The sequence below is a fragment of the Rutidosis leptorrhynchoides genome, unplaced genomic scaffold (genome assembly GCF_046630445.1).
Source record: "Rutidosis leptorrhynchoides isolate AG116_Rl617_1_P2 unplaced genomic scaffold, CSIRO_AGI_Rlap_v1 contig492, whole genome shotgun sequence".
Taxonomy (NCBI): Eukaryota; Viridiplantae; Streptophyta; class Magnoliopsida; order Asterales; family Asteraceae; genus Rutidosis; species Rutidosis leptorrhynchoides.
The window spans coordinates 1-64551 of NW_027266722.1; the positions used below are offsets into that span (position 1 = coordinate 1).

At 33.5% G+C, this 64551-nt stretch overlaps 5 protein-coding genes across 5 annotated transcripts; 2 read left to right on the forward strand and 3 right to left on the reverse strand.

Moving 5' to 3' along the window:
- Nucleotides 1-27771: 27771 nt before the first annotated feature.
- LOC139884022 (uncharacterized) lies at nt 27772-29495 on the forward strand. The gene is made up of 2 exons (XM_071868104.1): nt 27772-27819; nt 28683-29495. The coding sequence occupies exons 1-2, from the start codon at nt 27772-27774 to the stop codon at nt 29493-29495; spliced, it is 861 nt and encodes a 286-aa protein (XP_071724205.1).
- Nucleotides 29496-33858: 4363 nt separating this feature from the next.
- LOC139884023 (uncharacterized) lies at nt 33859-34995 on the reverse strand. Its single transcript, XM_071868105.1, has 3 exons — nt 34498-34995; nt 34230-34415; nt 33859-34143 (listed from the first exon to the last, which is right to left on the reverse strand). Exons 1-3 carry the CDS (start codon nt 34993-34995, stop codon nt 33859-33861), a joined length of 969 nt encoding a protein of 322 aa, XP_071724206.1.
- Nucleotides 34996-38309: 3314 nt separating this feature from the next.
- LOC139884024 (subtilisin-like protease SBT3) lies at nt 38310-40238 on the reverse strand (the record flags this gene model as incomplete). Its single annotated transcript, XM_071868107.1, has 1 exon — nt 38310-40238. A coding segment is annotated over one exon (1929 nt), but the record flags the coding sequence as incomplete, so codon positions are not given.
- Nucleotides 40239-41968: 1730 nt separating this feature from the next.
- Nucleotides 41969-46727, forward strand: LOC139884025 (subtilisin-like protease SBT3). The gene is made up of 3 exons (XM_071868108.1): nt 41969-42075; nt 45915-46362; nt 46479-46727. Exons 1-3 carry the CDS (start codon nt 41969-41971, stop codon nt 46725-46727), a joined length of 804 nt encoding a protein of 267 aa, XP_071724209.1.
- A 3614-nt stretch (nt 46728-50341) lies between these two features.
- On the reverse strand, nt 50342-52853 carry LOC139884026 (transcription factor bHLH95). The gene is made up of 4 exons (XM_071868109.1): nt 52644-52853; nt 50869-51330; nt 50548-50553; nt 50342-50437 (listed from the first exon to the last, which is right to left on the reverse strand). The coding sequence occupies exons 1-4, from the start codon at nt 52851-52853 to the stop codon at nt 50342-50344; spliced, it is 774 nt and encodes a 257-aa protein (XP_071724210.1).
- Between the last annotated feature and the right edge of the window lie 11698 nt (nt 52854-64551).

Consider the following 64551-nt stretch of genomic DNA (forward strand, 5'->3'; position numbering starts at 1 on the left):
TGTGAGAGAAATGCTAAAAAGTCTTATACTTCATCAATTCAAACAAAATTTTAAGATATGGGTTCTAGTTGGATCAATAAGCCTAAACGTATATGAAAAATTATTTATAAGTTAATGGAGCATGACTAATTGCAGGTAAGAAGAAATTACATGGAGGAACATATGGAGGATGTTGTGATTGCTCTGGTAAATTATTTCCCGAATTGTAACAAGCTATTGCAGGTGCCATCTGATCTTCGATTGTGTATAAATTCCTGTAAATCATATTAATTCGTTAAAGATTAACGATTGACTGAACAAATTAAATTAGGGTTTAGGAAGAAAGGAAGAAAATTGGGAACACATTAAATTAGCATTACCTGAAGCTTGCAGATTGTTGTTGTTGTTGAGGTTGGTAACGTTGATGAAAGTTCTGATGAGGAAAAGCCATTTTCGAACAGATGAAGGTTTAAGAGAGAGAGAGAATCAAAATGTATCGAAAGATGGAAATTCAGACAAGAGAGGAGACGAGAGAGAGAGAGTTAACAGAGATAGGACGAAAGGCCCAAATATAGCCCATTTCTTGGACAAACTAGGCCTGATCTGCAATTTAGACATTCCTACATATCCAACACGTCTTAATAATTCACGTCTTTGGTTAATTTTTAATGGATACAGATAGATAAATGTATAATATGGATATATATATATATATATTGTAAATTGCAATAGGTTTATTAAAAAAAGAACTACGGTTAACATAACCCCACCAAAATAAATTCTACGTAATATTAATTAATATTATACTATTATGCGATTGTAAAGTTAAAATTTATAATTCGAAATTAAAGGTAAATATTCATATTTCAATGTATATTATATATACAATTCGGTATTCGTTTATCATAGATATGTACTTCTTCCGTCCTTAATTAACTGTCATATTTTTTATATAATTTACATAAAATATATGACAGTTAATATGATATGTAATTAGGGATGGAGAGAGTAGTATTTAGAATAAATGTACACATTTTATTATCAGATTTTTAATTAAGTTTCAAAATTAATACTTTTCCCATTCGAAAAATATCAATTCTTATTGAGTATGGAGCTATTTGGCTTTTTTTCTTTTTATGGAATGGAGCTATTTGGCTTTGTTCCTTAAAAAATAAAATAAAAAATAAAGATTGGTCATATCATTTTTTTGTTACACAATTTAGTGGTCCTAACATGTCGGTGAGAATTAAATGAAAAATACAAGCAAAATAGAATAGATAAATTTCTTCACGTGATTTGTGTCTACAAGCAGGAAAGGAATCCAATCTATACGAGTACTTCACATTATTTTATACATTTATCATTCACAGTCACACACAGCATAGTGTCTCTTCCAAGAAAAGAAAAAAAAAATGGCCATTTCTTCATCTGTTATGAAAACCCTAATTGTATTGTCAATGCTAGTTCTTTTCGTTTCCGAAGCACAGGCTGACAACTCAAGCTTTGACGGAATTGTCGAATCGGATATAGAATGGCCACTGGATACAACTACAATGTTAGCGTACGACGAAGACGAGCTTGAAATAGGAGAAGATGATGATGAGGAAGATGGGAGTAAAATTAGAAGGACATTGTGGGGAAGAGCAAGAGGGCATTATTACATATCATATGGAGCTTTGTCGGCAAATAGAGTTCCTTGCCCACCAAGATCCGGCAGGTCTTATTACACTAATAACTGTTTTCAAGCTAAAGGTCCAGCTCATCCTTATACCCGAGGATGTTCCAGAATCACACGTTGCCGGAGATAGATATTTACATCTCTGATCGATTTTATTTTATTATATCAATTCGGAGTTCGTTTGGATTTATTAATTATGCTATGCATTGAGATTTCTATATATTGATTTTATTTTGAATTAGACTGATCTTGGGTTGAAAAGTGTGCTATATGCATAATAATTAAGTTTCCCTGTTTTGATATGATATTTATGTAAGATGTTCATTCAAATATTCAGGCATTTGCAAATTGCAATGTGATTCTTTCTGATCATTCCCGATTCACCCATAAAAATTAAGCTATGTAGTTGATCAGTGCTAAATTTTGGTGCTGAATAGTAGCAGAGATTGACGTTTTTATGATGGATATGATACGATCGGTTCTCTTGTTTTGAGCTCAAATAATGTACTATCTATCTTGTACAAGAAAAGTACTGTAGCATAAATGTGTTGGCCAATGACTACTTAATTCAAAACTGACAAATTAATTATGATGTGCTGGATTTTATTTTCCCAATAAAAAGACTACCTTCCAACATTATTATTTGGAAGTTATCAAAAAATAAAAATAAAAATTATTATTTTGATGCTAATTAACCTACCAACATTATGAAACTTTTTTATGACTTTTCACTGCAACGGCTTAGACCCAACTTTTGAGTCACAAATTCTGTCCCAGTGATATTATAGACGTAGTGATAAAAAAGTGGACTCATCAAAACTTGAGTTAACATGCGTCATTATATATTCTTAAATTTTTAAATTCTAATTTTAACATATATATAGGAGGAAGGATACTCTTATATTATGTGTAATTTTTTTTTAAGTTACACCATATTTCTTACCGTTGATATCATAATGATATAAAAAATTAACGGTTAAAATTAATTTATTTTATATAATTTCTCTCTGACCACTCTACCCTTCACCATCATCTTCTCTTCCACGCTGTCTTGGTCTTCTCCTTTACGCCGTCTCTCGCTCTTCTCTTAAAGAATCTTGTTTCAACTTTCTAAGTGTATCAACCACTTACCAAATTGATTGAATTCGTGAGAACTGATCGTGTTTCCTTCTATCAATTCTATTTGGTTTTTGACCTTGAAATTCTGATGATAAAGATCTTCTAGCAAAAATCATAAAATCCATACTTTCAAATTAAGGCCGAACGATCAATACAAAACAAAATATATTCAAAATAGTGATTTTTTATTTTTTTAATTTCTTTTTAATAGATCGAAGTGCGTATCTTGTTCCATATAAATTAATGGATTTTGTATAAACGGGAGGCGGGAAGTAAAGTGGTATTTCTTTGTCAATTTGCAATTACGGATGTCAATCCAATTATGGAAAAAATTTAGATACACTTCCATACGTATGTATGTTTCCATGCTTTAAATGGTTGTATATATATAGAAGTGTATCTAAGTCCCGCCCTCCAATGATTGATATCAATGAAACTTTTATTTTGGGATGACCGCGATGAGATGGAAACAAGGAAGCTTTTTAATACGAGAGGAAAAAAATTTGGGAGCAGAAAATTGATGCATCCTCCACTAGTAAAATACCACGTAAACTACTTTTGAAAATAGTCTTTTTTTTCTCCATAAAATGTTGTTTGGCACACTGATTTTTTTTCGTAATAAAGACTTTTATAATTAATTTTTTTAATTATATTTACCATTTAGGGTTTATCAATTCATATAGGATATAGTAATATATATGATAGAATTTACATTTTAAAAAAAAAATATAAAGAGAAAAATCTATAAACAAACTTGGGTTAAAAGAAAAGTTATTGTCTTTTTCTCTCCGTACACTTGTTTATTTAGTTGGATTGCACAACAAATGCTGTTCTTAGAGGAGCAGCAAATTATTCTTCATAAGAGAAAGAGCAAAGACAAACAAGAGAGATGGAGGAATGTGAATAAGGGTACAGTTGGCAAGAAAAAAATATAAAACTAGAATTATTCTTGACTCTTGCTTTGTTAAAAAATTAATGGTAAGAGATGTGGTGTAATTTAAAAAAATTGGTGTAAGAGTATCCTCCTCAATATATAAATATTTAAATTTAATAATATATAAAATAAATAATCATATTTCTTTTATAAATTTATATAGAAGACGCTAATTTGAGTTAAAAGCTTATCGGACAGTCCATTTCAAAAAAGATCGGGTCATTCAATTGTAAAGGTCTGATGCTGCGCTCTACAACACTATTAATTTGCTCCTAAATCGTAGCCCTATGGTACAAAACTAGCTTATTTGGGATGTTGGACCTGTTGATGGGCCGCGCAATCTAATGTGCTGCGTCTCATTGTCTTTATCGTGTTTTAAATGAGAGGTATCATCCCATCGATGTCTAAGAGCATCCGCATTGTTGGTTTCGATTTTTAGTCTTGATTCCGACCACAATAGTGACAGTTAGACAGAGAGAAAAGTCGGGATTTATAAAAATGTACTCCATTGCATAATCTTAATAATGAAGTCCCAATTATTATTATAATATAATATTGAAAATGATGATTGGTTTATTAAATACAATCCTATTTTTTATTGGTTGAAAGTGGGAAAAATAAGAATTGAGATGGGAGAGAGTCTCTCATTGAAAGGATTCGGGAGAGAAAATTTTTCACTTATTATTGCCACATAAACCACTAAAATCCAAAACTTGTACCTAATTTTTTGGTTGGGACATACAATAGACATGCTCTAAGAGTATGCTTATCGGAAGTGGTTACTTTAAGTCCCAACTTTTCCCATATAGAAGAAATGAGTCTACCACACTACAAGAAAAATTTCGTGAATCGGTTTGAGATCTTTTGTTGACTATGCTCTTGGTGGCTATATCGATGGCACCAAACCTTGTCTACCACACCATAGTGACAGTTTTATTAAATGCTCAAATTCCTCTATATACCCTTTTATGTTTATCAAAAAACCTCTTCATTAGAGTTCTGATCGGCGATATGAACGATGCTGATGGTGACTTTGCCTCTACTATGGCCTATCACTTCACGAACCATACTCTTAAAACGCACCCACACTCTTCAATTTCTATGTCAATATCGTGCAATGCAGTTTGGAATCATGTTCAAAATTTTTCATTACGACCTCTATATAATAATAATAGCCGATTGTTTGGCATTGCAAAAGGCTCCTCGGTTCTCTTTTCATTCTTCAGGAAATTGAACTAACATTAGGAGGACAAAATCGTCAATTAGTGACTTCGAAAGCCCTAGTAAATTCAACAATTTAAATAGTGTATCAATGAGATATAAAATTGATGATAAAAATAGAAAAAGTGTGCTTCATATGAGATAGTCCCACATCCCATTTCACTCGATAACCAAGATCTGCTCTGCTGCCAGCAAACACTTTGATCATACAATCTTAACTTCTATTGTTTGCAACTTTTTCAGCTATCGCCTATAATTTTTCTCAAAGCATAAAGTACAATCCACCTTGAGCTACAAACAGAAAATCCAAATTCTATGTTTTGATGTGAGGTGGTAAAATGAATATATCCAATTTTTTTAATATTATTTATTTTTTAAATTTCTAGCATCTCAAATCGAATTGATGATTTATCAGGTATGAATCATGATAATTTTCCCTCTCTTAATTTTGATAAAAAATTTCTCACTATATTATGGATATTTCATTATACATAAGAATATGATTAATGTTTAAGAAAATTTAGCTAATTCGGATGGGTTAAAATCTACCAGATTTATGGAGCTTTTGACGCGCGTTCCCAACTGTTCTGGTACGTCAGGACAAGGGCTAAAAGGCAAGTAGCATAATACTCCTTGACACATGTTAGAATCTCATTTTTTTTTCACCATCAAATATCAAACTTATCATCTTTATTAGCATCTTATTCATTGACCTGCAAGCATAAAAGAACAAAAATCAAAACAAGAGAATTGTGTTGTAAATTACGTGGATCAAAATTGAAGACAAAAATATATAGAGTAAAAAATCTCATTGCCAGATTTCTTAATTTTTGAAAGTCTATTTCTCTCTCTTTTTAGTTTTGGTATTGATATCAAATTCATCCTTAGTTCAACATATTCGACTTGTGAATTAAGAATCTGAGAGACTTTTCTTTTCTATGCGTCACTTTAGGTTTTGTGATCATCTATAGTCCAGATGATGTACACCCACCTTTTGGCCTCCAGAAGAAAATACCATTCACCTTCTGTATTCAAGATTTTGTATGGTTCCTGAAGTGAACTGCCAAAAAACAGATTATTCACCAGGTGAAGTATCTGAAAGTTAGAATTGTGAAAACAAGGGATCATCATGATAAGATTCATAAGGCCAATACGAGGGATGGAAATGTACGAGTTGATGGGTGAAGTGATGATCATTTCAAAAAGATTGAAGATCTTGATGTCGTTGAGACCCGTGGACTACCCTGGCTACTAGAAGAGTAGTTGAAGGAGACAGGTGCGAGGACCGATGATTTCCACAAGGTGAAAAGTCTATCTTACTCGGTTGAAGAAGATAACTATTGTTCTTGTCATGAATTCGTAATATATATTTATTAGATAGTTAGTTTTTTACTTAATTTGTATGTAGATATATTCTAACATGCATGTAATTACACATCCTCTAGTTCTTGTAAAGCTGTGTAAAATCAGAAGGAAATGCTTTCAATTATGAATATATCCTTTAGTCCACTAATAAACCAATCCTGTCAAAGAGAAGAAGACAATGATAGGGAGCACAGGATGCTTTGCCAAACTAATCAAAACAATCCTTTGAGGATTTCGTTGGGAGTGACTATGATTTGGTATTTTAATCGTCCATTGCTTGTTACATCCACCTTTCAATCTCCATTCTCCTCATAGAAAATTTCATTCATGTTTCGACTCTTCGCTTCATCCATTGCTTAGAGATATTCATGTTTCAAACATCTTGATCGCCCATTGATGAAGACAAAAAAAACTAGTCTAGTGCTTATCAAATTGGGACAAAAGAACTTGATTGCCATTGCAATGGGTGTTTCCACTTACGAAAAGGAGACCACTACTCCCAATATTGCCCCCACTAGATTGTCAAATAATTAATGTAAAGTTTACCCTGTGAGGAAAAAAATTGTTGATTCTATCTAATAAAAGTTGGCTCAAATTATGTAATACTAACTTCCCAAAAATTATGTTTACTAAACTTTAGGGAGTTATTTATAGTTTAAAGAAACTCATATTTATGAAAATTGGGAGTTTGATCGATTTTATATTTCAATGTTGAATGATGATGATAGGGCAGATAGCATGCTATACGAAGTAAATGATCGATTCTATGGAAAAAGATCACCTAACATAAACCTATAGCATGATCGAAGGATATATTTATTTTTAACAAGGTTGAGAAAATAAGATGCAGCTTATGAGGTTCCATCTTGACCGTAAATACAGGTATGAAGTTGGAATATTCAAAGACGGTGTCAAAGCCGGTGAAGCAAAGGGTGTTGCCATGTTAAAGACTGTAAAAGTTTATCTTTTGGAAAATCCTAATGAATGGAACTAAACTAATATTTTTCTTATATATATATCGTTGAAAGTTGTGAAAACATGCTATATTAAGGTTGAAATTGTCACTTTTTGACCATAGGACGTATAGATTTAAAATGATGTTATTCGACCATATGATTAATTATAGATGACTATAGCATATAGGATCGAAAGAAGAATATTAGGTTGATCAACGGACCACAATAATATTGTGAATGCATGTCACGTAATGTGATAATTATGAATGCATAGTTTTTTTAGGTATTGTCAACTTTTGACAAGAGCTTAGTCACGGTTGATATAATTGTATAATATATGTGAAATGTGACTAAATGGATGCAATTCTTAAGGAAGTCTTCAAATAGGATTAATGACATGGAGGAATTAACGAGCAGGATAAATCAACGCTCATCAAGCAAGATTGATGACATGAAAGAATCAACAACTAAGATTTGACTAGCAATTCAAATAATCAAAAAGAAAACTAAATCGGACATAACAAAGAAAACAATTAATACTGATTGGGTTTCTTGAGGATCAAGCTTCTTTTATGGAAAGAAAAGATGAGGATCACAAAACTTAAAAGACAAATCGAATCGTATCATTTCGGATTCACCATCAAGACTATGAGTGACTATCAAGGCATATGAGGCTATAAATAGAAGACGATCTCACTGTAGGAAGATTTTGCACAAACAAAGCACAAGGAGGATTCAAGGTAGAGTGACGTCCATTCCACTCTAGCCTTCATTTGTTGCCATAGGTTATCCAAATTCTAAAGAGTGGTGTGTGGAGATCGAGAGTACTAGCCGGTCGAGGCTTAGTTTGATAGTATCCTACAATAGGTTGGTCCTAGGTCTATAATTTACATAGGAGATAATCGGATTACTAGCAATAGTCTTGCTTTGTGGCTTGTACACAACATCTGAGTAATTCGAGAATATTACTCTCCCTATTGTAAGCAACTTCTATCTGGCCCTTTTGATCTGCGGACGTAAGTATTGTTTATAAAACTGAACGGCGATATAGTATCATTAATAAATTTAAACAAAGGTATTTTTGTTTAGCACTGGATTTCTTGCGATATTCTCTACTATTCTTTGTTTTTGTTTAATCTATTTTGTGTCAACAACTAACAACATTTATGTACTCCAACAGTTCGATCTATTCTAACTGAGAACTGTTCTATCCATCTCATCGCGTTTTACAAGTCTGAGCAAATATGTATTTGTTTTAGGATTGTTAACGTATCCACCAAATCATAATAACTGGTCGAGTAGCTACTCGTTGAGGTGTTACAACTATCGATAAATCAAACCAGCACATTTTACTTAAGTATTATTCGTTTGATTTAGTTATAAGCCTCTAAACCTCGACACCAGTCTTTGAGAGACTTATCATTCTATACGTCAGTAGATTAAATAAATTTAACTCTAATAGTTAGAACCGATTCACTTATAAAATCTCTAAAGCACAAACACATTTGCTTAGAGAGACTTTCTATCCAGACAGTTCGTAGCACAAGCGGCCCATTAGATCTTTAGATCATCATATCTACAAGATCACATTATTCATAACTGTAGCTGACGTTCCTGATTCAGTGATCATTTAATTGAGTCAGATCAGAAGGTTGTGGTTCAGTATCAACTCAACTGAATCAGATCAGACAGGCACTAACTCAGTATCTAATTGACTGAGTTGGTTCAACTATAGAAGAGCACTAACTCAGGATCAGTTTGGCCGAGTTAGTTCGACACTGTGGAACTCTAAATCACGATCAACATCATCATCCAGAGGAAGGACTTATGCATCATCAGCTTACTCAACTAAGGTGCATCAGCAAGAGCTTAGGAGTCCACTGTAAGTTATGATTCAGTTCCAACTTAAACTCACATTACTCTGTTCACACCACTTAGTTTATCTGTAGGTTATAAACTGTTTGTAAGTACTGGTCCAGTTGCTACTGACCAAACACTAGTTTATCTTTCACAATTTATTATACTCTATATTGCCATTTGATTATTAGTTATAAACTGTGTTAGTTAGTACTTTACTTCTATTTTATAGTTATTATACTTAGTGTGATTCTTTAATAGTATAGATGTATTCTGTTTTAATAAGTACTGGTTATTTATCCACTGCAGTTTAGTATCTATCTTAAGAATAGATTTATCTTAATTATATTTAGATTATTCTTAAGTAGTTCTTTTGTACATCTAATTAATCACTTCGATAAAATTGAGATATATATAAGTTAGTTAGATTAGGTTTGAGTTGTAATTGGTTAAGTTGCCTCTTAGGTGACTTAGTCGAAAAGAGTTAGGACTATCAAATTTTAATTGGTATCAGAGTAGACACCGTAACATACTTCCGTGAGATTAAGTCCCAACCACCATGAAGTCGAAAATTCAACTAGTAACTGAAAGGATCCTTCGACATTTTGGGTGTCTATATTGAATCAAATCACTTATCACCGGTGAGACACATGAACTTGAAGACACAATCCAGACAATTGAAGATAAAACCACGACAGGAGAACCTATTAAAGACAAAGATTACAACTGGTATCTCGACAGTGGATGTTCTAAATACATGACAGGAGACAAGAAAGTTCTGAACAAGATAGTTTCGAGGAGATCTGGATTTGTGATACTTGGTGATAAAAGTAAAATGAAGATCATAGGAGAAGGCGCTTTAATTCTAAGAGATAATGTTAGGTTAGGTAATGTACTTCTAGTCGAGGGACTAAAGGCAAATCTAATTAGCATTAGTCAATTATGTGATCAAAATCTATTTGTCAGGTTTAACAAAGATTCTTGTAGGGTGTACGACAACAACAATAAGCTAATTATATATGGAGATAGATCGGATGATAACTGCTACAAGATCATTGACAAATATGATAAGAGTGTGCAACGAAGAAATCATGTCAACTCACATGATCAACCTGAGTGCAATAAGAACAAAAGACATCATAGGAACATCAGGAAAGATGAAAAAGTATTAAGAAGAGAATTAGATTCTCAATTTGGATGCTTGGAATGAGCCGAAGAACAACTTGGTTACAGGCATAGGAACAGTGATGGTAGAATTCACAACGGAAAAAATCTGTTCCAGACCAGGGACGAATCAACGAACAAGGGAGCTCTACCCCATTGTGTGGAGAATTTAGGTAGAGATAGTGAAAGGAAGAGGAATTTCAGAAAACATACTATGGAAGCTAAATACTGCTTCCACAATCTTCTTGGTCAAGACTGGTGTAACAAAGAATATCCTGTAACTTCAAAAAAAATCATGCCAGAATCTACATGGATGTCATGGCTCAAGACAAAATTTTGGTCAAGATTCGTAACTATCATTAAAAAATCAGAATACATGTCAAAGGGTTCTAAATATTTGAATACTGTTATAGACTCTAAAAACTCTAAAGTTCGCAAATGGAAGAATGAGCTAGGACAAGATAGTAAAGATCAAAAGAAGTCCTGCTGCATGAAAATTTAGAAGCACTCAAGCAAGATAGCACAGAGCATCAAAGAAGAAGTAACAGCACCAGAAAGTTCTAACATCAGTCATCTTAGTGACTTAAGCAGAACTCAATCATCTGATGACGAGCATCAAAAAGAAAATGTTATAGATATCACAAGTGATGAAGAAAGACATGGGTCACAAGGCAGTAAAGAACAAAACGAAGACATCAGGTTTCCAACTCCATTTGATTATCAAAATACGAAACCATTAAATAATAAAAATTATGATCTAGAAAGAATTGAGTGCTCTATTATCATGCAAATAAACACTTTGAGGAAGGATGTATTTGAATACGTGGAGCATCATTTTCATGAGCATGATAAACTTAAACAGGAGTTAGATTCTTGGAAACAAAAATCGAAAAATTAAGAGAAAGAGTTGTTACATTCTAAAAGGAATCAATGCACTTTCCCTGATTACAATAAAAGTGTGAAGAATGAAAGAAGACAACATGCAAAAAACACAACTAGTCAACAAAGAAATGAAGTCTCAATCGTGAAGGAGAAAAGACAAGTAATTTGTTATCATTGTGGAACTTCAGGACATATACGCTCACACTGTCATCAGTTGAAGAGACACTCTACACTAGAAGAGGAAAAATGGAGGCCTTGGCAGACATCTCGTTGAAAGATTGATATAAATAATGAAAGGATGAAAATAGAAAATGTTCTAGAAAATGGAGGATTGGAGGAAGGAAATGGGAGAACCTCTCCAACCAGAAAGTCTCAGAATAAAGCATGGACTAAAAAGGAATACAATATGGACATTGATCAACAAATCACTATGACCACTAATAAAAAAGGAGAGATGTGTACCAAAATGTCAAACAAAAATCAATCAAAAGAAAAAGATACAGTTGGATGATTGAGAACAAGTTCACCCAGAACAAACCAGAGAAGAATATGGGTTCAGAAGGATCTCATTCTACATCATCTCTCTCAAGATATTCAAAAAAATATTTTAAAAGATAAGTGTTCTACTGGATTAAATAAAAATATCTCAAGAAAAGGGTTTGTGACAAATTTGTCCGAAGAAAAATAAAAAGAGGTCAATAATATCATCAGCTTTGAAAATGGAAATTCAAAAATACAATTGTCCTATGAAGAGTCTAAAGAACAACTCGAAATACGTTTGAAGTTGTCTGAGCAAAAGTATTAAAAATAAAAAATAAGAAGTGTGTGTATATTTCTATGATTAAATGTGTAAAGTTTAAAAAATAATAAAATACTTAAAAATATATATTGAAAAATGGTATTTTAGTTAAAATAAATATTGAAAGCCAACTGAAAATTTTGGAAAATGTGAAAATCGTTTGAAATCTTCTAAGAGAAACAAAAGACGTTCTTTGTATCTCTCTAAAAGATTTAGAACATCATATTTTACAGTAATTTGTGCTCAAAGACAAAGACGTCAAGATGCAACCTTCTAAGAAACCTAGTTCTGTAAAGATGTTCGACAAAACAATGGAGAAGATCATGGATACACGACGCAAAGACTGCAAACAGAGGTATTAAAAAGGAAAAGTAACCTTCTAAGCACATGTATCAAACTCTAACCCTAAATCGGAGTCTCTAGATGTCACTAGGAAAAAAAAACTTAGAAGCCAATATTGAGATTAGGACTGATATTAAAGAAGAATTTGTAAACGAAGATAATCAAGGAGAAAATTCAGGGAGGAAAGGGAAGTAACTAACATCAAAGAATGAGGAACTCCCAGACACGCTGTCCAAAATACATGTTTACCGAAAGAGAGGTCATACAAGAGAACGTATTCAATCGACACTGAGACAACAAATCAAGATGATGGTGGTTCTAGATATATGAAGAATAAAGGTAAAAGGATAGTTGGTCAATCGGAAGAAGAAACAGCAGAGGAAAGCCAAGAAGATGTTGTAGCCTTCAAGGATCACATAGCAAGAAAATGGAGCATTATTGTCCAAAAGATAGAAATGTGGGGTGAATGAATCATCAATCAGGAAGGTTCCTGCAAGATAGGATGGTATCGAAAACTTAAAGATATAGGGCTTATACTCAGTGTAACAAAGATTAAATCATATGAAGAAGACACAGTGAGAAATGCCTATGCTCACATCACATCAGCAATAGCAGATTCAAAATCCTCTCACTATCATAAGTTTTAGACCAAAGGAAAGGAATATTAACTGTCACCAGAGGTAATCAAGTATTATGACTGTAAGATGATCTAGCAAAGGAACTTACACGAAACAAAAGGATAAAGTGGCCAAGAAATGGGGTTTTATATTTTGATCTTACTACTTGCTATGCTGCCATTCATAAAGTTTCTATCTTCAATTGGATGCCAAGTAGTCATGATGGATTAGTTAGTTCTGATGTTGGATTAATTCTCTATCAAACTGCTCATGGACAAACATTTGACTTAGGAAAAACTTTATTCAAAGCCATACTGTCTGCAACTACAAAGCCAGATTGTTCTCATCCTCTTCTCTGTCCATCATTAATATATGTGCTAATGGTTTCTCAAGGATACAGAAGGAATCACTCAGTCACTACTAGACAACCCAAGGAGCAGAAGATTTCGGATCAGTTGTTCAAGAAGGAACATTATGATGACACACTCAGGTTCTTTCCTCCAACTGAAGTACAACATGTCAGTATAACACTCAAAGAAGAACCAAAGACATAATTTCACAGTTCAAGAGGATGCCCATATTCAGGGGGAGAATTGATGTACCTTCGTCATCTCTATGTGCCTATGCATTGTGTTTAGGGGGAGTTCCCCTTTTTATCATTAGTTTCATTCTGATATTTTGTGATACTGTCAAACATTCAAGATTTTGTGTTAATCTATGCTGATTTTTATCCTTGGTAAAATTTATGTAGAACTTTTCTTAGGATAAGTATGTTTAAATTATTTGACATTTGTTTTAGCTAAACATTTGAGGGGGAGTTCTCTCTTAAGCATCTTTGGCTCTTTTAGCCAAAAAGGGGGAGAAAAATGAGGGGAGGTTCTTGCTTACTCAGTTTCGTCAGAAAATGTCAAAGGGAGAGATTGTGAAAACATGCTATATCAAGGTTGAAATTGTCACTTTTTTTACCATAGGACGTATAGACTTAAAATAATATTATTCGACCATATGCTGAAAACAAACTAGTTATAGATGACTATATCATATAGGATCGAAAGAAGAATACTAGGTTGATCAACGGACCATAATAATGTTGTGAATGCATGTCTCATGATGTGATAATTATGAATGCATAGTTTTTTTATAGGCATTGTCAACTTTTGATAAGAGCTTAGTCACGGTTGATATAATTGTATAATATATGTGAAATGTGACTAAATGGATGCAACTCTTAAGGAAGTCTTCAAATAGGATTAATGGCATGGAGAAATTAACGAGCGGGATAAATCAATGCTTATCATTAATAAATTTAAACAAAGGCATTTTTGTTTAGCACTGAATGTCTCACGTTATTCTCTACTATTCTTTGTTTTTGTTTAGTCTATTTAGTGCCAACAACCAACAACGTTTATGTGCTACGACAATTTGATCCATTCTAAGTGAGAACTATTCTATCCATCTCATCGTGTTTTACAAGTTTTAGCAAATTTGTATTTGTTTCAGGATTATTAATGTATCCATCAAATCGTAACAACTGGTCGAGTAACACATTTCACTTAAGTATTATTCGTTTGATTTAGTTATAAGTCTCTAAACCTCGATACCAGTCTTTGAGAGACTTATCATTCTGTACGTTAGTAGATTAAATCAGTTTAACTCCAATAGTTAGAACTGATTCACTTATAAAGTCTCTAAAGCATAAACATATTTACTTAGAGAGACTTTCTATCTAGACAGTTCATAGCACAAGCGACCCATTAGATCTTTAGATCATCAGATCTACAAGATCACATTATTCATAACTTGTCTCCTACGTTACCCGTAATTTGTGGAAGTATCGACGTAATTTCATAGAGTCATTCGGTCTGAATGCTATATGAAGAACATAAGCCAGATGAAGAAACAGGAAGACCTAGGATGTAGAATATCATAACATAAGTGATTCGGCAGATTTGGATTACTATATATCCACTCATGTGATACTTCATTGTACGATATAATTGTAGCTGAAGTTCTTGATTCAGTGATCATTTAACTGAGTCAGATCAGAAGGTTGTAGTTCAGTATCAACTCAACTGAATTAGATCAGACAAGCACTAACTCTGTATCTAATTGACTGAGTTGGTTCGACTATAGAAGGTAGAAGGGCACCAACTCAGGATCAGTTTGACCGAGTTAGTTTGACAGTGTGGAACGCTAAATCACGATCAACATCATCATCCAGAGGAAGGACATAAGCATCATCAGCTTACTCAACTAAGGTGTATCAGCAAGAGCTTAGGAGTCCACTGTAAGTTCTGATTCAGTTCCAACTGAACTCACTTTACTCTGTTCACAACACTTAGTTTACCTGTAGGTTGTAAGCTGTTTGTAAGTACTCGTCCAATTGCTACTGACCAAGTACTAGTTTTTCTTTCACAGTTTATTATACTCTATATTGCCATTTGATTATTAGTTATAAACTGTGTTAGGTTGTACCGTACTTCTGTTTTACAGTTATTATACTTAGTGTGAGTAGTATAGCTGTATTATGTTTCAGTAAGTACTGGTTGTTTATCCGCTGCAATTTATAATATCTATCTGAAGAAAAGATTTATCTTAATTGTATTTAGATTATTCTTAAGTAGATCTTTTGTACATCTAATTAATCACTTCGATAAAATTGAAATATATATAAGTGATAGTTAGATTAGGTTTGAATTGTAACTGGTTAAGTTGTCTCTTAAATGACTTAATAAAAAAGAATTAGGACTATTAAATTTCAAAAATTATGTACCAACATGAAGCGGCTATTTTCATGTAATAAATATTTGTCGTTTGTAAATCATATAATGATGAAGTTTTTATATATAGTCTAGTATTTTATAGTTTATATTTTTACTTTTTCTTGGAATGAAATGGTTACATGATTAATTATCAATTACGGTAAGCACATTATGTAATGCTGGTTTATGGACGCGCAACAAAATTGGGGTTTATTGCAAAGCCCGTCAATTACAATAGTTTACATGTTTTTTTGAAATATTTTCTTTTAATTTTTTTTCTCTGATTTAAACCTTCTAATAGCATTCTTAAAACGCACCCACACTCTTCAATTTATATGTCCACATCGCACGATGCACTCCTTGGTTCTCTTTTTATTCTTCAAGAAACTGAATTACCATAAGGAGGACAAAATCGTCAATTAGTGACTTCCAAAGCCCTAATAAATTCTACAATTTAAATAATGTATCCATGAGATATAAAACTGATGATAAGAAAATAGGAAAAGTGTGTTCATATGAGATAGTCCCACATCCCATTTCACCTGATAACCAAGATATGCTCTGTTTCCAGCAAACACTTTGATCATACAATTTGTACCTTTTATTGTTTGCAACTTTTTCAGCTATCGGCAATAACTTTTTTCAAAGCACAAATATAATCCACCTTGAGCAACAAACAGATAATCCAAATTCTACGTTTTGATGTGAGGTGACAAAATGAATATATCCAATTTTTTTAATATTGTTTATTTTTTTAATTTCTAGCATCCCAAATCGATCGATAATTTACCAGGTATGATTCATAAATATTTTTTCCTCTCTTAATTTTGATAAAGTTTTTGTCACTATATTATGCATCTTTCATTATACATAAGAATATGAGTAATGTTCAAAAAAATTTAGCTAATTTGGATGGGTTGAAACCTACCCAGATTCATGGAGCTTTTGACGCACGTTCCCAACTGTTCGAGTCCGTTATGACAAGGGCTAAAAGGCAAGTGGCATAATACTTCTTGAGACATCTTGGAATCTCATTTTTTTTCACAATCAAACATCAAACTCATCATCTTTATTATCATCTTTTTTTCTTTTTTGTGATTATAGGTTTTGTGATCATACACCCACCTTTTTTCCTGCAGAAGAAAATACCATTCACCATCTCTATTCTAGGTTTTGTATGGTTCCTAAAGTGAACCGCCGCAAAAAGATGCTTCATCAGTGAAGTATGTGTATGATAGGATGGTGAAAACTGTTGAGTTAGCTTGTTTCGTGAGGCCAACAATCCAAGATGTTGTGGAAAGTCTAATGAATGCCAAGATTGAGCAGAAGGGGAAGAAAAAAAGCAATGTAGTCAAAGTGAAGCTTGGAAAGAGAAAAAATGAAAATCAAGGAGCTATTTTTAAGAAGAATTGCTGCAAAAACATTCTTAGATGTGTTTAAAATGAAGTTCAGGCAGTCCGGCCTGAAAGTGGCTACCAAAGATGGGCTCAGGTTCGATTCAGGCAATGGAGAGAAGAAGAAGAACACTATTACAGGTTTGGACTCAAATGAACATCGTGAAGAAGTTGAGGATCTTGGTGTAACTATACTAAAAGTCAGGGACTGTCGGCTTTTCTGAAAGCTTGTCGACTGAGAATGCAATTGACAATTGGCGGAGTGATCGACGATTAGTTAGAGCTCAGGCGACATGCCAAAATATTCAGGAAGACGTCGGCTACAATACCTCTTCGAGCAATTCATCTACAATTCCCCAGAATCAAAACACCCAATTTGAAGGTTAGAGTTTTCGTTTATGGCAATGCTACAGTAACTTAAAACTTTTCTTTTTAGTCTGTCGTAGAATAAAACTAGGGTTTAGTCGCTCTTTCGTTATAGTTGATGAAAACAGTTGATTCAAAGCTTTAGATTCACTATATTAGATGCTGTGAATCGATTAGTTCAATCAATTTTATCAATTACTTAGTAACGAATAATCTGCAAGCTCGATCAGCCATGTTCTTGAGTTGCTGCTAGAAATTGGGGATTTTGTATGCTGCATAGATTTCTCGTTCCTTTCGAAGTTGCTGTGGAGGTGTTTGCAAAGTTACAGCTTGAAAGGATGAAGATGGTCATTGTTCTTAGTCATTTCAGTAGAAGTTTAAACAAGTCATGTAGCTATTTTACTTTCCAGTCAAGTTTATGAAGAAGTAGTTATTTAGAATCATTTGTTAGCTCATTTAGAAACTTTCTGCAATGGTTGAAATCATCTATCATGGCTGCAACAACAAGTCAACTCTAAAGTCAAACTTTTGAAGCTTTTAAGCTTAATCTGTAGATTTAAAGAAGAAATGAAGTTTTACTGTATCAAAATTACCAATTACCTTCCAGAAAAGATAAAAAAAAAGAGAAGTGGTGCTCAAGAAATACGGATTAATAGAGCTATGTGGCGTATTCTCAAGTTGTGGTCCCAAAAATCACTAGCTGTTTTGCTTTTCTTTGTCTAGTTTTGTAAGAAATATCCTCTAATTTCAATTTCCAGTTATTGTAATTAGATTAATGACGTTTAGGGTTGTATGAGACTGATATATAAAGTCTTTAATCTTAACTTTACTCTTTACGAGCTGTGAATCAAAAATCAGAGAAAAGCATTCAAGTTCTTTACTATTTTTATCAGTTTTAAAGACCTTTCTGCATTGGTACTTAGGATCACTCAAATCGACCAAACCTTAGCTTTATTTAGGATTTCCAACCCCAAATCAGTGAGAAAGCTCCTATTTTAGTATTTAATCATTAAATCTATGTCATGGAAGCAAAGATTATCGATTTAGTTTCTGTAGATTGAGTTTTCTTTATCTGCAAATCATTAGAACTAGTTAGTTGTTCTTGGATTGTGTTTGTGCTGTCTCTCTTGCTGTGGAGATCGGTTCCGACCAATCTATCAAAAACAAGGGATCATCATGAGAAGATTCGTAAGGTCAATGAGAGGGATGGAGATGTACGAGTTGATTGGCCAAGTCATGAATCATTTCATGAGGATTGAAGATTTTGATCTTGTTGAGACCCGTGGAATACTTTTGCTAGTAGATCGAAGACTAATTGAAGGAAATATCTATGAGGACTGAAGATCTCCACAAGGTGGAAAATCTTTCTACATCATTCGAGAGATAGCCTTTGTTCTTGTCTTTAATTCGTAATAGCATAAGATATTTATTTTTTAATTTGTATTTAGATATATTCTAACATGTAATTTAACATCCTCTAGTTCGCGTCAAGATGTGTGAAATCAGGAGCAAACACTTCAATTCTCAGTATAATCTTTAGCCTAGATATAAACCAAACACATCAAGATGCCATGCTAAATCAATCACTGCTTCTGTTGGACCTTCAACGATAGGGAGTACCCTAGTGCTGTTAGTGAATATATTCTCTATTTGGTTCTAGACATTCTCTTTGTGGATTTTGTTGAGAGTAACAATTAGTTGATCTTTTAATCGCCCATTGCTTGTTACATACATCCATGTTTCTGTCTCGATACTCATAGAATTTTATTCATATTTTGACCCTTCCATCTTTTAGAGACGGTCATTCATTGATAAAGACAAAAAGAAAAAAAAAAAAACCTTATTTAATGCTTATTGAAAAGTGACAATAATTGCCATTGCAATGGATGTTTTCACTTACGAGAAGGAGACCACTTCCAGCGCTCCTACTTTATTTTCAAGTAATTAATGTAAAGTTTACCCTATGAGGAAAAAAAATATTGATTCTCTCTAATTAAAGATGGCCTACATGAAATTGGGGAATTAATCGATTGTATGTTTCATTGATGAATGATGATGATATGCAGAAAGCATTCTACATGAAGCAAATAATTGATTCTATGGACAGAGATAACCTAACATTCAACTATAGCATGTTCAATTAAAGGACACATTTTTGTTTAACAAGGTTGAGAAAAATATTTCTTGACAATAAGATTGTATCTTTTCATGATGGAGGTTCCATATTGACCGTGAAGATTGGTATGAAGCTGAAATTTCCGAAGATGCTGTCAAAACCGGTCCAGCAAAGGGTGATGCCATGTTCAAGGCCGTAAAAATAATTTCTTGGCAAATCCTAATGAATACAACTATCTACTCTTTTTCTTATATATACCCAGCTGAAAGATATATTCCATCAAGAAGTGGGTATTTTCATGTAATAAGTGATTGTAGTTTGTAAGCACATGCCTTTCAAATAGTGATTGAAGATTTTTCTTTACAATTTTATATTTATATTTTTACCTTTTTTAGAATATGTTGGTGAAAATAACATGTAACTCGTTCTGCTTCAAGGCGTGTAACAGTGCCATTTTTTTTAAGATTTTATTTTCTCTCACTTGTAGTGTGTAATAGAGATTATAGAGAATAAAAAGATATAATGAAATCAATGATGATTACGAATTGCACTATTGAAATCAACCCATTGACACTTGTAAGATGGAGACAAAATTGAATTCAATCCTATAAAATAAATATTGCTGGAAATTTTGATTATACTGAAGATGAAAATTTTATTTCACGTTTCTGAACAACAATAAATTGTCTTATTATAGATAGTGAAAAGAAATAATTGTTCATACATTTACACCTTTTCAATAATAACTAATTACATATACATCTTTTCAAAGATAGCTTATTACATATTCATCTTTTCAAAGATAACTTATTGTGTATATATTTTTCATATTGACATCTTTTCACATTGATATATGCCTTTTGAATATTTTAGAAAACATTTCTACATAATAAAATGGTTACATCATTTCTCAATTACTGTAAGCATGGAATGTAATGCTTGTGTTTGGACGCATAACAAAATTCTGGCCTATTGTAAAAGCTACCAAATATAATGGTTTACTGGTTGGCGACATATTTCCTCTTATTTTTTAGTTTTGTTTGATTTAAACCTTCCTATAGCACTCTTAAAGTTCACCTATATACGCTCTTCAATTTCTATGTCAACATCATACAAAGAAGTTATGAGTCATGTTGTGCATGATTTTTCTTTACGACCTCTTGTTGGTGCACCTGTAATCCTAGCTAGGAGAGATTACAAGCACAGATACTGCAAATAGAACAAAACCAGAACAAACACAGCAATAGAACTAAGATCTCGTAATTAAAAGGGTGACAATCGAATTTGTGCAGATGATTTGATTCATTTTGAAGCTAAATGTTGGAATCTAAGGTGTTTGGATCCTAAAATCTAGTTTAGTTTCGATTTAGTACTAAGGTTCTCTCACCAATACAACCAAAATATAAAAAGCTATTTGAAATTGTAAAAACAAAAATGATGACTATTCAAATAAAATTTGCAGATTTGATTTTCATGAACCTAAAAGATCATAAAATGGAAGGAGTAAAGTTAAGGACCTTATACAATGATCCAAAACCACCCTAGACATCATAAAGTTTGATTTACAAAATACTGAAAATGAGATTACATGTAGGAAAAGCAAAAAGCACTTTTGGGACCACAAGACATAAATTGCTAAAAACTTAAAATGACTGAGTTTTTGCTTGCTCTTCACTTCATTGCATTTCTTTTAATCTTCATAATGAGACTGCAATTAGCTGGAACTGAGATTTCACTTCATCTGCATCTGAACTTCGAATTTGCAGAAGAACACACATAAGAGCAAATGGTTGACTTTGTACTTGACTTTTGATTCAGTGCTTCAAATGACATAGTACCAATGTAGAAACCTTTACTATACTACTACTGAACTTTTTCAATTTAAACTTCTTCATTTGTTTGACTAAAACTGAAACTGAGATTAAAAATGCAGAAACTAAGCTAAACAACTACTTTGAGTACCATGATCATTTTTGAGCTCTTTCATCACAAGGTTTGTACACAAAACATCTTCATAATCACCAATGCGTGCTTTCTGAATCAAAAAACCAGCCAAAAACAGCTTGCAGCAGAAATACCCAATCCTTGACAGTAGAAACCCAAAACTCTAGTTGATCGAGCCGACATTTTATTCATTACTAGATAATTTCTAAAATTGACTTCATAATCAGATTTAGAGTATCAAGTCGACCCTAAATGGCTTTTTGAATCATCAAAATCCATCAAGAATAGCAAAAGATAAGCTAACCCTAATTATTCGGAAGAAAGAGAAAGCTGAGCAATGAAACAGTAACCTGAAATCCTAGGCAAATTGGAGCTTTTTGATCGGCTGATTTGCGAAGCAATTGAACACAATGTCGTTGCTCCTGAGATTGTCACGATCATTTCCAGCTATGTCATGACCTTCGCAAATCGAAATTTCGGCTGGTGGAATCTCAATTGCATTTCCGCCTCGACTGGTTTCTGAAAAGCTGACAGGATCCTCAGCTTTTAGTGCAGAGACAACAAGGTCCTCAAGTTTTTGACTGTAGGCCCCGCCTCGATCGCCTCGATTCGAGCGAAGCGGTGCCGACTTTTCTTACTTTGACTTGACTTTTAATTTTTGAAATTATCCATTTAATTAAATACATAATATAGTATTTACTTAAACATAATATCTTTTTCAGATAACATAAATACTCAAATAACATTTAGCGGAAGTAAATACATAAAATTTGAAGATTTCTTCATACTTAGGAAAACTGACGGAAGAGAATCCTATCGCCGAAGAGCCCGCCTAGGTACCGCTGCCGCTATCGATCAACCTGAAGAGAAAATAAATTTTTCGAAAAACGTAAGCTTACGCTTAGTGAGGTTTTATCGAAATACTTTAAGAAAATATCTTTAGGAAAAACATTCGTTAAGGAAAATCATCGAAAACATCTGTATACTTCATTTTTCCTCGAAAACCTTTATCGAACCCTTTCAGTGAAAAACATTAGGAATCACAACAGGGGCGACCTGTTGTAATCTCCCAATAACCTCGACATCCGTAACCATGGAAATAATAATAAATTCCATTAGATAAACTAATGAAACCGTACCCTCTGATCAGACCGTAAACATGGGGCCGCATAAGGACCAAGTACTAATTTGGATTGGTCGCCACAAAGTCGACCAAATCCCCCTCGACCTCGAAATAAAAGTTTCGGGTTCGTATATATATATCTATACATAAAGCATCACTTGCTTTAAACCTCGTCGTTGTAAAAGTGTCTAAACATTATTGGGGGTCTTTAAAAATAATTCTCTTCAATTTTTAAAGAAAATATATCATCTAACTATGCCGTATTCTTTGATTAAATCATAAACGTCGATTCGATAATAACTTACGACATAGTACTATATATCTCGTAAAATTTGAATATACTTTACTTAATTAAAAAGAAAGTACACTCACCGTGAACTGTTCCTCGAATCGCGCCTTTACGCTACGCTGCGATGTCGCTATCTACGCACCTATCGAAATATTATAATTAGCCTCGTAAATACGAACGTTTAAAAGGAATTTACTTAAAGTAATCTTATTCGTCGTGTCGTCATATTCGTTCTCATCTTTATTTTATTAGTGGTTTGGAGATTATTTATTTAAATTGATTGTTTATTTTATGGTACATGTAATGGAATAAATATCCCTAAAAATATAAAACACTCCTACTGCTTGACAATGATATTCTAATATTGTAGAATAATTTCCTAAGTTTAAAATATGACCCAAAAGAATTTTAGAGACACTTAATTATTTAGAAATCATTTTTAACAACTAAATTAACTCAGAATTAATATAAATTTATTCTGTCCTCGAAAATTCCTAAATCTTTGATATTTTGTAAAAAATAATATTTTTAGCTTACTGTGAAAATTTCATAATTTTTGGACAAGTAGAAATTATTTAATTTGCTTCGGAAAATAAAAACAGGTTCGGTTTTAGTAAAATTACCAAATAAATCCCGTTTAAAAATTAACGCGTTGGTATTCTTGTGATTACTTTAAAAACAGAAGGTTAGAACAGACTTTAAACGTAGGATCGGTTGACTCATAATCAATTCGTTTCGGTTGGATTAAATCAGAACGATTTGAACCGAACAAACCGGAAAAACCGATTCTTTTTACTGCGAAATGACCATAAAACCATTGACTCTCACACTGACCGAAAGACTCGCGTTAGTAGTTTTGTAATTCCGTTAAAATCTAAAGGTTATTTTAGTCTTTTCTCAGAAAAATCGATTCGGTTTGATTTGTTATAAATAGGGACTGGACCGGTTGGTCCAGTCATTTACCTTCTTCTTCCTCTCACTCTCAGACGACGCGATTTCACTCGCTCCATCGTCTCTCTCGCCTCAACGGCGATTCCGCCGTTTCCGGCACCCTCAGTCTACAACCCACATATAGAAATACTCCTCTCGACATCAAGAACACATATCCATCGTCAATTTCAACCAATTACAACCGGGTAAGCCTTAATTTCATTTTTACAAATTAGGATTCTTATGACGAATTTGGGGGTTTCGACTAATGTTCATATATGTTGTTCTGCGTTAGATTTTAAACGTTTTTATATATGTTTTACTTTAATTTAACAAGAATTTAAGTTCCGATTTTTACCTCGAATTCTTTGGTTGTTTTGCGAGATCCGATTCTGGTTGGGAAAGGGTTACGGCGTCGAGAGGAAGCTTTTCTACCACTGGAGCGACGTGGAACTCGGCCGGATTCGGCTGAGTCAACTCGACCAGTCACTGAGTTGACTCGGTCGGGTTGAGTTGACTCGGTCCCCGTACTGAGATAATTATTTTCCTAATCCTCCCTGTTAATTAATTGCTTTCTGTTAATCTCCATTTACAGTGTTAAAAAATCCTTGCATGTTAATTCATAGTAGTGATTTGTTTTTGGGATTACCTGCTTATGCTTGACTTGGGTTGATTCTGTCTTGAATTGAGCATATGGAGGGTTTAGATTTCAATTGAATTGCTGTACTGTGGCCGGATGATGATTCTTTGATGAATTGTTCTGTTTAATATATACGGAATGAACTGAAGTGAGTCTTAGAGATGGACTGCTGGCTGGAATTGTGATCAAACTGGTTTAGGAATTAAGGTGTTGGGCTGACTGCCTGCCCTAAAAGTCTCTGTTGAATGTTGTTTGATGATGTTTGGAAGTGTCTAAATCAGTCTAGAGTGTAAGTATTGTCTGCTGCTAGTTTCTGGACAGTAATGGTGGTTTGCCTGTGTTTTAGTGGGGTTTAAGAGGGCTGCCAGCTCACTGAAATGTGGCTGGCATGCAGGCTGTTTACAATGACTCACTGTTTGCTATATATGACTGTCTAACAGGTGTTTTAGTGGTGCTAGCTGTCTGATTTTGGTGTCTTGTGCAGGGAAAAGTCAAGGCTGCACTTCCATATGTAATTGGACAGTTTTGGGTGAGCATTTTGGGTTGCATAGACTGATTTTGGTTGGCTGGAAATGGGCAACTAAAGGGCTGCCTGAACTTTGTTTATGGGCTGGCTGATGTAATAGTGTAGGCCTGTTATTATTATTTTTTTTTTAAATTTCTGATATCAAGGCATGTAATGTTTGGATTATGTAAGAGTTATTATTTTGTTCTACTACATTAAAACTTGTAGTTAAAATTCTATTCTGAAGTTGTTAAATGAATTCTTTATAAAACATTTATCTTAATGTAACTTAAAGGAAATTTTATATCGAATACTTTCTTTAGCGGCAAGTTTTCGTTAAAATCGTTTAATAGTTATCGTTTGTCTAAATCGAATCCAATCGTTCCTCTAACGTCGAAAATAAAATCACGTGCGCCAAAATGATTATTTTATTATAAATCATCGACACGTCGACAAAATTTACACGTCTATCAAAGCTCGAATTAACGAGTCGTTACATTGACGATGTACAAAATCGTCCTCAACAGTCATAAATGCATAATCAACTTCACTCTTCTCTGCATTACCTCTAATCGACCTAGTCTTGCTTCCATTGATTTCAGAGTCATCCAAGCTTCCCAGGAAAGCTTTGACAAATGCATTGATGCCGACTTTGATGGCCTTTTCTATTGCATTTTTCTTTTTCTTCAACTGCAAGTTTTCTCTCTTCTTCTTTCTTTGCAATTTTTTCTCTTCAAAATAAGCTAGTCCTTCAACAAAATCCTAAAATGCAGGTTCCACAAAACAAGCTCTTACAACACCTATATCTAATAATAGTCGTCAAATATTGTTTCCCATTGCAAAAAGGTATGTGCTCATTTTTTTTATTCTTCATGAAATTAAACTAACATTAAGAGGACAAAATAATCAATTACTAACTTCGAAAGCCCTAGCAACTTCAGCAACTTAAATACTCTATAGATGCAACATAGGATCTATGCTAAGAAAATAGGCAAAATGTGCTTCATATGAGACGGTTCAATAGGTCATTTGACTCATTAACCCTATCCATCTCCACCCTTTGCGAACTCTTTGATCAAACAATCTGCAACTTTTATTGTTTGCAAGTTTTCAGTCATCACTATTTTTTTTTCATACTTTGGTACAATCAATCTTGAGCTACCAACATTGATCACATTCTAAGTTTTGATGTGAGGTGAAAATTTTATTTTATTCAAATATTTTATTTTCTAAATTTCTAACATCGCTTATCGATTCAATGATTTATCAGGTATGATTCTCTTTATTTTTTCTGTCTTGATTTTGATAACTTTTCTTTCACAATATTATGTATCTTTCAGTATATATAGGAATTAATGAAAATATGATTTATGTTCCAAGAAATAAAGCTAAGCTTTGGAATGAAGACTTTGTGAAAGAGAGATGGTAAAAAGAGATATCTGTCGGGATGAGGTCGAGAGAAATATGTCAGGATTCACAAAGCTGGATGAGAATATGTATTCCATGAAAATGTTCTTTGAAATTCAAAAGTAAAAATATCTCGATGCAATGTATAAGTAAGTTTCTTTCTGATATACACATTTCTATATCGTTCTTGGCATTCTATATTCTTCTTGATTTGATTAAAATTTCTCTTCAGAAAAGATCATGCGAAGGCGGTGGACATCCTTGCAAAAGAGCTGTATTTTTTTCCTACACTTGATGAAGTATAGTTTAAGGAAATCACTCAAATCGTGAATTCTGAAAATCTGAGGTATATATAGGCGTATGTGTACAAAATTTGTTTTTAGTCGATGATGATATTGGAATTTTGAAATATAGATTTTATGTATTTGAAACATATTGAGCAACTTTTTTTTTTTTTTTGATAATTTATTGAGCAACTTACTAATATCGATCTCATAGAGTTAATGTCCAAAAAACATAAGGGCTCTATAGTTCTGAATAGTTTCTCATTTACGTCGTCTTATGGTGCAAGCACAAAACATTGTCATGACGCCACATGCATGAACATAATGATACAAAATTTATTTAATTCAATGCATTTACAAATTCGTCACATAAATGCAAACACATAAACTAGAATCATGGTGAGAGATTTAATTTTCTAATTTTTCTCTTTTTATTAATTTTTATATAATAAGATAAAATGGGGAGTGAAGATATTAGTTATGTGTGGACCTATGTTGCAATATGCTACCCTCAATTGTCGGAATGCTCTTCTTGGTGTTCGGATATTGGAGATATATTTTGACCCATTATCTTTCGTCCTAGTCGCAATTTCCTCTTTTTCAATGCGATGGTCTAAATTTGCAAGATTTGAGGAATGTGTGATCCCTCCCTATCTACTTAATAATTCCTCCTTACTCGTTGGATTAAGTCATAGGAAATATCAATAACAACTTAACCAAGGAATGTTTTTCAATGTAGATGTAGTAAGCTTTATATTGGCTTTCATGTTTGCACCGACACCCTATATAAGAGAGTCATAATAAAAATACACTTCCAAGGTCCAGTTTTGTTAGGTTCAAGTTTAATTTAGCCATAGACAAACATAAATTAAAGAAACATTTCTCTAGATGTGGCACAATCTAGTTTCTTCTCACAAATTGAACAATGTGAAAGAATAAAAATCACATCGATGAGGTGATAGCAAAATTAACCAATTCCCATACAGAAGTGTCATAACAACAACATATTCTCAAGGCGCTAATTGCTTAAAGAATGAACTAGTCATCAATTACAATATAGTTAATGACAATGGTCATCTTGACAGTTAAACATTGAAGATGGTAGAAAATTACAATGCTGACGAGAAGAAGGAAGCTTTTTCCCAGGTTGAAGCTTTTTATAACTTTTTTTTTGAAATGAAGCTTTTTATAACTTGGATCCTTGCTTTCTCACTCTAACTTATTATCACTCTTGAGTGGCAATTCTCTCCCTCATTTTCTCTTCTAAGACCTCACAAAGAGAAAGCACCTTAATATTGTAGATAAGTCTTTTATTTTATCTTAAAGTGTATATCCTAGGTTAAAGGAGGGGATCTCCTTTTATAGTAAAAGGTTTGGTACGTGAGATGTCTTTTCACATGCGAAAAGTCAGCTTGTCATGCCGCGGTTGGCTCCTCGGTTGGTCACAACATTTTGCCCGTTTAGTTTATTTATGGAGCTTTTGTCACACTTGATTCTCTTAGCTAATCGAAACACCGTTATACTTTTTTGAATCACAGTTCAAACTCTCACGTTTTGTCGCTGTTGGAGTGTTGTGCAAAACTGTTAAGCGTGTCTTCTCGTCAAAGTTCTTATAGTCGCCATCCTTTTTTCGCGGTTGATTTTCATTTGCCAATTGTGACATGTAGCCTTCTCCATGAAGTTTTGATATCTTCATTCTGTATCACGGTTGGAAAATCTGGCCAATTTTGACAGATTTGTCTGCTCCTAATGACGCCGATGCTTTTGGGCTTGTGTTGTAATCTCGATGTTGTTGACCCCGTGTTACCCATTTTACTTGCGGTGTTTCAAACTTTTGCGCTCAAGCTGTTGTCGTGACTATCATCCTTCTTACTAGCAATATTGTAGGCTCCTCACTATTTTATAATGCATACTTTATTCGGATTTGTACATTTTTCCTATGAAATTCAATAAAATCCAACATGGTTGAATCTGTTAAAGCTACGTCTAATGTTTAAGAAGTTTTATAGTACAATGTGGGTGTGTTAAAAAATGACTCTTTTTGGCATGATCCTTTGGTCAATAGACAGTCTTTGAAAGATCTTTTCCCCGATATTCAGTATCAAGATGCTGAAGTAGGCAGAGATGTGAGAATTAAGGATGTCTGGCGAAATGGGAAATGGCTGCTTCCTAGTCCTGTTACTAGTGATCTATTTCTTGCTTGGAAAATGGTTGAAGAGACTCAATTTTCTTCTGAGTTGGAGACTATCGTTCAATGGAAGGCTCACAACTCAGGTACTTATTCTATTTCCTCTAGCTATGAAGTATTTAAGAAAAAGGGCTTGAAAGTTTTTTGGCATTCTTTGGTTTGGGGAAAGGGATTGTATCCAAAACGTAGTTTTATTTTTTGGATGGCTGTCAATAATAAGCTTGCTGTAAAAGCCCATTTATATAGGTGGGGTGTATGTGACAGTCAAATTTGTTGCTTATGTGGAGTTGTAGAGGAAACTATTAATTATATGTACTTTGAGTGTGTCTTCTCTGCTAATATATGGATGAATGTCATGCCACATTGTGGCATTATTCGACAACCTAGGAGTTGGTCTAGGGAATTGGCTTGGTTTAGCAGGAAAGCTATTGGGAAGTCAGGCCTGGCTCACTTGCGAAGAATGGCTTTTGCTGCAATGGTATATTACATATGGCTGGAACGTAACAGTATTGCCTTCTCTGGTAATAATGGGAGTATAACTACTGTTACTAGGAGTGTCAGGAATGCAATTTTTTTGGCAGCTCGAACAGATAGTGCTGTAGATAAGCATCTGCTGGAAGGTTGGTATGTATAGTTAAATAGAATGTTGGAATGTTTTAAGAAGTATTTGTGATTGTATACTTTGGGAGTTTTCCTTTTGGTTTGAATAAAATTTTACTTTCACTAGAAAAAAATTCAATAAAATCCTACTTTTGTTGCTTCTTGACCTCCTAGTGAGGGATATATGTTTCTTTAGTGCAAATGCGAAGTATTTGGACTTTCGAGAATTCTTGTGATAAGATTTTTATCATAAAAATATGACCATTAGAAATATAGCCATTGCCTAACTTTTTTCCCATAAAATGTTTCTACAAGAATGTAAACTTTCACCATTCATATATCCAAAAGAAAACTTAATGCTCTCTCTAGTCTCCTTGTCTTGGTAATCATTCAAAAATGTATGAAGATCCAAATCCTTTTAAAGACATGGGCATTCCTTGTATTATTAGACATGAAATATACAATGAGTTTAGTCAATAAGTTAGAAGGTTCATTGTAACGACCGTGACCTACGTTTATTTTCTTAATTGAAATTGAATCGAGTGGTTGCGTAATAAATTCTTAAGTTGATTTTTCTAGCGATTCGAATTAGACGAGTGATAAATTTTCCTTCGATTATTTTGAATAGAGTCGAGCGTAGATGTAAACCGATTATAAGGAATGTTGAAAAATTGGTAATAATGTCTGGAGCATTCATTAAACAAAATAAAATTTAAAGATTACAAGTAGAGTTATTGTCAAATAAATAATAATGTCCAAATACAAACATTAAAGTTTTAACTAGAAACATTTAGATTATACATTACATTACTTAACATTACAACTCACACTTTAGAAACATCACACTTTACAACTTCAATGTACGACACCAGTATACAACAATGAAATGAAATTTATAATTTAAATACAAATGTAGACTTAGGAATTTCAAAGTCTTTGGCCAGCATTTTAACACAAATCTGTCAAACATTGACTTCCCTGCCATTACATAATAATTCCACCGCAACCTACAAAACTCTGCCACCTATATTTGACATTTTCTTCTAGTTACTCTACAATTCAATCAACCTTAATAAATTTTCAACTTTGTAAGTAGAAAAAATGCCACCAAACCCCTTCAATCACAGCCTGCAAGGTGATTTAAAACCGTGAAAATCCTACTGTTATAAAAACAATCTGTGATAGAAAAGTCAAACACAATAACTTTCACAAAAACAGGGCAATTCGGCAGAAAACTCAAGCAATTCAAATTCAAGCCAATCAATATGTTCTAATCAAACTTCCAGCTACACTAGATCGGTTTTAAGTCAATCCACATGTAAAAACATGATCAAAACAATACTGTACATTCAACTATGCAATTTTTCTATTCTATCAAAAACGAAAATCCTAATAGCAAACAAATTCAACAGTTAAGGAATATATTTGAGAAGAAAGGAACTTATTTGTCTGTGTTCTAACCGAGTTAACTCACTGAGCCAACTCGACCGAGTCAACTCAGTGACTGGTCGAGTCAACCCGGCCAAATTCGACCGATTTTCAGCCTGCTCTAGAAGAGAAAAAGCTTCCCATCGTCACCGCCAACTTCCTCCAAGCCGGATCGAACCTCGCCAAAACAAACAAAAACTTGAGGTAAATTTCCAAGCCTAATTAGATGTCTAATTGAATTAAAAAATTTGTTAGTAAGCTTAGAATACATTGTAGAATAACATATAAAAGAATCGGAGCAAAACCCCAAAAATTGTTCATGTGACCGAAACCCCAATTTCTAAATTAAAGACTAATCAGACGTAATCAAAAGAAAGTAACCTTGGAAACGTGATCAGCATCTCGTCCGCCGTTGATCCCGACCAGAATCCCCGGATTCTGGGCCGGAATCGGCATGGCGACGATGAGGCAGCGAGAGAGAGATTGAGAGGCGATCGTGAGACGGAAGAAGACGAAGAGAAATGATTGAACTAGCCGGTTCAAACCTTTTTATACTTAGATTAAAACCGGTTCAATCTATTAAAAGATTGTTTTACCCTTGCATTTTAAAAATATTTATAAGGTTACCAACGTGATTTTATTCGGTCAAATATTAGTCAATGGTTAAACCGTCATTTCCTACTTTTAAAATCGGTTCACTTCGGTTCATTTCAAATCAATTCGGTTCAGGGCCAAAATCAGTATTTCCGACCCTAAACTGAAACCCTAAAAGTAATATTTTTATATTCCGAACCTAATAAAATCATTTTTACTGAGCTCGAATCTATGAAATTTTTACCATAGGTTAATATTAATATTCCATACCTGATTATATAAAAATTTTATAATTTGGTAATCAGATTTAATAAATCTTAAATTATGATTTATTTAAATGATTTTAAAGTATATAATTGGTCAATTAATAAATTGAAGTAGGTATTTGTTTAAAATAAAGGTGTAAAAATAATAATAAATTATTTTGGATTAACCAAAATCATTATTTGGTTTTATTAAACATTTTTCACATAATAAAATATTTTTATGAATTAATTGTCTTAAAAATTGAATTTAAAAAAAAATGATTAATCGATAAAACACCGTTGTAGAATACGAGAGGGACTGTCTTAGTACGAATAATATTTCTGCTATGTATTTAAATAGATGATTGATTAATTTTGATAATTCTAATAGGTCGCTGGAATTATTGACGTGAAATCGCGCTTTCGATTATTTCAAGGTGAGTTATTTTTCATTATGTGGTAATTTAAATTTTTGTCAAATATATACTACGTCGTATAACATCTATTTATAATTTCAAAGTGATTTACATATGACATAGTATTATATATATAAATATGAATTTGATATAAAAATTGGAGAAAATATTCTTCAAATAAATTAAAGCAAATTTTGCTTTATTGAAATAAAATTGTATAAGAACCCATAAAAATTCCAATCACTTGTTGATGGTTGCCTAAGTTCAACCCAAGTGATTTTTGTGTTCAAAAGGCGGATTACGGACGGCCTTGTACCTCTGATCAGACCGTACGCTTTACTATGACTGTTACATAGCGTCTAGTAGGGTCGAGTTCCTGGCATAGGTTCTCACATACGTGGGGAGGATCGTTACGACTAGCTATCGTAACTTGATCCGTTATTGATTTTCACTGTTGGGTTCATATTGTGTTAAAATTTGATATGGCATATATCAAATTAAAATAACTGAATGATTGATTTAAAATATTCTGTGAATATTAAATGTGTTATCAAAAATTGAAATTGTTTCAAGTGTTGACAAATGATTATTGAAAACCTCACTAAGCATATAGCTTACAGATTTTTACAAAAATAAATATTTTCTCCAGGTTAAGCAAGTTCAGGTTATGAGGCTGACTAGGGCCCAGATTCCGCAGACGATAAAAAGTACCAACGGGCCCCACACTAGACCCATATGAGGGGTCGAAATGCGGGCGCCACATTCGTTAAACAAGTAGTTGAAAAAGAAGCTAGTAGCTCTACAAGGTGTCCTACGTCATAGACTTTTTCATAGAGAAAAATCTTGAAGATGGAGAAATTTGTTTGTGGAAGGACTATTCTTTCTAGCAACCAGTGTAAAATGATTATTAATTTGGATAGAGGTTCCGGATAATGAAAGAACGTAATTCTTTGATTAATGAATGAACATGAAAATCGGTATCCTTACTTCCGATCAAAGAATGATACAATTGGTAGGAATGATCTATCTTCAATTCAAAAATGCATTGCTGTTATACGATTGTTTGTTTTTGGAGCGCCTGCCGATGAGCTTGATAAATAGCTCAGGATCAATGAGTGCTCTAGATCCAATGCCTTCGAAAATTGTCGAGCATCAAAATGATTTCTGGTCCCTACGATTTAAAGAAGCTAAACCCCAAAGACACTGCCTATTTGTTTTGTTTGAGAGAAAGACGAGGCGTTTATGGTATGTTAGGTAGCTTAATTTACTATAATTAAAGTGACATACTCTTACAGTTATATTAAAATATTGGCAAAAGTTAGATTTATAGATGTCAATGATAAATAGTCGCGATATTCTTTTGAAATAGCATCACTTTATAGAAAATTGTGGGCATGACCGACCTCATGACCTCCCGGCAAAACATCGATCCTACTTAAAAGTCGTAAACAAAAAATTATCAATATATAATTATAAATAAATAAATTTATACTTTTACATTACTTATAAGTAAAGGAAAAAAAAAAACCGCTTCATCAACATGTCATTCCATTTCCAGCTGGATTCCTCATTGCTCAGGACAATCGGGCAGCCATGAGAAGTCCACAAAAGCATTACTCAGCCGCCATCCGAAAATGAGTATTCGTTTCTCTTTTGACTAAATTATACTAATCACAAAGAATAAGAAACAAAACCAAAAGGAAAACTCTCTCATTCAATCATATGTACAAGAATTCTTGAGCGAAATCGGGACATTGATCTTCTTCGAATCAAATGTAACGTTACATGAAATTTTCTTATAGAACTTTGGCTTCACCAATTTTCCCAACACGTAAGCTCTAGATCTTACGGTGAAGCTCAACTTCAATGCCACCGGAACAGTCACCGTGCCGGTGGTGGTGCTCAAACCAGATCCGCTTCCGTACAATGGGATTTTGTTTCCCATCACGGCTATGGACACAGATCGTTGACTCTTTCTCGATTGGTAGAATGTCTTCATCTGAAGAAGATCAATCATATATAAGCAGATTATTATTTAAGTAATTACAAGACTTTTCCGATTGCCAAATTCAATTAATTACTTACGTTTCCTTCAGCAACATTGATCTGTGAATACAATAGATCAACCGGAGATGAACTGACATGAACCCCAAAAAATGTTCCGGTGTTTCGATAAATCATTTTGACAGTTGAGTTCATTGTGATCATATCCGTAGCCACTCCGGTAAAATCGGAACCAGCTTGAATCTTAAATTCTTCGAATTTGATACTCTGTTCATCACCAAAATCAATTCAATTACATACATATACAGGAAATAATCGAAGAAAAAATCGAAAAATTGATGATATATACCCTCATTGTGATTTTGGGTTTTTGAGGTTTAGCAGCACCCCACAAGATCAAAGCGAAGAAAGAGAACAAGACGAAGAATCCCAGAATGAAGACGAGAAAATAACATCTCCTAGGGATTAAGCCTTTCTCTCTCTCTTCATCTTCGAGCAATCCTTCTTCTTCTATCACGTCATGACATTGTTTCTGTCCTTTCTTCTGGCTGCCGCCGCCGCCGCGAGCAGAGCCGTCGTTGGGTAAGACCTTTCGCGATCCAGGCTTGAGCGAGCCGGAGAACCTGCTGGTGGATGATTCTCGAGAATGGCGACCGACGGAGGAGTGGGAGTGCGGCGGAGATCCGGCGGGGCTGAGGACGGGAGTAGAGTGGAAGGAGGTGGCTGTTTTTTCGCCGTCGTGGGAGTCACGTGATGGGCTCTGTACGTAATAATCGGGACGGCGAGGGGATCTTGTCGGAGAAGAAGGAGCGAGGCTTGTGACTTCCGAGTCTGTCTTTGCGTGCATTGTGGAGTTGTAGTCGATCGGCCGGTCTACTGTAATTAGTCTGATTTTGTTAAAAGAGAAAAGATGGTGTTAGGAAGAAGAAATGAAACGCGTGGAAATATTAATAATGCAACTTTAGTTACCAAAGAAAGTAAATGAGGGAGGACTGGAATAAAGAAATATTGTAAAGTAAAGAGTAAGGTAGGAAGAAGACGACAGCCATTTCACAGTTGGCACACTACCTCTTAACTAGTGTATTATTGCTACCCATCGTGCACCGTCTTCTACTCAAATTTTACCAAATATAGTACATACTTCTATTTATGGTGAGTGATTGGTCCGATTTTTAAATCGAATCGAAATTGATCCTGGTTGATTTTCGATCAATCTTTAGATCCAGGAAAATGAGAACTAATTTAGATCTCGAAATGAGTTCTAAGGTTTAATTCACCTCAACGTCTAAACTTTGAGCTTCCATCATTTGCTTGAAGCTCAATGTTTGAGAAATGAGTAGACATCTTTTGACACCTTGATCCAGCTTGCTATGATCTGTGTACGTTGGATCAAATTGATCAATATAGTTTCGGGTAATTATCAATTGATTTTGAATTTGACATGTAAAAGTTGAGAATTCGTTCATTGTTTCATATGAAAACTAGTGAGAATGAAGTGTGTTGTTGAGTTGAATGCTTCCGCCGGAGCAAGAAGGAGTACGCCAGCCTTTGACCATCTACAACCTGAGCCGATCTACAAGGGTCGCTACGTTGGAGTCAGCGCTTTCGTGGGTGTCCGGATGCTCGTTTAAGAGATTTTTGTATACGTAATTCTTAATGATTGCGTGAGCTTCTTCTGTGAGTAAAGACCTCAGGATTTTAGGAACAACTCTAAGAGAACTTATATACTCCCACATGACAATATTGCCAAACTGCCCGAGGCGTTCCACGAAAAGGATACAAGCAAGTTGCGAAAACCTTCCAAAGGCTTTAGCTCCGGGGCAATTACGTTCGTACCCCGACCAAACGGGCCAGAATTCCCGATTGTTTTGAGTTGCGCTATGGAGCATTTAAAATGAGGCCTGATAATATTTTTACCAAACATTCATCATAATATTTACAAATCGAATTATAATATTCTATCAAAATTTTGAAAAACACCTAAGAAGGATCGTTCTATTTGCACGACCCAAACTGCTATCTACACGAAAAAATACAGCCAAATTTTATATTTTTAGTCCCTCATATTATTTTAGTTAATCTTCTTAATCCCTATCAAGTTTTAACGTCCTCTCGGCTCGTACTAAACAATAGCCAATTAATTACTCACCACGTATCGCGTCGTCACACAATCTGATTTGGGAAAATTCTCGTTTTACTAAGAATTATCTCTTTCTCCTTCGAAGTTTAAGACGTTTCTTTGTCTCTCTAAGCACCTATTTTTCCCATCCCTCATGGTGTACCATGATTTAACATAGATCATCCAACAACTTTTCGGTTTATTCTCGATTCAATATTACTCTATATATAATTCTGGTAGTTATATGAAAAACAAAAACCCACTAATCTCCACCTCCTCGTTTTACCTAGTACCGACCACCGTCGCGGAACGCCTTCCCGGCGGTAGATCTATGTGTCCTCCCTCCATTATTTTCTCCCATTTGTGCATTGCTCCAACGCGTCCATGCCTAATAAGGCAGTAGAATAAAGAGTTTTTCTCGCTTTTGTGATGGCCGATTGGAGCAACGCTTGTTCCATGATGGTGGCTTGTGGCTTGTTAAGATGGATAGTTTTTGCTAATCTCTGAGAATTTGTTTGTGAAGTGAGAGAGATGATGATTTAATATTTTTCTTTGAAATTAATTAATTACATTTATTTTTGCCAAGTCAATTTTCCAATGTGATTTTGTCAAATGATCGAATAAGACTGGATGAGCTGCATAACTAAAATTCTATAGGGGTTTAGAAGATCAAGTAAAGTAATATGAAGGACCAAGATGTATTTTTTCTTTACTTTTTCGTGTAGATATAATTTGGGTTTAAATGTATTTTAAATAGGATGGAAAAAATATGCACCATAACCAAAGGCTCTGGAATTTGAACCTACAGATCATGAACCGAAAGAGAACCGCCATAATAGCAAGTCATTTCCGGTTCATTAAAATATTGAACCCTAAACCATAGATTCCAACTCCAAACTAGTCCAGACGGCCTATATAGCGAAGACCTATAATAAAAACGTATAGCATGACTTGCTATAATAAAAATGAGTTTTTCCCGAGACATTCATTATCGAGAAAAGCTCGTTTTTATCATTTTCAGTATCCGGAATAAGAGAAAAAGACAAACCGATATAGAATTGACAAAACTTGTGCTCCCATGTGTTGATGTCTACAAGTTTAAAAATAAAGATTAGGTTGATTTTTTAAATTGATCTTATGGTAGACGAAATAATATACTATAAGAATTTTTATTTTTATTTTTATTGAAATTAATATACTATAAGAATTAGAAGAATTTGTGTAATGTTAATGTATATATCATGTGAACCCATGTGAAAGGATACTTGTTTACCAAAAATGACTTGTCATTAGCTCCTTAATTAGGACTTTTATATAATTACTTTAACCACAACACGGTTTACCCTTTCAACGAGACCCAATGACTTGTCTGAACTCTCTTTTTGCAATTGGGTCATGTTAATGATAAATTCCATCGGTCCACAATACATTATGCTCTCCATTTCTTTTCTTTTTTCCACAAGGATGGAACCTTAAATTTATAGAAAAGCATAAATTATGATGTAGAGTGAAACAATTGGCCACATTTCAATTTGGATAATTGTGATATAATAATTAAAAATCTAACACTATAATTTTGGACACCAGCATGTAATGCTCATCACAAACTCTCAATTGATTTGGATTAGTCTCAATTAATACAACAGTGATCAAGGTTTTAATTAGTATTTTTTTTTGATAAATGAGGGGTTGAATTTATTAGAGAAATGAACGAAAGGTAAAGTGTGAACGAGCTAATATATTTCTCCTAATTAATAATCTCTCAAACCTTAGCCCTCAAAACTAGATAAAAATCGTAAGTATTATCAATCAAGATCATACGCAATATAGCTACTAAACGAATTACAAAGTGACTCAAAAAATATAGCAATGACAAAAACAACGCTGCTAGGATTTACAAATTAGTAGTCATACTTAACGTCGCTAATTAATAGGAAATTGTTACGTCAATGATTTCATATAGGAAAATATGTTGTTATTTATGATCTTTAGAAGATCATATATATTTTTATATAAATAGATGTTGTGAACATAATTCCAAATCAATCTTTAGGAGTCCAATTAGTGACAACAATAGGACTCCTGACTACATACTTACCTCCATTACCAACCCACTTTATATATCTCTGAACCAAATCAAGATCTTTAGTTAATCTCGGCCCTTCAATGTTTAATTTGTAGGTCTTCTTCTCATTTTTGTTCTTAAATTCCAATTTGTCCGGGACCACAGTTACCTTAAACCCTTCCATTGGCTCCACATATGCTGTGTAACTCGAAACCGCTTCCCCGACATTGGTCACTGTCCTGTGAAACTTCTTGACAGTCGCTAAGCCTTTGGAATTGAAAAAGGATATAAATGTAGGGTAATTCAGATCCAAAGAAGGGTTCTTACAATTCAAAATGGGCGATCGAATAATGGTTTGAATTTGGCTTTTTGTGTAGTTTAACCCGCAAAGGAGATTGAGATAGTCATCCGTCGAAGCATCATAGATGAGGCCAGGGTTTAGTGCATTATTTGGATCTATATGGCCACCTCCAATAGCTAGAGGGCTTGTATATTTTAAATCCTTATCACCCATATCCATAATAGGCTTATTTGTGTTATCATTTGTATATGTTGTTGTAATCAACGCTGACCTGATTGCGGCTGGGCTCCAATCTCGATGCACGGACTTGATAAGTGACGCTACTCCAGCAGCTTGTGGGGTGGACATGGATGTACCCGATAATAAATTGAATTGTTGGTTCCCCCCATTTGCAGTACGAATTGAACGAATACTTGGAGGCCAAGCGGCTAAAATTAACGAACCAGGAGCCATAATATCGGGTTTCAACACATAAGGGCAGTTTAAAGATGGCCCCCTAGAACTGTATCTCGCTACAATTGGTGCCGGTTTAGTCCCTAAAAGTGTGACTTTGAATTTCATGCTTGCTTTCGGATCTTTCATTGTCTTTATGTACGATTTGATCACTTCACCATCATTTCTTGATACAAAAATTATTGGTGCGTTGATTTGGATGGGAGGATCAAACTTTGTAACATTTGTTATGAGAATAAGGCCAGGAACCATATTCAGTCTATAAACATAAATGTTATCGTATTTTTCGCGCACAACAATTTTTCCCGTATGATTGTTGATGTTAGCGCAATCGTCAAAAACAATAGGAAGTTTAGTTGAATTATAGAATTTTCCAAGATAAAGAGATGAACTTGTGACAGTTTTCCCGTTTTCTAGGTTTAATTTGCCGCTGAATTGTCGATCCATGGTGCCTGCTGCTACTGTTAGCACCCAAGGCATACCATTGTGTAAGGTACTAAGATCCGGACCTTCGTTTCCTGCCGAGGTTGAGACGAAAATACCTTTTTCCATAGTCGAAAACGTGGCGATCGCGATTAGGTCATTGTATAAACCATCGGTTTGCATCCCTAACGACAATGAAATAACGTCAACAGCATCCTCAATAGCTTGATCGATAGCTGCCAAGACATCGGATGGTGTGTTCCCTTCTTTAAATATTGCCTTGTGGATTGCCACACGTGCACGTGGGGCGATGCCGGTGGCAGTCCCTTTGCCATATCCCATAAAGGAAGCAGCCTCGACATAATTTCCTCCGGCAGTGCTGGAAGTGTGGGTCCCATGCCCCTCCGTGTCACGTGCGGAGTTCATGGATATGGTGGTGTTTGGGGGTAACTGACTTAAAAGCCCTTTGTTGAAATACCTAGCTCCTATGAGTTTCTTGTTACACATTGTGGAATTGTATTGTGTACCGGTTTCGCATGCCCCTTTCCACCTTGATGGAACATCCTCCATTCCTTGGTCATTAAAGCTTTCGCTCTCCGGCCACACTCCGGTGTCAACTAAGCCAATTATGGTATCATGTCCGAATTTTGACTCCTTCCAAGCGCCGAAATTCGGGTCGAGTTTAAGAAATCGGGGAGAATGGGTGGTATCTAAAATGATCGTCGATTTTTAATTTTTTTTAGTTATTGATTCACCATTGGTCTTTTTTTACTACTTTGTTGATTTATTGTTTTTTCGTTTCTTGAAAAAAAAAGTCTTGATACTTTTTTCATTTTATTTTCTATTGTAATTGTAATACAGTATATATGTAGGTCATTGGTCAAACATTTATTATCATCAAAAGAAAAAAAAAAAAATTGGTCAAACATTTATACACATTGACCTCAGTCCGACAATAGTTGATTTATGTAAGATAACTGCATATTGTATTCAACTAGTAACTAGTGTTCAGCTCGTACATTAGCACGGATCTTATTTAAAAGGTATTATAAATACTTAAAAATATGATAATTAATCAGTATGTTATTTATTATAGACAAAATTTAAAGTCAATGAGATCTTTGATCGTGTTTGAAGAAATCTAAAATTATTATTTTTTTAATAAATTCTTGATATAAACTATTCATTAAAAGTATGTTTTTCAGTGGACTCTAAACTCACAATAGAAGAAATATCTAATTATTAGGTCATGATTTGGTTGGCCTAAAATTAAAATGTTTTTTTAATTGTTTTGTGTAAGAAAATGAGGTTGACATTGGAAAAAAACTAGAATAATACTCGGACGTTGTCCTTTGATAGATATAAATTAATCGATACATTTGATCTCTATATATGTTTGATATAAGACGGTAATATATTTACATGGACATATTATATACAAAGTTTTATATTATAATTTTTGATATTATTGATATTTTAACTCTTGTTATTCATATCCTATATATTTAACCGAAAATAATTAAAATAAGTTTTAATTATTTAAATGAATTAGTACTTAAAAAAAATCATCCATTGTTTATTAAAAAAAGAAAAAATTAATTGGACAAGAAACTAAAATTGGTGGGAGGCTTATGTATATACACTTCATTTAAATTAATTAAAACTTTAAAAAAAAAAAATCACCATTTTTTATAAAAAAAAAAAAAAAGAAAAATAAAAATTTTAATTGGTACATGAAATTTTAATGAATTTGAAAGAAATTGTATTGATCAATAAATTTAAATTGGCGGTTGGCTTATGTATATATATTTTTAAATTCATTAAGACTTAAAGAACAAAAAACAAGGAAACAAAAAATAGCCTATTTTTTGGTAAACACTGACAATATTGCCCGATGTTTACAATGAGTTGGTAAACACTGAAAACAATTTGTCAGTTTGTATCACGCCATGATCGAGAGATTGCTTGTGCATTTGTGTGGGAACGGCATATATTTCGCATATTAGAATATTTGGTTAAAATTTTCGTCCGAAGTCTTAATTTAGATTAGTTGTAATGTTTTATCTTGTTGAATGTTTCCACTTTCCAGGAAGTTGATAATCGATATTCAATCAACCCCCTATTGGAAAGATATATAGACGGGGAGATGTCATAATTTCATTGAAATAGAATCTTGAAGTTTGTTTCTATAAACAAATGGAGAACTAAATCCATATAAACTATACAACTGTCAGTTTTAGAAGTTGAACAAAAATAAAAGAATAATCTTGGTAGCTAGCAGCTATAACTTTAAGCAAAAGAGATATTCAAGCCAAGCCAATTGATTTTGGTAAAGAGATATCCACTTACAGATAAAGCAATAGTCTAGACTGATTGTCTCTTTCTCTCCAGATACTTGTTGATCAAGATTAATTTATATCATCTTTTTTTGACTTAAAAAAAAAATAAGGGATAAAGCGATGGAGGCAGTGGCGGAGCCAGGTGTGCCACGACAACCCCAGACCGCCGGAGGAAAAAAAATTAGTATACGATTTGTTGTGTTTTTTCAAACAGGTTTAATACAAATGTATAATTATTATACTTGTAAAAATGGTTAAAGTGCAGTGCTATAGCTTAGTGGGTAGAGGTTTTATTTTTCAAGGCTAGTAATCTTATTGTCTTTGGGTTCGATTCCCATGCCTCCTTTTATTAAATCCTTTTTTTTTCCTTTTTCTTTTTTCATTCTATTTATACTTCAGTAGTATAATCCTCTTAGAGTGTCCATTTTATTTTATTTCTTTTGGTCCTAACTATTTTTCCCGCCATACAATAATATTAGAATATGTTTTATAATTAAAATTTAAATATAGCTAAAAATATTGATATATAATCTTATAGAGAATAGCGAGACTTTAATTTTAAATATGTTCTAATTGTAAATTTTATTGTCAAATCAACATCCGACCCATAGCGTTTTATTCACGAATAGTAATTTGACATATGTATTTTATAATTTTGAGTTTAATTAAAAATTAAGTTACAATTTTAAATAAGTGATATTATTTTTTCCTTTTCTAATTAGGAACAAAAAATATAATGATTCATAATAAAATTCTATCGATTACTTTTTACTAATATAATAATTTTATTCCTAATTAGAAACCTATTCTACGAATTCTATTCTCATTCATCGTAATTAAAACGGGCATATATATATGTATGTATATATATCTTTTATTGTCGAATTAATTTCGACTCATAGTTTTTTATTAGCGAAGTAAATTTGACACATGAATACTTTTCCTATCTATTATTTAAAAAATTATTCTAATAAAATTATAATACCCTATATGTTTTTTTTTCTAATTTTTTATTAAATAATTTTTCCTAACTAAAATCCATTACACTACCTCCGTCCCAAAATAGATGCAAACTTTTCAATGCAAATTACATGTAAAAATTTGCATCTATTTTAGGACAGAGGTAGTATTATTTTTTCATATTCTAATTAAAACGGACACATCTTTTTTTTTCCAATTCAAACGGGCATATTATTTAAAAAATTATTTCTAATCAATATATATTATTTTGTTTCTAATTTTTTTTTATCAAAAGATATGTATACGATGACGTTAGTGATGACCATCGATTGGTATAGCTCGATATATTAAAATATATTTCGACGACAGTTAAATTTGCTAGTTTTACTTGACGATATTTGTGTTTAAAGACTTAACGACATGCATGCATTAACATTATATATATTGATTAATGTATCTTGATACATTAAAGATTTTACACGGTAGTCAGTCTGGTTAGGGTTTGACACAATTTGACTTTGTGTAGGTGTGACAAATGAACAACACGATCAAGTATGAACTAAAAAAATTGTTCATTTGTTTATATATATATATATATATTCATATTTTAGCTTTATTTTTTATTCATTTCCATTCATGTTCATATTAAATAAAATTTTGGACCAATCTAAGTATTATTTTATATTTTTCTTAACTAAATCATCTTAGATAAAGTTTAAACAAATAAATTGTATTTTGACTAATAACTGAAAATAAACTTAAGAATATGATGTGTTTGAGATCAAATGAGTTTAAAAACATGAGTATATTCATATTCGTTCATGTTTATTTTCATTCATAAAAAAATAAACACAATTTATTCATTCATATATAAATGATTGTATTTTAAAATGAAATGATTCCTAATAAAATTCTATCGATTACTTTTTCCAAATATAATAATTTTATTTCTATTAAATTTCCTATCTATTATTTAAAAAATTATTTCTTATAAAATTATAATACACTATATATATTTTTTAAATTTTCTTATTAAATAATTTTCCTAATTAAAATTCATTATACTTTTTTTTCTATTCCTAATTAAAACGGGCATATCTTCTTTTTTCTTATTCAAACGGACATATTATTAAAAAAATTATTCCTAATCAAAGTATTTATATATATTATTTTTCTAATTTTTTTATTAAACTATTATTCCTAATAAAAATCCGCCATATTTTTTTTCTATTCTTAATTAAAATGGGCATATCTTATTTTTCAAATACTAGGAACAACTAAATTGATTAGATACAATTTTAAATTTTATTATGAAATCAAATCTTGATATGTAAATTTTACGTTTTGCTATGTTTATTATTTTTGAAAACAAAAATAAAATTTTAATTTTAGGAATGTAGATTTTGAAATAAAATCAAAATAATTATAATTGATATAGAGTTAAAATAATTACATTTTATATAATATTTGACATAGATTTAATAATGTTTAATACAAATAATTATGATATAATTTTTTATATGATATATTTAAATTATTAATTTTTAAAGGTAGGGATTTTCTTTCCAACGGATGGTCCCACTAACTTGTAAGATAAATGTCAATAGGAATTGGATTAGAGGTTTAAACTATTGCATATTATTAAAAAAAATTTTAGGCTTTTATTTTTTTTTCGCGGTGCGACATAAAGTTGACAGTAGCTTCCAATAGAAGCAATCAAACTTGAAGAAGAAGAAAGCCACAAAGAAGAAGACGATTTTGAGCAATTCATTCGAGAAGATGTTCCTGAAGATGATTATGAAGTTTTTGAAAGTGGAAGAATCAAAACAGTGCCCTGAAAAGTTGAACAGAGAAGAAGAAAATGGATTCTGAAGAAAGGACGAAACTGTACATCGTCAAAACATCAAGTACCTTGGTATACTTGCTGCAAACCTTGGGGGCGTTCCACCGGCCGGACGACGAATTTGCGAAGGTCAGACAACCTCAGAACAGACTCAGGGAAGTGTTAGGAACAACGACATACCCTCCAATTACTTCGCAAATCAGCCATATGGAAAGCCCTAATTTAGTTAGGGTTCTATCTTACTGTTTATGTCCGAATTTCAATTTATGCAGTAATGAATAAGATTAGTTAAATTGATGTTATGGGTAGTTTCGTTTAGTTGTTATGAAGTAGTTGGCAAGTTTAATTTGGTCTGACATGGTCTGGAATTCACAATGTGTGATCGAGTTGCATACTGAAGAACTGGAATTGGGAATTTTCATTATGGGTCATTGCAGTCGAATTCCTTGATTCAGAATCGTTAAGGACAAGTCATTGAAGGTGTCTGAATGCTTACACTGAAGTTCTAGAGCATTGGTGAAGATGGCATTAGTGGTTATATACTCTATTTTTCTTGTTCGTCAAGTTTGTGATAAAATTCAAATTAGAAAGTTGTTTTTAGCAAAGTTAAGCTTTAGTTAAGTTTTTAATAGTAGTCGAAGGAGTTTAGATGCTGCTGTAGTCTTGATCAAGCTCGAAATGCAAGTCAAGCAAAAAGTCAACAAAAATGGTGTCTTTATCAAGATGAAGAAGACAAAGTTCAGATTGCAATTTTTGACAGTTTTACAGTGTTATATACTTAAAACGCGTTGTTGATTACTATAGGGTAAAAATACAAGTTGAAATCAAGAGAAGAAGAGCTCGTGCAAAAAGTAAACCATTTCTAGTTTTCATCCCGGTCTTGGTTTCTGGTTTTGACATAAAATCCAGCTTGTAATTCATTTTATTTTCCATGTCAGCTAGGTTAAAACTTTCGGACGCCTATATAAAGGCTTATTGTAATCGTTTTTCCTTTAAGAATGGTATGAAGTAATTTTAAGATCACCATTTTCATCTCTTTTACAGTTTCAAAAGCCGGTTGGATTAGTAGTGAGAGAAACCTTAGAATTCCGTTCACCCAAATTAGTTTTAAGTCCCAAACACCTTAGATGCCTACGCTTAGCTTAGATTTAAGTTAGAATCAAATCGACATGGAAGATATGATCATGATTTTGTTTAGTGCATCAATGTTCTTAATTTTTCAATTTTTTCTGCATTTTTTGTGTTTGCTTGCTGTGATTGTAGCTGTTTCGTTCCGTTCTTACTGGAATCTATCTCATTATCTTTAGAGACAGTTTCGGTTTATCTAACATTTCCTAGCTTGATTCTCTCAACCTCGTCGGGAACTTTAGTGAAAGAGTATGTGACTTGGGATAGTAATGCAACTGTGAAAAGTATGAGATTTGGCTTTACAATAACTTTAAGAAAGAAACCAATACCACCAGTGGCAGGTTTCTCTTCACGAGGACCGGATCCAATAAACCCGAGCATTCTTAAACCAGATATTCTTGCGCCTGGCGAGGATGTGCTTGCAGCCGTGATTGACAGGCCTGTTATTGAAATCAACGGCTACAATTTGGTGACCAATTATGCATTATACTCTGGCACATCAATGGCAGCTCCTCATGTAGCTGGAGTCGCAGCGTTACTAAAATCTGTTTATCCAGAGTGGACTCCAACAGCCATTCGTTCAGTATCCTGCTAGATCAGTATACACTACTTCCAGCCACACCTCTTGATTTCGGTGCAGGGCACATTAGCCCCAACAAAGCCATGCAACCTGGACTCATCTATGACATCAATTCTCAGGACTATATTGATTTCTTATGTGGCCTTGGCTACAATGAGAAGCAAATGAAAGCTGTCCTCAGACAAAGTCAATGGAGATGCAATAACAAATCAACAAATCTAAACTACCCGTCTTTCATGGCAATTTTTTCGAACATGACGAAATATCCATCCGTAAGGAGATTTAGCAGGGTTGTGACAAATGTCGGAGCTGACGAGGCTGTTTATGGAGTGTCATTAGAGATTCCATCGACAAAACGTCAAAGTTGAGCCGAGTTATCTGCAATTTAACAAGAGATATCAGAAGAAAAGATTTGTTGTTAGTGTAGAGATTGGAAAAGATGCACCATCAGTTATATATGGTTTTCTCAAGTGGACTGATCAACATAACCACATTGTCTCAAGCCCTATAGTTGCATTGAATTTCTAGCACTACGACGCATCAACACGTTCTTCTGACAGTGGAATGATAAGATGAGACTTTTTTTTCTTTTTCAGTGATGCTCAAGTGTCCAAGGTTTAAAGATCTCATTACTTGTAATCTGTGGCTAATTACTCGTTACTTTTTTATGCAATAGTAGTATTAATTAAATTGAAAAACTTTTAGGTGAGTACTATTTAATACATCACTTTTAAGTATTCAAATGAAATTTTGACATGTAGAAAAATAATAACTTAGATATCAAATGTGGAGTTGGAATAACAATTACAATAACTAATTAAAAATTACTCATTTTTTTTATCATTAAGTATTTTTAAAAGTAATAAACTGTATAATGTTTCACTGTTTCTCCTCTTCTCCCATCTCTGATTTCTTCTCTGTCGTGATGTTTTCTTTTTTTGATAAAACTTCTAGCCAAATTAAACTTAGCCTTCTATATCCAGCATAAACCAACATATTTATATAACGACATCTTAGCAGAGGATTAAAACTTCAAAGAGAATTGTACAAGTTCTGCTAAGTGCTAACTACAGTGGTACTCTAAATTACACACCAATAAGAAAAATGGAATCTTGCATAACTAATGTTCCCCAATCTGCAAGCTATAAAAAATTAGTAGTGATCGTAGTGAAAAAGCCTTCGATCCATCAGAGTTCGGTCGGACAAAAGGCTTGACCGAACTATTCTTCAGACAACACAGCGAGCCGAACTCGGCCACCTGGCTACATAAGAGTCCTGAAATAAAGCACCTTGTTCGGCTGATTTTGTGGACCCGTAATATATTCTCAATTAGAGTTCTATCCTAAATAGAAGATTACAGAGAATACAATCCCTAATCAATGCGACATTCTCCTATATAATCTCTCTAAAGTTAACCCTAAAAACACACACAAGTGTTTGCAAAACACATACATACTTCTCCCACCAGAGAAAACTACAATTATTCGGTAGCTACGCACCCTCGGCCAAGGCCTTGCGGTGAGCATTGTTGGTCCGTTAAGACCGTAGACGCTTATCGTAGCTACATCCCTATTTTCCTATTCTATTTTGCAGGTTCCGATTGTGCCGACGTACTTTCGTGACCACTCCGTCACCGTAACTTTGGTCACAGTATTGGCGCCAACCGTGGGGACGCGTAGAAAGTCGCTCCCTCTATCTTCTGTTTTATCAACATCGTCGGGACATACTCACGATAGCATGGCCTATCAAGAGTCAGGCCTCGAGGCGCCCGGATCCGTCCGGATGGCTCGCCTAACCCTCATGGGCAATTCACCTAAATCTACCGAGAAGTTAGCGCTCAGTAGTCCTTTGGGCCGCTCGGCCATCATCCGTTACAGAGCTATCTATACTCTATCCAAAGGCCCCAGTCCGGTCAATCGAACTGAGGCAAATTTTATATATACTAAAGCTCATTGTTGCTATGTCAATGACTAGTATTTAGTATTTATTGATTGTGTTAAATTAATCATGCCATTAATTAATTTAATTTTTTAAATCAAGCCGACCTAATCGAATCTCAGCTCGTTAATCAACCAATGTAAAATCAATTGTATTAACAATCGTTAATCAACCAATGTAAAATCAATTGTATTAACAAAAATGGATTAGACCGGTCAGTCTCTTTCCCGTCTAAGGTAAAGGCTACCTGAGAAATGTAACCAAACCAACACAGAAATAGGAATAAGGTACCATGTAATTGTATAGTTGGTAACTTGTAATATTATTAATTTCTAATTTGCTCCATTCTACATAGAGTTGCAATATTCAAAGCACATGTTTTTTTTTTTTTTATCTCACTTCATGTTGCTTTGGAGAAGATCAGATTTGTTAATTATCAACATAATTTGTGAAACTGGACCTTTACATTTAGATATACGCTTCTGCAAAAAGATTAATTAAACATTTTTTTTGATAAACTCGTTGCTAATTTATTTATTTACATGTATCGAGAATGATCCTTCCGCAAGATTAAAACCTAACTTGAAATTAATATGCTAAATCACATTCAACGGCATGTGAAGCTAAACTTTTGTTTATCAGTTAAATTAATATAGTATGATGGGTTGAGACTGCTTGTATATATATATGTAGTACTGCACCTGGTATATTACAGCATATAGTAACAAATGAAATTCGATATCTTGTAAATATCACATTGATAAGTTATCTTTCATAATAATTTGGCTGACGTTTTTGTCTATAAATTTTGATGTTATATAATATATTGCCCGATGACCACAATGTAAGAGTTGACAAATACTGAAAACAATTCGTCTGTTTAGTATCACGCGAAGATCGAGGGTTACAATTTTCATTCGAATCAACTTCATTGTATTATCATTTAGTTTGATTCGCTATACTCAAGATCTCATTATCAATTATACGAAAGGCATATCTTTTGCACGTTAGCTTGTTGAATCAATATAACTTCAACATCGTTCGAATTGGTTCAATCATAAGTCTCAACTCAAACTATCATTTATAGTAAGACTTATCCCGCGAACAGTTTACCGTACTCAATTCCATCAACATATTGTAAACTGTCTCAGACGCCACTGGTTTAGTATCAACTAGTCTTGATTCACATTATCATCCATAAGAGAGACTTATTCATCACACTTTATCATACTTAACTAGATCGTTAGTTTGTAAATTGTTACAATCATTCAGTATCCACCGAACAAGTACTTGTTCATTACTTAAAAATAGTTAATCATATTTCTAATTAGGAGATTGTACTTGTTCATTACGGCTAGTCCACCATTTTGTTATTCGGTTGCGGAACTTTTAGCGTCACCATCGGGCATTTAGTTGTGGCCTAATAAGTGACAGCATGGCAGATTGTAGTGCTGGATTGGAGTTTGCTATAACATTGGGACATGTGTTAAAATAAACTCTATTCTTTTCCATCTAGCTTTAGGTGGAATGTTTTATTTTTCTACTGCTTCTATATGTTGGTTTGGAGGTCTCCACTAGTTATCATTGTTCGGGTTGCTGGTTGTTAATTAGCTGCTAGGCAGATTTCTTTTCTTTTAGCTTCACGTAATGCTTGTGTTTGATTGTTTAATCAGCACTGTTGATAGACATGAGTTCATTTTTGTTTTGTTAGTCGCAATGGTCGGGTTTTTTATCATAAATGCTTTTCAATAATACCTATATTATTTGTCTAATTTGGAGGAATAGGAGTTTCATACGAGAACACAATTTGGCTCGACCGTTTAATTAATAATAATTTAACCTCTTCTTAAAAAAAAAAATTAATAATAAAAAAGCTGAAAATATATAAATATCCATAGTTAAATCAATAAAAAACAACCACACCACTCACTAGCTCATTCTATTACATATATGGCCACTACAACAACATTACCTATCATTTCAAATTGTTTACTTGATTTCAAAAAAAAAAAAAAAAAGTTTACAATAAAAATGATCATTGTAATCAACATTGTAGGAGCCATAAGTTCATCTCTCCTGCAGCGAGCTTGAATATCTCTTCTACTGACAATGCATGTTCTTGAAAGTGAGTTACACTCGCCTGATTCACCGAACAATCTACTGATGAGTAACTTCAATAAACTATATATATATATATACACACACATACATATATACATATGCATAGTAAAATAATCACGTTTTCATAACATCTGCCTTGATCAATTTAACTCTCAATTTTTACTCCTGATTCAGGTTTGATGTATCCATTTCAAAATTATACCAAAATTTTAAAGTGGGCTAGTAGTTTTCAATGCATGTAGAATGAAAGAGATATTTGATATTGTAAAAAAGGTTTGAAAAGAGCGAAATATCCTCAGGTAATACAAGCTACAAACCTTCCGGCACTTATTTGCAAAAGGTACAACTAGTTAAAGCGCACATTTTTTTTCGCATTCTACATTTGTAAGATGTATCATTTCTAAAATAAAGAAACAAAACTAACAGAAAGAATGATTATAACGGACTTACTTGGGCATGGATCATGTACATGCTTCGATGTTGATCTGAAGAAATTTGAGCTGACATCACAATTAAATTATGCTTTTCGAGTATGTAGAAGATGGTAGTCAGCAATCCCGAACTCTTAGGGGTACAAATATTGAAATGTGCATCATATCCACAAGTACTTATGACGACATTTGGTGAAAGCCATGTTTGAAAGAATGATGGGGAGAGGTTCAGCGTCGTCGATGAAACTAAGGATGATGAGAATGTCTCTGATGGTCCTTGATCAGCCAAACATGCCTCCCTCGAATATTCCAAAGATTGTGATTTTGTTGATGTGATTATTGTCGAATTATGACTAAATTGAACAGCCGTTGGAGGTGTAGCCTTGAGCTTTTGTTGCTTTTGCTTTTCAAGTGTTTCGAGTGTGTTTTCAAGTGTCTTGATGTAATTCACAGCTTCGTCGACAATGGTAGATTTGTCTGCCTGCATGCATCAGTTCTCCATAGTTAGTCTAAATTTTGAAACGAAATTACATTGTTCTATACATATATATATAGAAATATATGTCTTCAATTTAATAGAAGTAAATCACGATGAGCATGCGAAAAGAACAACGTTTTCGTACAGCAAGGAAATCACGATGAGCATGCGAAAAGAACAACGTTTTCTTACATTTGGTGATTTTATTTTATTTTTGATAAAGGAGGAAATTTTTATTAAAAGATTAATTAAGTGGTCGAGTTTAATTATATCGGCCTATGATATCTCCGGATGAAAGACTAGTCCTCCAAATTAGGTAAACACCGTAGGTGCGACCGATAGACGTCTTTTGTGAATTTAGTTACAAATTTTGATTAAAGGAATGTGATGACTGAGTAAATTCAATAAAACTCAAAAGATCTATCATCTATCACATATAGTTCATGCCTATTCATGTTCAGAGACAACTCCCTAATTGTTTACTTTTGTTGTAGACTAATTATCTACACCTACAAAATGGTCTTTCACAATTGATCGATAATTGAAGTCACTCATCAACACGATCAATGAAGCATAAAGTCATATTTGAATATGTACATTACAACAATATTGCTACTGATCATAACTATTACTAGTAAAGTTTCTAGGGTACAAAATTGTTTTAAAGGTGACTTGAAGTTAGATCTCCATCTCAACACATAATGGCATAGAGGGCATGGAGACGATAGTAATGTTGGGGATTCAATCTTGTGATTCCAATACAAAACGAATGTAATTAACCATTTTAGAACTTTATTATAATTACATTGCTTTTTTTACTCTGTTTACTTAATTTCCGGGTGATTTTATTTTTTAATCGGGATTAGTTAATTTCCGGGTGATTTATTTACTATGAAGGTTCTCTTCTCTTACATATACCTTCCTAATAAATGAAGTACAAAATCAGTGACTCAAATAGTCTATGCTTATCTTTGTGGATGAAATCCTAAGATTTAAAGGAATATTATGACAAATTAAGAATGTGATGTGTAAATTTTATCAAGCTCAAAAGATTATATGTAGCTGAATTTTAGGTTTTCAGACACATTAAAACTTAACTTGTTAAAACAAATAATAGATAAAGATATCATTGGTGAAAGAATGTATATTTTATGTCACATAAAAAAGATTTGGGTCTGCTAAAAAGAAGTAAGAAAAAAGAAATCCACAAACAACCACATCCATCCAATTAACTAATAGAAATTCCTTCTACCCAAAATTGAAGAGTCGCAAACAAAAAACAAAGAAAAATGAATTACTAATATATACGTAGATACCTTGGCAGAAAGTTGTGGAAGCAAAGAATGAAGATTAGAAAACATGTTTCTCATTTTCTTTCTCCTTTCTCTCTCAGTCCAGATATGTATCTCATGTTCGGCTTCGTCACCATCAATCGCCTGATCATGATTCACAGAATTGTGATTTCCTTTTGCACATCTCTTCTGACCCACCACTACTGAAATTGGCGGCTCTTCATCAGTAACCATCATACAATTATTTTTATTATTATCAGAGCCAGTTTTCATGGCCAACTTCTTTATACCACAATTAGAAGATTCATCGTTGAGCTTAGTAGAAACTCATGTCTGATCTCTCATTTTGTTATTTTTTTTTCAATGGAAAGAATATTGAAAGTGAATTAAATTCTTTTTTTTTGGAAGAGAGAGAGCTTTTATAATTCTATCTATATGAAGAAAATTAAAAAGAATATTGTAGAGAGAAAGTTACAAATACGTTTGCGTAAGGAGTATGTAGGAATGAGAGAATATGATGACTGAGTGAATAAAAACAAAACACAATCATGAGATTATGCCGTTATTTGGCTTCCAAACAAAAAATACACTCTAAACATAAAACGGAAATTTTACCGCGTCTCTGTGGGCCCCTACAATATCACCATCTAAACTAAACTAAACCCCTTTTATTATTAAATTTCCAAAGTAATTAAAATGTTTATTTTTTAGGCATTTTCAAAATAAGATTATTTAAAGTAAGTGAATGTTGCAAATTACCTAGTGATCTAAAATAGTTAAGGTATGTCTTCTTTCTCCAAAAGTTGAAAGTCCAACGTGAAAGATAAAAATATAAGTGAAATGTATGTACATAAATTCCTGTTCTGTTGTATATTTGTTTCTTATCTCAACGAGTTATTAAATTATGTACTTTTTATTTTTAGTAAAAAAAAAACTGACTAAATTTAAAATAAGAAATGTGAATCCGAGTGAAGGTTTCTAGGAATTTGGTAAAATTAGGAATGGCCAGATGTCCTCTATCCAAGCAAACGTAGACGCGTCGAACAAATGTCTTTCTCAGCTATGCAAAAGCCAGGTTAGTAAAACGGGCCTTTATATAAGAATATAATTATTTTCGAAAGCTAATTACTATATTCAAGATGAAATTTTCATATTTTTTAAAAATATCATTAATTCAATATATAAATTATTTTTATTTTATAATTTTATTATTTTTATTTTTTATTAAAATATTAATCGTATGTATATATAAAGTTAGTGGAATGTAAAAGTGAAAAAAATATATTGATATTCTCAAAACATTAACTATTTAAAGGTAAAAAAAAACTTCACAAACGTCATCTATTTATATACGAAAAACTTATTATTATTATTATTATTTTTATATCATTTCTTTTATAAAAAAATTGAACTTTTTACTCCTGGTGTTTTTACTTTGACCTTGAAATTAACATGGGAGTACAACACTAGAATTGAATAAGTAGCTATCCATGCATACACACATGATCTTTCTCTGTTGAGGAATAAAAACTTCAGTTTTGGGTCGGTTCCATTTTTGAAAAAGCTTTTATCAATTCTTTATAATGATTGCATTACAGAGGGCGTAAGTTACAAACTTTTGATAATTGTTATCATTTTAAAAGCAATATAAAAGAGCTGGAACTTTTGGTCTCATCTGAATATCAATAATCATTACGAAACCAACTCAATCACATATACAGTCATCTTTTGCGCATCGCCCTTCACAGAGATATATGGATGAATTTTAGCTTGAGGCGGAATCGATATATTTATCACTATCAAATGTATGATTGATAAAAAAAATTTAATCTAAAACTATATAGTTTATTTTAGTAAAATTTTAAAAATGTTCTCTAGCTCTCCTTGCCCTCCTTTATGTCTGTCACCGTAAATCAATGACCCCGCCGCTAAAGTTATGACTTGTGGATAGTAAATTAACTATGATGTACGGTCGAGAAAACGCAACAATTTTTAATCAGACTTGAGGATAGTAAAACCATCTTGTTTGTCTTCAAATGCTTTCCTGCAACATGATGGACATAAATTGAATTAGCCATATAAAACTTTCATAACAAAGAAAGGGTAGTCCAAATCCAATCCTTAATTTGAAATTTGAAAGGGTTAAGTGTTTGAAATATGTGGAATGCTGAGATTTTCACATACCTCTAGGAGTGATACTCCCTCCGTCTCAAAATAGATACAAATTTTTCAATAAATTGCATATAAAAATTTGCATTTATTTTGAGACGGAGGTAGTATTAACTAGTCCAACAGTAGGCTCTCAATTTGGAGGTTATTGAGATTGTGTGTATGGAGTGGATCTTTCTTTGGCGTGAAGTTTATTTCTCAAGATCAGAGACGACATTTTCTATTTTTACATATTAAGAAGCCATGCTTTGCTTTAGCAAAAGTCTTACAATTTATATTGGCCCAAACTATATTATGGGTTTCTATGATTTCATTTTCTCATCCACAAAAAACCCCAAGTTTTTACAGATTTTCTTTAGAAAAACAATGTTATCGATGAAATTAATTTGTCCCTCACACTAACATCGTTAGTTTTATCCTGGCAAGCCAAATCACTTACAACAGGACACGTGGAAATCCTACATTGGCCACACAAGCCACATATATTTTTTCTTTCTTTTTTGATAAAAGAGTAAATATATTTTATAAATTAATTAGGTGGTCAAGTTCGCAGATGTCAGCTATCCCCGAACAGCCGGATAAAATCATTTGGGAGAACTGTACATGAGAGGGATAGCGTCATCCAAAAACGAACTACTGGTGGAGGATAACCTTAGTTACAAATGATAAACTATCGATGAAGCGAAAACAATGTCAAAAGATGGTATCTAGCTATTTCAGTTTTAATATGAATTACTTTCGAAGATATTGATAGATCTTCCATGCCCTTGCAACATTTGAGTGAAAGAAGAAAACTTAAACTCTGCAAGTACCATAGTTGCAGTGATAACTGATGTGCGCTGGTGGACAGTATCATGGGAACGACTAGCGACCAATTTCTAATCCAGCTACCGCGAAACCAGTATGCATCAATAGAAAAACCAGTGTACCAAAAAGCATCAGTAATCTAGATGTAACCGGTCCTTCAATCAGTGTAGCGAAAATCAGTAGCAATCAAATCATCCAATCTATTTGCATCCAATATATATTCCTGCTTCAGCCTCAAGCTGTACACAGCCAACTTTCAGTCGAACCTGTAATTGTTCTTCAGACATTCGTACTAGAGCAAAGGATAAGAGCAATTCAAAAACCAACCAAAGCATGAACCTGCTTCCATCATTTCCACCATTCTTTATATTCCGTCAATTGCAATCAAATTTTCCACAAAGATAACCTTTTGACACTAACACTACTTGCATATATACATACAATATTGCACTTAGTTCCACACTCCACCAGTTTACCATCAGAATCCACATCCTTCCAATGAACCCCACTTTCATTCCATAATCTTTTCCTTTTTTTTTAAGTTGATCGCAGCCCTCGAGAATTCCATGGTAGAAGGCTGAATTTTGATGCACTCAAAACTGTCGAAAAAATACACAAGTGTCTTCCAATGCCGTGGAGTAAGATGTTTTCAGAAATAACTTATTTTTCAGCCCAAACTCAATCAACTCAGCACCTTCTTGTTGCAGATCGTAAATAATTATTTCTTAGGAAGGTTTCAACTTTTGCCTATCGTTACACCTTACTATATCAGAAGTAGAAGACGATTCAAAGGAATTTGAAGAAATCAGAGAACCACCAGCAACCGGTATCCTCTTATATTTTGGGGAGTTTGCCTTCTTTGAAATAATCTTTGATAATTGCTTGAAGAGTTTTACCAGATGGGGATCATTTCTTGGTATCTAATTATTTTCTAGAAAGTATATCAGCTTCTTACTCAGGAACACCAAAAGACTTAGAGGAGAATCTGCATTAATTAGGACATTGGTAAATTCTGTAATGAAATAGGCTGGTGTAGTACCCAAGGGAACATGACTTATTAATGCTTCCTTTTGGATTGGTTGTGAGTTAGGGACAAACTCCTCATCTGACACAATAAAAATTGGGCTTTTTAAAGATGTGTTGGATAAAACTTCTGTATTAACTTCCTGCTTTTCACATAATGGACTCTTCTGCTTCTTTGGAGTTCCATGATGGCCTGTTGGTATTTCGATGCTTTTTGACTCGATTGGTAATGTATTCTTAGATCGGACTTTTGATTGAACTTCATCTTCCTCAGTTATATTTTCAACGATCATATCCCTCAAAGATGGGCTTTCACCAGAGCTCTCAACCGATTTTCCAAAGCTAGGATTGAAATGATTAACTTTGTTTAAACCAACAATGAAATCTTGACCACCATCCTCAACGATAAATATATCGAAAAATTCACCATCAATCTGAGCTTTAACAATTCCACTGATATGGTTTTTACCTCATACTTGAACTAGAGCTTTAACAATCCGTTTCAGGACTCGTACAAATATATTTCCCAAACAAATTCAGCAATTTAACGAAAAAGTCTCTTTCCCAAATATGGAGAGGGATATTAGTTAAACGAACTCAGACAAATCTCACACTAGGAATGTCTCTAATATGCCATGGTCTCAATAGTGAAAAAACATCACAGATACAACTATAATTAGACCCTTGGGCTTTCTCGAAAGATTCAGAATCAGAAAAAGTCAGTATTACCTCCTTACCACCTAAGAGACGTATGTTGTAACGACCATGTCCGACCTAACTGTCAAGAATTATTTTATCGATTATAAAAGTCAAATTTCAAGTCTTGAACCGTTCGTTTTCCGTAATAATTTTATCCGAGTTTAGTGAGATAGTTGAATCGAGTCATTTCGGCACACGCGAAAAATTTCGAAATTTAATTGAATCAATTAATTATGTGCGTAGCCAAATAAAACTTTTCGAAAAACCGATTAGTTTGGTGTAACGTAAATAAGTCGTCGTGTAATATATCGACCTAGAATTCTCTACGATATTCCGAATAAAGATTAAATTACGAAATGGAGAGTTGAATTATTGAGTGGACCCTACCACTAATTTAAAATAGATTTTTTCTTAATAATTGAGGCGGGACCCACGTGAATTATTTTCACCCCCCTCCCTTCCATAATTACACCTACTCTCTTCCTCTTCGTTACACGATCAATCCCTCCGTAACCTCATAGTCTCTCCGTCTTCGTTACATGATCAATCCCTCCGTAACCTCACAGTCTCTCCGTCTCAAACAATTATCGTCTTTCATTTTTGTAAAATCTCTGCAACAAAACATCTCGAAACAAGCCATCAAAAATCCATATTCAAAATACAATTCAAGGCAATTTCACAGTCCAATTATACAATAATCTCAGTCTAAAATTCTTCCGTAACAAGCCTACGGAAGATCACAATGTCTCAATTTACAAAAGACTTGCCGGAATCGTTCGGAATTTCAGTATGTTGTAGAAGGAGTGACGAGGATTACGGAACCGATCGAATCGTGTCAATCCGTTGACGTTAACTCAGTGAGTCATGACCGAGTCAACATTGCGCCATGACTCTGTCGATCGAGTCTTGGCCGAGTTACCTGTCCAGAAGCATCGCCGACCTCGTACGAACTCAACCGGAGCCAAGCCGCTACGAAAACAGGTGGTCGAAACCTTCAGAGGTAAATCTGACCCGTTCCTTGCATCAAATTAAATTATTTTCATCATATTTACAATCCCCATAATCCATAGTATAACATAGTGGAAGGAGATATCGTAATTTGAGCGTTTATAAAACTCGACCGAATACCTAATTTTCAAATTAAAGGAAAACGGAGAAGAATTAGGAAAATCTAACCTCATATTCGAGTTCCCCACGTCAAATACTATCGGGAACGGCCAAGAAACGAGCCGGAGACGACTGTTCCGGCGTAGACGCGCTTGAGCAGAGAGAGAGGATCGACGTCTCAAGGTTGAAGACGATGATCGAATGATTGAACCGATTTGGTTCAATCCTTTTTTTAACAGAACAAACCGGTTTAAATGTCAAAAGACTATTTTACCCTTTTAGTGTTAAAAGACTATACTACCCTTGTATTTTTAAAATATTTATAAAATTACTAAAGTGTTTTTATTCGGTCAAATATTAGTCAAAGGTTAAACCGTCTTTTCCTAGTATTAAAACTGGTTCCTTGCGGTTCATTTCAATCCAAACCGGTTCAGGGCGCAAACCAGTATTTCCGAGCCTAAAGTGAAACCCTAAAAAATATATTTTTAACTTCCGAAGCTAATAAAAACGTTTTTACTGGTCCCGAACCTACCAAATTTTTATAGTAGGTAAAATAAACTATCTTTAACATAAATATGTAAAAATTGGATTTAATCGAGATCATATTTATTTTCTTTTGATTTCTGAGTTAAATAAGGTTAAATGAAATGATTTAAATATAATTAAGTGTTTTTATAATTATTTAAAGTAATATTTCAGTCTAGAAAATTATGGAAAAACCATAATATATCATTTCAAATGATTTGAAATATTATGTGAATTTTTTTAAAAATATTTATCCATTATAAAAATATTTAATTGAGTTAGTGAACTAAGGAAATTAATTATAGATTATAATAAAAGAAGTGATTTTAAAATAAAGACTAATATAGAATGAAGTAGATAAATGTTATTACGACAAGTGTGACGCGTAGAATTTAATTCGTGTAATTTTTCCAATAAGCGTAAGTAACGTTTAATGAATATTTTTGTTTGCTTTCAAAAATATATTTTAATAAAGTAACGATTTAACGATATTTTAAACGTTTAACGAGTATTTCTGTCTGTTTTCGGAAATATTTACATTGATTGAAACTTTGAAATATTTTAAATGGGTTCTATGCTTATTAATGATAAAATGATTTAAGAATGTTTACGTTCCAAATGTATCACATGTTTTATGTTTTCAATGAAAACCTCACTAAGCATTATAGCTTACGGTTTTGGTTTCCCAAAAATGTTTTCTTTCTCTCCAGGTCCATGAAAAAGTAAAAGTTCGGGCTAAGAGACATCTATAGGGTCCGCTTTCGCAAAGAAACGAAAGGCTACGACGAATAAAAGGTACCGACGGGCACCGCCTCCGGTCTCGTTAAAGTGGGGTCGGGAGCAGGCGCCGCATATGTCCACTTCAATCATACGATCAATAAACATACTTTTTAGCCTGAGCAAAAAATCCAAATTTCGAACTTTCCCGATCATACTTCTGGCGAGCCAGTCAAGTATATTGCAATCTTTGTTAAAGACCATTGAAGAGATATTTGGAGTTGGAGAAATTAATTGCATAGGGACATTACCAGAAGGTTTGGTAGTCTCTCTGTTCCCGTCACTGCACCGATTAACCTTCACCCCGTTCCAGTCATAGCTCCGATCAATATTCACTCCTTCTCTAGCTGGGTTAGCTTTCAGCATGAAATTACCGATGCATATCTCATTAAGAATTGAGATAATCTTCTTTTCATCCTCTGAAAACCTTGTCTTCAGAAAACCAAACCTGAGCCCTTTGACATTTGGATTCCTGGCGACAAACAATTGAGTAATCGGTACAAGCTTGTTAAAAGAATGCTTTAACTGCTCTGCATTTCTATCTAGTGGAAAGTTTTCATAATAGACTGGTAGCTTAGGGCTTTGACTAGTGACATGGAACCCAAGATCTATACTAAGACCCACATGAATAATTTGATATTCACATCAACAACACAAATAAGTGGACTATGGAAGACGAACCTTAACGATAAAACTCGCCGGATCACATTGTCCAAGAACCTTAGAATAACTAGAGTGGGGAGTGTGGATGAAGAAATTATTGGAAAATTTAGCACGATATTACAAAATATATTGACATAGGCAAGATCAATACTGAAAATTCTCTACAAAATATTATTAATCATATGCAAGAATATAAACAACAACAATTTAATTCAAAATTGAAACAACATTAGCATATGAACAGATAATAAAAACAACATAAAGAGCTTCAAGGGCAAGAGAGATTGCAAATAGTGGAGGCACGAATATTGGATCACTTTGCTTAAAGCGTATATTACGCTCTGTACTATGTTTCGATTGAGACGGCGTTAAGCATCCTAGGATATAACCACGACGAACTAAGATATTAAGCACAATATTGAATAGTAGTTCAAGCGAAACTTACAATAGTTAAACTCTCTGACGACCCACGACAGAAAACAGAAGAGGTAGGTAATCAACCGACCTATTTTGGTAGTAGGGTTTGTGTTGTGTGTTTGAACTGACCAACCAACTAGGTATTTATAGGCTGAATAGGCTGACTGGAGAGAAAGAGATTGACTTGGAGTACAGGACAACACTCCTAAACCTAGATGACTTTTCATTCGTCCCCTTTGATTAGCATGACAACTCATCGTCAATCCCCATCCGGATTTTTGAATGGTAAAAAACTGATTCAAACTAGCGAATTAGGAGATAAAATTCTACTAATTAAGGTGACAAAATCAAACTGGCGTGATCCAAAAAGAAGCGAACTGATTATGATATGCTTCGCGAATCAATTCACTAACCGATACCGAATCAAACAAAACCGGGCTGCCCTTGCTTTAAGCTAAACTTAAAAATTACCTTCATGAGTACTTTTGGAATAATATGACCCCTCTATTTTCCTCAAAGCGGCTACACTTATTACTCATATAGGTGATGCCACTTGCTTTAAGCTAAACTTAAAAATTAACCTGATGTACTTTGAATGTATGCTATATCAAGATATTATATGGCTTGACTATAGACATTTAGATTGTCGCTTTTTGACATAATAGTTTGTAGCATAGGTTATGTTTTTATATTTAATAAGCAATGCAATAAAATTGTGTATTATATGGTTATAATGAATCATCACTAGATTTTCCTTGGTGGAAAGATCAACGGATAATGATTAAGTCACAAGGATTGCCAAGGTAAAATATATCGACTAACAAGATTGATTTACAACATTCAAATAGGATCGATGACGTGTAATAATCGAAGGCTGAGATTTAAAGAAGTGTTCTCCAAGAAGCAAGGATTTGTAAAAGGAAACAAAGCTATTTCAGAATCATCAGAAAAGAAAACTGAGTCAATACACTTAAAAGGAAACAAAACGTGATTCAGTTTCTTGAGGATCAAGCATTCGATTTAATTGGAAAGTAAAGATCAGATTGTAAACAAGGAGAAGTACATGATCAAATCGTATCAATTATATCATCAAGTCTAGGAGTAACGACAAGGCAGAAGAAAGGCTATAAAAGGAGGATGAGTTTCCAACAGAAACTTTGCACAAACAGCTTACCTGAGAGGATATAGGAAGAGTGTTCGGGTACTGACTCCACTCTAGCCTCTGTTTGTTGTCATAGGTTACTCAAGGTTTAAAGGGTTGGGAACGAGAGTGACGAGAGTACTAACCGGTGTTTGGCTAAGTTAAGTAGGGGGTCCTAGAATAGATTGGGTAGCCTAGGTCTAACATTACTTAGGAGATCTCGTGAGTTAGTAGTTGAGTTGTGCAGGTTGTGCACAAAGCTCCTAGGTGATTCAGGAGTTTATCTCCCATTATTGTAAGAAACTTCTATTTGGCCTTTTGCCCGTAGATTAGGTGTTTGTTAACACACCAAAGTGGGTAATAAATAAACGAGCAAAGTGTTTGCATTGAAATATCTGGTGTTTATCTCTTGTTATCTTTTAAAGTTGTTTAATCTATTTTGTGCCAACTATCATAATGTTTATATGCTCCAATAGTTCGATCTATTCTAATTCAGAACTGTTATATCCATCTTATTACGTTTTTGCTATACTGATCAAATCAATATTTGGTTCAGGATTATTTACGTATGCACCACCTGTAACAATTAGTCGAGTAGCTACTCGTTGAGGTGTTACTTTTATCGTTCAAATCAGATCTACACAAACAACGTAATATCTATCATTTGGTTTGTTAGTAAGTCTCTAAACCTCACCACCAATCTAGAGAGACTTATCATATGTACGTCAGTTACTTGGTTTCAGTTTAACTTTGAATAGTTATAACTGATCAAGACTCAAAATCCTAAGCACAAACGCATTTATCTTAAAGGGACATTCATCACAAACAGTTAATCGCACAAAGTTCTCGTTAGATGTTTAGATCAACAGATCTATAGATTCCCGTATTGCATAACTGTTGCTGACGTATCTGATTCAGTATCAACGTAACGAGTCAGTTCTGAAGACTCTGGTTCAGTATCAACTCAACCGAATCAGACCAGAAGAGAAGATACTGGTTCAATAGTGACTATCTGAATCAGTCCAGACGATACTAGTTTAGTATTAGCTTAACTGAACTACTCCATCATCGTATCACGCTAAGTCTCGATTTTTACCGTCATCCAGAGGAGGGACTTAGGCTTCATCAATTTACCAGACTAAGGTGCATCAACAGAATGCATGCGAAGCTTTATAAGTTCTGGTTCAGTTCCTATTGAACTATCTCTTTACTGTTTACTGCATTTAGTTTATATGTAGATTGTAAATTGATTACAAGTACTAGTCTAGTTACTACTGACGAAGTACTTGTTTATCTTTCATAATTTATTATACTTTGATTTATCCTTATATCATTAAGTTATAAACTGTGTTAGTTCATACCGTACTAATGCATTACAATTCATTGTTCTTAGAATTACATTCAAGTTGTTAACTGTAACTTGTTTAGTTAGTATTGGTTTGTTATCCACTGCTGTTTAGTACCTAGCATAAGAATAGGATTCTCATATATGTATTTATATTATTCTTAAGTAGATCGTTTGTGCATCTAATCAATCACTTTGATAAAATTAAGATATATATAAGTGATTGTTAGATTAGGTTTAAGTTGTATCTTGTTGAGTTGTCACATTAGGTGACTTAGACGTAAAGAGTTAGGGCTATCAAATTTCATGTACTTTAACTCAACGAGTTGATAGAATCATTAAGAGTTCTAAAAAGTTCAACCTCGTGTTGCAGGTAGCACTGTTGTTCGATAACAGAATGAGCAAGGGGAATGATGCCCCACAGTGCTCGGTAGAATCACGTACAACTCGATTTTTTCTTTGAACCATGTTCCAGCGATCTCCTGTCAACATTGGTAGAGTTTACTGTTGAGTGATCCTAAGATAAAGGCCTCGAACTCATCACTTCGGTTGAACTCATCACAATTTCTCTCTTTAAAGTCTTAGTAAACGGATCCATAATGTTATTAATAGACTTGACATAATCTAATATAATAACTGTAGTTGAGAGCATGTGTTTAATGGTGTCATGTCTACGACAAAGATGTCGAAACACACCCTTTCTATTGCTGACTTACTATCACCTAGGAATATCGATCTTCAAAGAAATTGTGGAGGCCAATTCGGCCTTCTCAGCTTTAGAATCTAGAGCTATGAATTCAGCTTCCATAGTCGATCTAGAAATGCACGTCTGTTTCTTTTATCTCCATAAAATGGCTTCTCCTCTAAAAGAAAGATGTAACCACTAGTGGCTCGTGTGTCTTTTTCACGGGATATCGCACACACGCAAGTGCACATGTCACCACAAGTAATATAGTGATAAAAAGAGTGTCGATCCCACGAGGAATTGCGATACGAGTCACTACTAGCTACTAGTATTTTCCCTGTATAAATTTGATTAGATTATAGATTTGCAAAGTTAACCAATGTAAATAGCAAGTGAATAAACAAAAGCAAATAAAACAAAGATTGATATTCAGAGTTTATACTCAATTACGCTATAATCTTCACCAATGTTTCAAAAAAACTCCTACTCAATTACGTCAACTATTCCAATTACCCAATGTTCAATTGTAGTTGATAGTATGTGTCCATGACAATCATCCCTAATCACTTTATTC

What these genes read in the sequence shown, in the direction of transcription:
- LOC139884022 (XM_071868104.1), top strand. Translation starts at nt 27,772, where the DNA reads ATGGTAGAAAATTACAATGCTGACGAGAAGAAGGAAGCTTTTTCCCAG. An exon ending in AGAAGGAAGCTTTTTCCCAG is followed by an intron (nt 27,820 to 28,682) that starts GTTGAAGCTTTT and finishes GAAGTTTTATAG; the next exon opens with TACAATGTGGGTGTGTTAAA.
- LOC139884023 (XM_071868105.1), bottom strand. Translation starts at nt 34,995, where the DNA reads ATGCACGCAAAGACAGACTCGGAAGTCACAAGCCTCGCTCCTTCTTCT. An exon ending in AACCCAAAATCACAATGAGG is followed by an intron (nt 34,416 to 34,497) that starts GTATATATCATC and finishes GGTGATGAACAG; the next exon opens with AGTATCAAATTCGAAGAATT. An exon ending in TCAATGTTGCTGAAGGAAAC is followed by an intron (nt 34,144 to 34,229) that starts GTAAGTAATTAA and finishes GATCTTCTTCAG; the next exon opens with ATGAAGACATTCTACCAATC.
- LOC139884025 (XM_071868108.1), top strand. Translation starts at nt 41,969, where the DNA reads ATGGAGGCAGTGGCGGAGCCAGGTGTGCCACGACAACCCCAGACCGCC. An exon ending in CAAACAGGTTTAATACAAAT is followed by an intron (nt 42,076 to 45,914) that starts GTATAATTATTA and finishes CTGTGATTGTAG; the next exon opens with CTGTTTCGTTCCGTTCTTAC. An exon ending in CTCCAACAGCCATTCGTTCA is followed by an intron (nt 46,363 to 46,478) that starts GTATCCTGCTAG and finishes ATCAATTCTCAG; the next exon opens with GACTATATTGATTTCTTATG.
- LOC139884026 (XM_071868109.1), bottom strand. Translation starts at nt 52,853, where the DNA reads ATGGTTACTGATGAAGAGCCGCCAATTTCAGTAGTGGTGGGTCAGAAG. An exon ending in TTCCACAACTTTCTGCCAAG is followed by an intron (nt 51,331 to 52,643) that starts GTATCTACGTAT and finishes TGATGCATGCAG; the next exon opens with GCAGACAAATCTACCATTGT.